Source organism: Crinia signifera, chromosome 2 (assembly GCF_055691185.1).
Source record: "Crinia signifera chromosome 2, ASM5569118v1, whole genome shotgun sequence".
NCBI lineage: Eukaryota > Metazoa > Chordata > Amphibia > Anura > Myobatrachidae > Crinia > Crinia signifera.
Window position 1 is genome coordinate 273936195 of NC_139218.1, and position 72089 is coordinate 274008283.

The following is a 72089-nucleotide window of genomic DNA, read 5'->3' on the forward strand; positions in this document are numbered from 1 at the left end:
TCTTGTGGCATACAATGCCATGTGACGCGACAAGATGATTGTAAGTAATGTATTACATGGGAACACCCATTTAGTACATTACAAACATAGCATACGATCATCTCGTCGCGTCTCATGGCAAATGTATGCCATACGTGTGCGACGCGACGAGATGATCGTATGCTATGTTTGTAATGTACTAAATGGGTGTTCCCATGTAATACATTACATACAATTGTCTCGTCGCGTCTCATGGCATTGTATGCCACAAGATGCGATGGTGTACGATGTTACATCGCACCCGACGTTTGCCATGGCCTATACCCCTAAATGGCACCAGAGATGACATTTAGGGTGTCCCCCCACTATACCCGGCCACCCCCTACCCAGCACTATCGACACAACCCCCCCTTCCACTATCCACGGCCACCCGCAGTATCCACGCCACCCCGAAGCGTGGCAAAAGGCGGCGGAATGCGTCCGCCGACTTTTTACAAACCCCCACTACCCACATCAACCCCACATTCTCACCTTACATATCATTCTTCTGACACAGTAACCACAAAAAATTTGAACGGTAAACGGTATAAATTTAGTAAAATTGGAACATAATGAATAAAGAACATTTGAATGACAATAAAAAACTGAATTGAAAACCTGCATGAATGAATAAGTAGAAAGTCTATATTTAAATTAAAGTCAGTGCCTGCAGAATGCGCTCAAACGGCTTGTCTCTTGCCAAACATTTCCTCCACATGAATTCTTCTAAATATGACTGCAGATGTTGGCGTGCAGTCCCCCTGTGGCGCTTGTTACGCCATTTAGCAGCTCCCCAAAGACGTTCAATCGTCTGCGTATGTGCGCCAGTTTCAGGGTCCACAAAATTGAAGTGATGGTTCACACGGGCATGTGTGTACCCAGCCTCCTCAAGTTGTGCCGTGCTGTACCCTCTCCAGCAGTCCGACATTATGGTTGTGCCTGGCTCCACATTGTCTCTAATCACAGCCATTAGAGTCACTACATCCCGGGTAGCCACTTGTGCAAGAAAGCACATTCCACTTTCGCGGCATATCCCTCCGAAGACCCATTGCTGGGGAAGTATACGGCCAACATTATATTTACGTTTTACGTAAAGTGTCTCGTCGACCTCAACGATGAGTCCAGGGCCACCTATGCGCCGCTGCGGCTGGGCTAACAAGTCTGCAGTACAGGCCTCTCTCATCCACCTGTTGTACTGCACAACAGTCTTGTTGGATAGCTTCAGTTCCTTGTCGGAAAATGCTATGGAGGTCAGCTCCTGGGACCAGAAGTAGGTGAACCTCACAATGGTGTACAAAGGGAGTCGACAGCCAGAGAAGAAAGTCCCCTCTCTGACGCTCACCTTGGCTCTGCAGGACTTGATATGGCACCGCCACATTCCCTCCTTCACTGCCAGCCGCATAGGGTGCCCATTCTTGCACGTCCGCATCTGCGGTAGGAGGTTATGCACCTGCAGGAATGCAATAGCCTCCTCATCATCCTTAGGGAGGTTATAGGTGCTTGGGGGGGAAGGTACAGCCGATTCTGCCATCCTGTAGAAGTATCAGCAGTCTTGTACCAGTATCAGCAAGTCAGCAAACCAGTGTCATCAAATCAGCAGCAAATATAGAAACACCGGCAAATGCAGAAACAGCAGCAAATATAATCCAAAAATCAATCCAGCTCTCAGTAACTCTCAAACAACACCTTCTCTGTCAACAACTAACCCACAAAGAAATTGCAGGACAGATGTGAGAAGGGGCAGGGTTGCCAGAGAAAAAATATAAATATTGACACATATCTGTGGGCAAATCAAAATTCTGTTACTGTGCACACTTGATATGGCCACATTATCTGTGGCCGTATCAAAACTCAGTTGCTGTGCAGATGCTTTGTTATGTGGGTAAATATTGCCCATTTGTACAGATGGGCCTACTTGCGGGGGACATAGAGAGCGGGAACGGGTAAATCTCGTCGCGTCGCATCGCATAGCGTCGCATGGCATAGATACGATCGTACGCGACGCGATGCGACGCGATTTCGCTACGCTTACGTACGTAGCAAATGTGGGCGCCGCCAAAATACACAAGTACCCAATAATTACACACTGACACCCAGTCCAGTCCAGTTTTATTACATACATGCATACAAATTTTCACGCACGTACATACATATACTAACCTTCCACACTCCACCGCAGGTCTGTCCTCTTCTCCAGTAGGATCCAGGGGTTAAAAAAAATGGAAACACCTGAACCCAGAACTGGAAAAGCCGGCTGTAAACTCACAGGTGGCTCAGCCTCTACTGCCCTGGGCTTTAACCCATGGAAGGGTAAAGCCTGGGGGGGACCCTTTTATTGTGAAGGTCCCCACCCCCCAGGTACCCTGTCCAGGGCTGACCAGCCAGGGTGTTTATGAGACAGCTGGCTTACCTTGCGTAAAAAAAATTATTCGCAGTGGTACTATTGTATCAGAAGTATAGTGAGAATCAGGGACACCTCAATACAGTTAACAATTATTTATTTACAATATTAGGCAAACAAGAAATGTATACTTATACCACATTCCTTAAAGGCAGTTACAAGTGATAACCAGAGTCCAAACATAGGGTATATTTCCAGAGAGCCTCCTCTTATTGTGTAGTCCTGGATCTGTCGTCAGTCAAAGGCACCTTGTCCTTAATTTACAGATGTAGCCGGTTTTATCTTTGCTGGCGAACTGCCAGCAGGATCCACCAGCAACACGGCACTCCATCTGACTGAGACGCGCATGCGTCCCCCACGCACGCGTGTCTCTGTATCCAGGCGGCGGGGCGGCGAGGAGGATGCAATACTGTCCGCCTCCCCCTCGAGGGGGCTGGGGGGGACCCGAGGAGGCTGCGGGGGGGTGCGGTCGCCCGGTGTGGGCACCGGGCAACCGAGGGCAGTACCGTCAGAAGGGGACGCGCGCGCACCTCGTGCGCGCGCGTCCCCTTCTGGCATACAGATGGCGGCGGGGCAGGGGATGGCGATGGCGACGCCATCGCCATCACCTGCAAAAATGAATCCCGCTACATCTGTAGGTCCAATAGAAGCTAAAATCAATTTGCAGTGACCTTGTATTTAAACTACAATTCTGGGCGGTGGTCAAGGGATCATATCCCCATATACAGTACATTAGTTTGGAGACCTTTATTAGTGAATGCATAATGACAAACCTATTGTTGCATAGAAATCTAATTTATGTATTCATATCTATGTACTTGTACTATGTACTACAGAATTGTAGTAAAATCATATGAAATGCTTTAGCATATTTGGATTTTGACAAGATTCTACAGTACTTGATCTCAGTAAACATGTATTTGTTTACATCAAATAGCTCTATTGTCTGGCTTCTTATGTTACACAAGGCAAGGCTAAATTCTAATCAACATATTATAGCTAGAAGTCTATGTAGGAACAATGACCCCTATAAAGATGGGTGCCGGATGCCTGACAGACAGTCAGGATCCCGACAGTCATTAGCCTGATGTCGGGATCCCGACTGTTAAAACCCGACTCTGGGGTCCTGATGGCCACCAGCTATTCTCCCTCATGGGGGTCCATGACTCCCATGACCCCAGCAGCGTGGCGAGCGCAGCATGGCGAGCGCAGCGTGGCGAGCACAACGAGCTTGCAAGGGGCTTTGTTTCACTCCCCCCACTCTCTGAGTCCAGGCAGTCAGGATCACGATGTCGAGCTACTGACTGTCGGGATCTCAACTGTCGGGGTCGTATACCACACCCATAAAGATACAGTGACATTCTGATAACATAGATAACATATATATACAGCTACAGTATATGAACGTATATATACATAGAAGACAAACAGGCTAAAAATAAACACTGTCACAAGTGTCCCCCAGCTGTGGAATGACAATGTTGGCTGTTGGAGCCCGGTGCTGGTTCCAAATTACGGCCGACCCCCAGTCATTTTGGAACAGATTTTTGGTACAAGAGCCTGTTGCCAGTTTCATAAATACTGGGGGGAAAACCAGTCACTTTTCCCCTCATATTTGGGAAATCAGGACCAGCTCAGTTAGCCCTGGGCTGGTAATGCTTGGGGGTCCAAAAAGTTTTTTTAGACACTTTTTTGGACAGAAGCATGCACAGACTTGACGGCCTTAACCTGGGCTACTTTTTTGCAAAAAAGTAAAAATCACACCCTATTACAGTTCACCCTTAATATTGATTATTGACAGATTTGTTTCATGAACCTATTTGGTCCTAAATATCATTTGTTTGGTGTTTTATTTTTCAATGTAGTTATTTGTGTGTTTCTTTGATGTAAGTTTGTATTTGTATTTGTTTGGAAACTAGTTTGGTAACTAGTTTGGTAACTAGTTCCTTTCATAGTTGCTAATGAGCTGCTGGTTTGAACTTCAAATGCACAGCTTTTACAACATACTGTACTTGCCTACACTGCCCGAAGCTGTAGGAGGCTCTAAATTTTTGGTGTAGTCCCCAGCAGCTCCTGTACAGTAGACGTCTCTCCCACATCCTAGCAAAAGTAACAAAAACACTTTGTGGAGCGTATATAAAGGGATACTATGTTCCTACAATGCACCGCCATTCACTTGATGTGTATTTAAGAAACATTCTTAATGAGAAATGTCACATGTTTTATGATCTTGTATTGTACAGTATGTGACCCAGGGCTGGATTAAGCCTTCGAGGCTTTCAAGCATGAATGCGTGTAGCACCCTGCTCCATGTGTGCAGACAAGGCACCAAGAGCTGGTTGCATGTTGATTGGTGAAAAATCTGTGGACCTAAGAGGGACCAGACATTCCAGTAACCTGGGGACATATTGCGATTTGAGCTTAACTAAGAGTGGTTTGGAGACCACTAAAAACAGTACTTATGTACAAATTGGGGTGATTCTCACTATATATACTGAACCAAATAGGCAGCACTCGAGAGGCGGTTGTACATGCAGAAAGTCTGTATTTAGAAGACTTTCTGCATGTACAACCGCCTCTTGAGTGCTGCCTATTTGGATCAGTATTTACTTTTTGTTTGAGCGCCTGGGCAATTTCATTTTTGAGTAACCATCTGAGTGCCAGCTGAATTGGACTGTTATATATATATATATATATATATATATATAGATATATATATATATATATATAGATATATATATATATATATATATATATATATATATATATATCTATATATATATATATATGTAGATATATATATATATAGATATATATAGATATATATATATATATATATATACCTGGCACTCCTATAATGGGACAACTTCCGTGGGTGCCTCCTGGCACATATGTATACAGAAAGCTTCACACAGCAATCAGCGGCACTCCACGAGTATAAACAAATACTTTTATTGAATAAAAGTATTTGTTTATACTCGTGGAGTGCCGCTGATTGCTGTGCGAAGCTTTCTGTGTGTGTGTATATATATATATATATATATATATATATATATATACATATATATATATATATATATATATATATATATATATATATAATTTGCTACCTGGATCTCAACTGATGGGCTGTACCATGACTAAGGGCCCTGTAAGTGTCCGAAATGTTGGTTGTATGCAGTCGGTTTAAGGAATAAAGAACTTTTAAATAATTGAAAAGTCTGGTGAGTGCCTTGTCTCTGAATTCTTATATATAGATGTTTAAGGTCCGGCACTCCCAGTGACCAACAAATAACTGTGTCCGGTGCCCTCACAGGTAAGCGAAATAGAGGAGGGAAAGGTGTGGCACTCCGGATGAATAAAGTCAAATAAATGGTACTGATTGACTGTCAATCAGTACCTTGTTGTCTGAATTTATTTGACTTTATTGATCCGGAGTGCCGCACCTTTCCCTCCTCTCTCTCTCTCTTTCTATATATATACTCCTTATATGCCGGCACTCCCAGACAGCTTGATCCGGTGCACTCTCCAAAAATACAATACAGATCCACAAGAGAAAAGGCACACGGACACCAGTCAGCAATTTCAAAACGATGTATTAGGCATAGCACTATCTAGCGCTTTCGGGGACACCACCCCGTCTTCAGGATAACAGCCCTGTACAAACAAGTGACCAAACAGTGTTCCCCATCCCCCCACACAATAAATAGCATACCGCTGATTACTCACCTGTCCAGACGCGGGAGCGCGGACCTCACGGCACAGGGATCCATAAGACACCATCCAGTACTTCCTGTGTCTAACCGGAAGTTGCAGGTGGAACGCATCTTGCGCTTCACAGCCCACTTCCGCCTTACACCATCTTTCCTGATGCGTGTCAAGGCTTCTCCAAAGCGCCGGACCATCCACAATCCCTGCACTGGGCAGACAAGCAAAGAATAAAAAAAACAACATAGATAAACAAACAGTGAAAGCATGCAAACATGATAGCAGTACAATAAAAATACAAGACAACAAAAACAGTGCTAGTCGACATTGCGTGTCGACATTAATCACATTATAATAAGTTATCAGGAAATGCATCTAAGTCAGGCTATTCCAGTTGACCTTGTCATTGAGGCCACCTGGTCTGGTGGTCCCCAATCTCAAGATCCACTGGGTTTCCTTAATGAGAAGTTTCTTAGCCCTATCACCTCCACGGGGGCTAGAAGGAACCTCGTCAATAATAAAATATTTTAGAGATTCCAAGGAGTGCCCAGCTTGTTTGAAATGCCTGGACACAGGCTGATCAATATCTCTCCCTTTTAAAGTTAAGAAAATCGCCGACCGATGTGCGGCCATTCTTTCCTTAAATTTGCGGGTGGTCTGGCCCACGTACCTCAATCCGCACGGACATAAAATAATGTATACTACATAAGATGAAGAACAGCTCAACACCGACCTGATGTCATAGGTCTTGGAGCAATGTGGATGTGCAAATTTTTTACAAGTAACCATAAATTTACAAGTGGCACACATGCCACAGCTGTAACAGCCTGGTGGTTTAGTATACACATTAGGTAGAGTCTTGGGCTGATAGTCAGAAATGTCAGCATGAACCAGTCGGTCGCGAAGATTACGGCCCCTGGTATAAGCTAACAGGGGTTTATGATCCTTAAGACCACCAGTTCAGAGTCAGTAGCCACAATTGGCCATAAGGCTCTAGAAGCTCTCTGGACAATTGGGCTAGATACTGAGAATTCATTGATCCAAGGTATACGCTTCCCTTTTTGTTTGGGTTTGGGAACCCACAGGGACTGAGGGTCCATGTCAAGAACCTGTTGTTTCTGAGAGAGCAGAAGGTCTATATCGTATCCCCTCTCAACAAATTTTTGGACCATGATGTCCAGCTCGTTGGGAAGCTTCTCCCTATTGCTTGTTAAACGAGCCACCCTAAGCATTTGGGATAACGGTAAACCCCGCTTAAGGGAGGGGGGATGATGACTAGATGCTCTTAACAGCGTGTTCCTGTCAGTACTTTTACAGTATCTGCTGGTGGAGATAACCCCATTATCAACTTGAATGGCGACATCCAAGAAGTTAGCTTGACATTGACTAAAGCTGTATGTAAATTTAATATGCTGACTGGTAGCATTAATGTTCTCCATCATAGCGGTGAATCGCTCCTCCCCGCCAGTCCAGATGAGGAACACGTCATCGATGTATCGAAGATACAGCATGACGTGGCCCCAAATGTCCTGGTCGGAGAAGAAGAGATCACCCTCCTGGGCAAACATATAAACATTGGCATAAGAGGGGGCCACGGAAGATCCCATGGCACACCCTCTCAGCTGAATGTAATATGACCCATCAAACATGAAATAGTTGCGGCTAAGGGTAAGTTCTAAAAGGGACAAGAACAATTTGTGATTGAACACAGCCGGATCAACATATTTATCAAGGAAGTTTTTCATAGCACTGAGGCCCCCCTCATGGGGGATAGATGTATATAGGCTGCAGACATCAAGACAGCACAACAAAGCACCATCAGGAATGGTACCAATATCTTGCAGTCTCAACAAGAAAGTATTAGTGTCCTTGAGGAATGTCTCTTCTTGAAGCAAAAGAGGCTGGAGTATGCTATCCAGAAGCTGAGCCACTGGTTGCATCAGAGACCCCCGGGCCGAGATGATCGGACGTCCGGGCGGCTTTAAGGGGTTTTTGTGGAGCTTAGGAAGCGTGTAGATCACAGGCACCACAGGGTGATCCACACACAGAGTTTTGACAACTTTCTCAGGTAACAACTTAGCAGACAGAGCTGAATCCAACACTGAGTGCAGCTCTTTTTTGAAACCCATAGTTGGGTCCCTAGGTAACAACCTATAAACATCTGGGTCTGCCAGTTGACTCATAATCTCTGATTTATAGTCTTCCAAGTCCATGATGACTGTTGCTCCCCCTTTATCCGCAGGGCGGATGACTATTGATCTATCAAGCTCCAGAGTCTTAAGTGCTTCAATCTCCATCTTAGACAAGTTAGGGCGGATCTTATAAGGAGTGGCTAAAAACCGGTTCATGGAGTCATCTAATAGTCGAGTGAAGGTTTTTAAAGAACCGTTTTGTGATGGTGGATCAAATTGAGAACGGGACGCCATAGCCAAAAAAGGGTCAAAAACCGATGTCACCGATATTGATGGTTTATTTTGGAAAAACTCCTTTGTGTAGATTGAGTCTCCAATTAAAGTCATTATGGCCATTTGTGGGTACAAAGCTCAGTCCACGATCTAAAACTTGTAATTCCACAGGGGACAGGCTGCGTTTAGACAGATTGAAGATTAGACTTTCAGCTTGGTGGCTGCTATCGATGCCGCTTTTCTTATTTCTCTTGTTCTGCTTCCCCCTGCGGGTGGCAGCACGTTTGCGGGGTCTCTGGGTGCCTTTCCCCGCGCCCCTAAAGGGACCTCTGTTCTTTCTGTAGGCTCCTCCAGGTCAGAAACAAGAAAGTCACTATCACTGCTGGACTTATTGCGAGCATCATTTTGATTTTTGCGCTGCCACGGCCTACGTCTCCTCTGTGGTCGTGGTTGTTCAAAGGCTTGTTTGTCACCACCAAAAAGCCAGGGATAAACCCTGTTCTCCTCGTAGTCAAGATCCACAGCAAATTTCTTGCTACGTTTAAATTTTAACAGTTCTGTTCTATACGCTTCACATTGAGACTCCAATTTAGCCAACCAGGTATTGTTGGATTCAGACTCCAGGGTAGTTTTAAATTCATCGTGGAGTTTTGTAATCCTTTGTCGAGTACTATTTAACTCGCGGTTAGCTTCCTCCACCACCATAATCATTAAATCAAATGCACATTTGTTGAGCACTGCAACCCATCTACGCACAAACTCAGGGTTGTGCCTGCCAATTGTAGGAACATTGCGGACGCGGAATCCTCTTGGGATTTTATGTTCCTTATAATAATTTGCCAAAGAGGAACTATGCAATAGAAAGTCAATTTCTCGCCTCCGCAATTTTAGCAGTCTATGGTATATATCCTCAATACTTTCTGACAGACACTGAAAGTATTGAGGATATATACCATAGACTGCTAAAATTGCGGAGGCGAGAAATTGACTTTCTATTGCATAGTTCCTCTTTGGCAAATTATTATAAGGAACATAAAATCCCAAGAGGATTCCGCGTCCGCAATGTTCCTACAATTGGCAGGCACAACCCTGAGTTTGTGCGTAGATGGGTTGCAGTGCTCAACAAATGTGCATTTGATTTAATGATTATGGTGGTGGAGGAAGCTAACCGCGAGTTAAATAGTACTCGACAAAGGATTACAAAACTCCACGATGAATTTAAAACTACCCTGGAGTCTGAATCCAACAATACCTGGTTGGCTAAATTGGAGTCTCAATGTGAAGCGTATAGAACAGAACTGTTAAAATTTAAACGTAGCAAGAAATTTGCTGTGGATCTTGACTACGAGGAGAACAGGGTATATCCCTGGCTTTTTGGTGGTGACAAACAAGCCTTTGAACAACCACGACCACAGAGGAGACGTAGGCCGTGGCAGCGCAAAAATCAAAATGATGCTCGCAATAAGTCCAGCAGTGATAGTGACTTTCTTGTTTCTGACCTGGAGGAGCCTACAGAAAGAACAGAGGTCCCTTTAGGGGCGCGGGGAAAGGCACCCAGAGACCCCGCAAACGTGCTGCCACCCGCAGGGGGAAGCAGAACAAGAGAAATAAGAAAAGCGGCATCGATAGCAGCCACCAAGCTGAAAGTCTAATCTTCAATCTGTCTAAACGCAGCCTGTCCCCTGTGGAATTACAAGTTTTAGATCGTGGACTGAGCTTTGTACCCACAAATGGCCATAATGACTTTAATTGGAGACTCAATCTACACAAAGGAGTTTTTCCAAAATAAACCATCAATATCGGTGACATCGGTTTTTGACCCTTTTTTGGCTATGGCGTCCCGTTCTCAATTTGATCCACCATCACAAAACGGTTCTTTAAAAACCTTCACTCGACTATTAGATGACTCCATGAACCGGTTTTTAGCCACTCCTTATAAGATCCGCCCTAACTTGTCTAAGATGGAGATTGAAGCACTTAAGACTCTGGAGCTTGATAGATCAATAGTCATCCGCCCTGCGGATAAAGGGGGAGCAACAGTCATCATGGACTTGGAAGACTATAAATCAGAGATTATGAGTCAACTGGCAGACCCAGATGTTTATAGGTTGTTACCTAGGGACCCAACTATGGGTTTCAAAAAAGAGCTGCACTCAGTGTTGGATTCAGCTCTGTCTGCTAAGTTGTTACCTGAGAAAGTTGTCAAAACTCTGTGTGTGGATCACCCTGTGGTGCCTGTGATCTACACGCTTCCTAAGCTCCACAAGAACCCCTTAAAGCCGCCCGGACGTCCGATCATCTCGGCCCGGGGGTCTCTGATGCAACCAGTGGCTCAGCTTCTGGATAGCATACTCCAGCCTCTTTTGCTTCAAGAAGAGACATTCCTCAAGGACACTAATACTTTCTTGTTGAGACTGCAAGATATTGGTACCATTCCTGATGGTGCTTTGTTGTGCTGTCTTGATGTCTGCAGCCTATATACATCTATCCCCCATGAGGGGGGCCTCAGTGCTATGAAAAACTTCCTTGATAAATATGTTGATCCGGCTGTGTTCAATCACAAATTGTTCTTGTCCCTTTTAGAACTTACCCTTAGCCGCAACTATTTTATGTTTGATGGGTCATATTACATTCAGCTGAGAGGGTGTGCCATGGGATCTTCCGTGGCCCCCTCTTATGCCAATGTTTATATGTTTGCCCAGGAGGGTGATCTCTTCTTCTCCGACCAGGACATTTGGGGCCACGTCATGCTGTATCTTCGATACATCGATGACGTGTTCCTCATCTGGACTGGCGGGGAGGAGCGATTCACCGCTATGATGGAGAACATTAATGCTACCAGTCAGCATATTAAATTTACATACAGCTTTAGTCAATGTCAAGCTAACTTCTTGGATGTCGCCATTCAAGTTGATAATGGGGTTATCTCCACCAGCAGATACTGTAAAAGTACTGACAGGAACACGCTGTTAAGAGCATCTAGTCATCATCCCCCCTCCCTTAAGCGGGGTTTACCGTTATCCCAAATGCTTAGGGTGGCTCGTTTAACAAGCAATAGGGAGAAGCTTCCCAACGAGCTGGACATCATGGTCCAAAAATTTGTTGAGAGGGGATACGATATAGACCTTCTGCTCTCTCAGAAACAACAGGTTCTTGACATGGACCCTCAGTCCCTGTGGGTTCCCAAACCCAAACAAAAAGGGAAGCGTATACCTTGGATCAATGAATTCTCAGTATCTAGCCCAATTGTCCAGAGAGCTTCTAGAGCCTTATGGCCAATTGTGGCTACTGACTCTGAACTGGTGGGTCTTAAGGATCATAAACCCCTGTTAGCTTATACCAGGGGCCGTAATCTTCGCGACCGACTGGTTTATGCTGACATTTCTGACTATCAGCCCAAGACTCTACCTAATGTGTATACTAAACCACCAGGCTGTTACAGCTGTGGCATGTGTGCCACTTGTAAATTTATAGTTACTTGTAAAAAATTTGCACATCCACATTGCTCCAAGACCTATGACATCAGGTCGGTGTTGAGCTGTTCTTCATCTTATGTAGTATACATTATTTTATGTCCGTGCGGATTGAGGTACGTGGGCCAGACCACCCGCAAATTTAAGGAAAGAATGGCCGCACATCGGTCGGCGATTTTCTTAACTTTAAAAGGGAGAGATATTGATCAGCCTGTGTCCAGGCATTTCAAACAAGCTGGGCACTCCTTGGAATCTCTAAAATATTTTATTATTGACGAGGTTCCTTCTAGCCCCCGTGGAGGTGATAGGGCTAAGAAACTTCTCATTAAGGAAACCCAGTGGATCTTGAGATTGGGGACCACCAGACCAGGTGGCCTCAATGACAAGGTCAACTGGAATAGCCTGACTTAGATGCATTTCCTGATAACTTATTATAATGTGATTAATGTCGACACGCAATGTCGACTAGCACTGTTTTTGTTGTCTTGTATTTTTATTGTACTGCTATCATGTTTGCATGCTTTCACTGTTTGTTTATCTATGTTGTTTTATTTATTCTTTGCTTGTCTGCCCAGTGCAGGGATTGTGGATGGTCCGGCGCTTTGGAGAAGCCTTGACACGCATCAGGAAAGATGGTGTAAGGCGGAAGTGGGCTGTGAAGCGCAAGATGCGTTCCACCTGCAACTTCCGGTTAGACACAGGAAGTACTGGATGGTGTCTTATGGATCCCTGTGCCGTGAGGTCCGCGCTCCCGCGTCTGGACAGGTGAGTAATCAGCGGTATGCTATTTATTGTGTGGGGGGATGGGGAACACTGTTTGGTCACTTGTTTGTACAGGGCTGTTATCCTGAAGACGGGGTGGTGTCCCCGAAAGCGCTAGATAGTGCTATGCCCAATACATCGTTTTGAAATTGCTGACTGGTGTCCGTGTGCCTTTTCTCTTGTGGATCTGTCTTTCTATATATATATATATATATATATATATATATATATATATATATATATATATATATATATATATAGCAGCATTATTTGGCGCTCTGGAGAAGAGAGTCAATAACTGGGGTGCCTTACTGACAGTTTAAATATATAGATGAGTATTCTGTGCACATAGCAGTCTTAACACAGATTAACCAGTCCATCCTTCTGCATTGGTTGAAACCACACTTTGATAGATGTAACATATTGACTTATTAATTCTTCTCCAATGTGCCTTCCATTAAGTAAATATTTAAACTCTGTTTTAAAACACTAATTACACACATTGGTAGTAGTACCCCGTTGTTTTAATATTTATCGTATACTTATGTCACATATTGCAAAGTCCTCTTTCTATCTTTATTCTTTGCCTTCCTTTTTTTTCACAGCAATGTGACCTCCCCAAGCCACCAGGTGTTGCATGGTGGACCGCACAAGGGAGCCGCGTGCATGTCATGCTACCCGGAAGCCACAATGCTGGCAAGACAGATTGATGTGCACGTCATGTAACCCTAAAGTGCCGCACACACCGACCTGGTGGGCAAGTGTGAGATCACAACGCTTGCTTGCCCAGACACTGAGGTACCTCTACTAAATGAACCAGGTAAGACTGCACACTGGTGTCCACCTTTCTGCACTTGCACTTTTTCCACATGCAGCCCTACATCCTGACGAAATGGCCGGAGTGTCATGAAACGTTGATGTCATCGAGTAGCATGTAATGTATATTCTTCTCATTTGAATACACAGTTTTTAACCTATGGAGTGCCAACTCTTATTTATTTATTTTATTTATTAACAGTTTCTTATATAGCGCAGCATATTCCGTTGCGCTTTACAATAGCAGACAGTGATACAACAAAACAGGGTATTTACAGACAGTCAAAATGTAGGAGGGCCCTGCTCCCTAGCTTACAATCTATAGGGAAATAGGCATTGATACATAAGGATAGATACTGTATTCTTTATTGCATCGATTCCACCAGAACGCAAGGTTCTATGACTGGTTCTGGAATTTGATAAGCTTGCCTGAAGAGATGACTCTTCAGGGAACGCTTATAGGTTTGAACACTGGAGAAGAGTCTTATTGTGCTTGGGAGGGCATTCCACAGAGTGGGTGCAGCCCGAAGAAAGTCCTGCAGTCGGGAATGGGATCGGGTAATGAGTGTGGATGAGAGACGCAGATCTTGGGAGGAGCGTAGAGGTCGTGTTGGATGATATTTTGAGATAAGAGAAGATATGTATGTTGGTGTAGTTTGGTTTATGGCTTTGTGTGTAAGTAAAAGAATTTTGTATTGAATACGGTAGAATACAGGTAACCAATGAAGTGACTGACAGAGTAGCTTTGCAGACGATGAACGTCTGGCTAGGAAGATAAGCCTTGCAGCTGCATTCATAATGGACTGTAGTGGTGAGAGTCTGTATTGGGGAAGGCCAATAAGGAGACTATTGCAATAATCAATGCGTGAGATGATGAGAGCATGGATTAGAGTTTTTGCAGTGTCTTGTGTAAGGTAAGGACGAATTTTAAATATGTTTTTTAGGTGCATGTGGCATGATTTTGAGACAGATTGAATGTGGGGTACAAAGGAAAGTTCTGAGTCAAGGATAACACCTAGGCAGCGAGCTTGAGAGGTAGGAGTGATTGTCATCTTCTCAACAGCGATAGAGATAGCAGGTTGGTAACTACTATTTATTGGCGGAAATATAATTAATTCTGTTTTTGAGATATTAAGTTTGAGGTGGCGAGATGACATCCAGGATGAAACAGCAGAAAGGCATTCAGAGACACGGCTCAATACAGATGGGGACAGGTCCGGGGAGGATAAGTAGAGCTGAGTATCATCCGCATACAGATGATACTGAAATCCAAAGGAGCTGATTAGTTTGCCAAGAGATGAGGTATAGATTGAGAAAAGCAGGGGACCTAAAACTGAACCCTGAGGTACTCCAACTGAAAGAGGTAGCGAAGAGGAGGTAGAATCAGAGAAACGAACACTAAAGGAGCGGTTAGAGAGGTAGGATGAGAACCAAGAGAGGGCTGTGTCTTTAAGACCTATGGATTGTAGTGTTTGTATGAGAAGTGTGTGGTCAACAGTGTCAAAAGCAGCAGAGAGATCTAGAAGAATTAGTAGTGAGTAGTGGCCTTTAGACTTAGCAGTGACCAGATAATTCACAACTTTAGTCAGTGCTGTCTCTGTGGAGTGTTGGGCACGAAAGCCTGACTGATGCGGGTCCATTAAGTTGTGCGAGTTAAGAAAGTGTGTGAGGCGAGTATAAGCAAGTCTTTCAAGTAGTTTGGAGGTGCATGGAAGTTGAGAAATGGGACGGTAGTTTGAGAGAGAGCTTGGATCAGAATTCTGTTTTTTCAGAATCGGAGTAATAACTGCTTGTTTGAACAATGAAGGAAAGACACCAGTAGAGAAAGAGAGGTTATAGATTTTAGTTAATATTGGAATGAGCACAGGAGACAGAGATTTACTTATTTGCGAGGGTATAGGGTCAAGAGGAGAGGTAGTAGAGTGGGAGGCAGAGAAAAGTGCAGATACTTCATCTTCATTTGTGGGATCAAATGAAGCAAATGCTTCAGAGGGCTCAGGTATGGAATTGAGCATATCACCAACTGAGTTGGAGCATACCAATTCATCTCTGATCTTGTCAATCTTATCCCTGAAGTAGGAAGCAAGATCTTGTGCATGGATAGTGGTTGGTGGCTTGGGTGAGGGAGGGTTGAGAAGGGATTTAAATGTATTAAAAAGTTGTTTTGGGTTAGAAGCTTGAGCAGAAATGAGAGTTTGGAAATATGTTTGTTTGACAGTTTCCAGGGCATAACTATAGTACTGGTAGATATTCTTATATGTAAAGAAATCCATTGGACTGTGAGATTTACGCCATTTACGCTCAGCTTTGCGTGAGATATTTTGTAGGTGTCTCGTTAATTTAGAGTGCCACAGTTGGCGTCTAGGCCTACGTGGAGTGTGGTGGGTAACTGGAGCCACTTCATCCAGGGCTGTTTTGAGGGTTAGGTTTAGGTGTGATACCGCCATCTCAGGAGTAGTGAATGCAGAAATAGGAGCAAGCTGTTGTTGCAGAGGAGAGTACTTGAAAATTAAGGTACTCTTTACCTAGAATGGCGCCCATCGCGACCATCGTATGCACTAAAAAACGGGTGCGATGCGATGCCCGCGATGGCCGCGATTTCCCATAGGGATCAATGTTAAAAGTCAGATTGAACGCGATTTTAGTGTTAAATGACTCAATGCCCGCGATTTTTCCATAGGAAATAATGTTAAATGGGCCACAGAGCCCTAATAGTCCCCCTGAAGTCTGAAATGGCCCCCACAATTTTTAACGGCACCCCACGATCAACGTCAACCCGAAGCGTGGCGAGCGCAGCGAGCCCGCGAGGGGCGGCGGTACGCGTCCTCCGACCTTTTCATACCCCCACTAACCACGTCGGCGTGGAGTTGAGAATAGAATAGTGTGGCGAGCGCAGCGAGCCACCGAGCCCGAAGCGTGGCGAGCGTAGCGAGCCCCGCGAGGGGACGCGGATACCTTCACAGGTAAACGCGTCCCCTCGCGGGCTTCACAGGTGTCCGCGTCGCCACGGACACCTGTGAAGCCCGCGAGGGGACACGTATAACTGTGAAGGTATCCGTGTCCCCTCGCGGGGCTCGCTGCACTCGCCACGCTTCGGGCTCGGTGGCTCGCTGCGCTCGCCACACTATTCTATTCTCAACTCCACGCCGACGTGGATAGTGGGGGTATGAAAAGGTCGGAGGACGCGTACCGCCGCCCCTCGCGGGCTCGCTGCGCTCGCCACGCTTCGGGTTCACGTTGATCGTGGGGTGGCGTTAAAAATTGTGGGGGCCATTTAAGACTTCAGGAGGACTATTAGGGCTCTGTGGCCCATTTAACATTGTTTCCTATGTAAAAATAGCGGGCATTGAGGCATTTAACACTAAAATCGCGTCCAATCTGACTTTTAACATTGATCCCTATGGGAAAATCGCGGGCATTGCGTCGCACCCGTTTTTTATGTGCATGCGATGGCCGCGATGCCCGCGATTTTTTGCCCGCGATGCTAATCGCGGGCGCCGTTCTAGGTAAAGAGTACCAAAATTAATATCATTAATATTTCTGCGGGCTTGGGGTGGATTATAGGATTTCTGTGTTTTTGAGTTACAAGTACTAGAGGACAGCATGTAGGTGATAAGGTTGTGATCTGAGAGAGGGAAAGGAGAATTGGTGAATTCCGACACTGAGCACAGCTTAGTGAATATCAGATCAAGACAGTGGCCATCCCGATGAGTAGAGGAGTCAGTCCATTGGGAGAGGCCAAGAGAGGAGGTTAGAGAGAGTAGTTTGGATGCATGAGCAGCAGATTTGAATACTTGTTTATATATACTGTATACATATATATATATATATATATATATATATATATTACCACATGAAAAGCCTGAGTTTGTCCCTCTGTACCTTACTCTGTAGGAGCCCTGACAGGCTCAGTGCTGCCTCTAATTAAAAACCCTCCCATGACAAGACTGCTGCTGCTGTCCTCCATGGGCCTGAAAAGCATAAGATGAGCTCCACCTATCACAGCACAGCACAAGCCTTTCAGCCTCTGACCTCTTGTGCAGTCTCATGTGACATGTGCTGTGTACACACGGGGGTGATAGGGGCTGAAATCGCTAGAAATATGGCCGCTGGCGACCGTATTGCCAGTGATGGGAGTGTGCCCCGGGGATGGTCGCTGATGAAAAGGAGAAACTGAGCAATATATTGCTCAGCCATATATTGCTAGCAATATATGGCTGAGCAATATATCTCCCCCGTGTGTTCGGGGCTTTAGTCAACTCCCAAACATAATTTTTTTTGTTTGCATTGCTGAAAACACAGGTGTTCCACTGCTGTTGCGAGGGAGGGCCACTTATTTCCTTGTTCTCATCACAGCCTTTGCAGTGCCAAGTGAGTCTAGACTTACTAGGCGCTTGCGAACAGGGAGTCAATCATACGATAGGGAACTGGTCGGGTGGCATTTACAGGTTTGCTGGGCTCCGAACACTCGCAGCCCAGTGTTGGGTTTGAATCAGGCCCATTATCGGCTGCCCAATGGTTGCAAAGCCAGGCACAGTCCAGCCATCTTTTGGGTCGTGCATAACATTATGCAGCCACTCCAAGCAACGGAATAGTGTCCGGACTGTGCCCCAAAAATGGTCCATTGCCGCCCTCACCTTGTGGACTACAGTCCCATTTTTGCATTTCAGCTACCAAAGTGTGCGTAAGCGCAGATTGCCAAAAATCACAGTCTGCAATTTTTGGTAATCTTAACCCCTTCATCTATATGGCCTCTTTCAAAGCAGTACTGTACATTGTTTTATTTCCAATGAAAACTGAACAGAACAAAGCTTAAGCAAAGGCACCAGTGCTTTTATAAATGCAATCAATGTCATGCAATGTGCAGGAGGGCAGAAACGAATTTTAGAAGAAATAATACATGTATATACATGTATATACTCACTGATTATAATGATAACAATACAGGTAAATGGATTTGGAATTATACCCATTAACAAACAAAAATATAGGTACTATTTAATAATCAAAATAAGTCATCCCACAATCATTTTTAGCAAATTGAATCCATTTATGCTTGTGACTGACTCTTGTACACTTGAGAACAGCATGTTGTTGGACTTTTATTGTGACATTGTTGTTGTTCATTACAGAATTAGTAATTACTCATGTTAGGAAGTGTATTCCAGGACCTGGAATGTGGCTAACACATTGCTCAGAAAGAAGCATTTGGTGTGACACATGCTGTGGGGATTGTAGCTGCTTGACTGATAATGTCATAAAGAATCTGCTGGTATGATAGTCCAAGACAGTAGATTATTATATTTTCAGTCAGACCATGTTACTTTTGTTTTGCTCTTTAACCTACAAAATTAAGATGCATGTAGACAGGCGCATATGGCAAATAAGAATAACACAGAACTGAAAAGCTGTTGCACAGTGATCCATATTACCTGTTTTTCTTATTCTCTGTCCGTGTCTAGGTTTGTATCCTCCTTCCATAATAGTGTATGTTAAATTGGAACTCTAATTAATTACTTTATAACTGTAGATTAATGTTGGCTAAATTTGAGACATGCAATGTAATGTGAAAGCCCACCTTAGTGTCCCATATAATGGAATAGTGGGCTTTGCTACCATGGAACAGAAGCAATGGCTCAAGAACTAACCTTATTGTTTAGCAACATTTAATACAAATAAATATAAGACCATCACTGGCATCCAAACAGCAAGGAACCCAACACTTTTAGGGAAAGTATAATACCCTACGCACAATGTTTCTTAATTTACATAATTTTCCCAATGTATTTAAAAAAAATAATCTTTAACATTAAAAGACTTGTTTAAGGGTTCTCAAATATTTCTAACATTATTAGTATTCAGAACATTCAAATTAATAGGTCAAAGTATTTATAAGATATATTTTATGTAATCATTACAGCAAACATTAATAGCCACAATAGGGTGATTTATTAGCACATACCGTTTAGTACATCTGGGCCAAAGTCATTGTAACATTGCGTGTCTGATTAGATATTTTTTTCTTACGATACTTATGTAATTTCAAAGTGCCCATACTGCTGCATGAAATCAGCCATCTGTTGATCTGATTTTTTTCCTCCCATTTGGACAGCTTTCTCAGCAGCATGAGAGGAAAACACATTTTTTAAAGATGGAATTTTTCTTCAATGCTTCTTTTTTATGTGGAATTAGCTTTTATCTACAATTTTCTAAGCATTTTATAACCGTAAATCCTCCTAAATGTAGTCTACATGTGGTGACATACTATAAAATAACTAATTAATTTTGATGAAGAAAGAATAATTAGTCTGTAATCATCTGTCAGCTTCATACTGACTCCCCCATCATACTTGAATTGTTGCTGTGTAAATACAATGATTATAAGTGCTTGTAGTTCTCTGTGTTACCACTCCTGTGCTGCACTTACATGCACTAATATTGCAGGTTGCTCTTTTTAGCAGAAATATAATTTTATGCTTAATGAAGCGTGTAACATGTGAGTTGAAATGCAGCGTATATGAGCCCGGAAATGAATATATTTCTATTGTGCTGTTAACTGAGTATCGTAGGTTTCTAGATAAATGCTGTATTTATTATTCTCAGGTATTTTAAAACTTTTCTTTAGTCCTGTAATGATAACTACCGGAAGGCTCAGAACAGGTGAGTCAATCACTAGTTCAGTTAGTTTGATTTCCTCAACAGGAGGCTGATTTTCAAAGGTCGACATTGCATATTTACATTGTGAAAAACCCAGTTTGCAAGACAGGAAATGTTAAGTAAAATGAAATTATAGATTTTTTTTTAACGTCATGGAATTATAGTATACATAATCTTTTGTTCTTGTTATTCATTTTATAATTAAAAATATATTGGGGGCTATTTATTAAGAGTATTTTTTTTTCATAATTTATGTATTCCCACTATGTCCTATAGCAGTGGTAGCCAACCCTAGCCCTCGAGAGCTACCAACAGTTCACATTTTCCAGACAACCTAGCTGTTGCACAGCTGCACTCATTAATCACTGACACATTTTAAAAGATCCACAGATGGAGCTAATTAGCTCACTTGTGATTCTGTGAGGAGACCTGCAAAACATGCACTGTTGGTAGCTCTTGAGGACTAGGGTTGGCTACCCCAGTCCTATAGCATATTGCAGGAGATATGAAAAAGCCTATTTACTGTAGCACTGTAGATTGCAGTCACAATTATGGACTACTGTCTGACTCCTACAGTATGTACCAAACTCAGAAAAAGTGAAATTGTTTGCAGGAGAGGTATCTTACTATCCTTTTCCCATGGGCCAACGCTACACCATATTCTTCTCTTTGTCAGGGGTTACCTTCAGGCAGCTGTTGCAGCCAGGTCTGTAACTCCTGAACCCATTAAAAAAATGTCACAAAATTGACACCTCCTCCTCTGGCATCCTTAATAAATGTATTTTCTGTGGAAGTGGCCATTTTGGAAAGGACATTTTCAGTGGGGGCAGATGCGCCGGGCCTGCAGACAAGTATATGCAGGTTCTGGCAGGGATGTAGCAATAGCCTTTGCAGACCCCAAGCACCCACAGCTTCCCAGAACACCCGAAGCAATGGGGGTCTGTGGGTCTCCCAGATCCGACACTGTGCACTTGCACAGTCCCAGATTTCAAAAAGAATTCTCTCAGAAATGTAAAAAACATCTACAGTATGCAGGGAATGTACAGTAACTCGCAGGGATTATGGTTATCACTACCACTGTATATGCAAGTTACACTTACTGTAAGGTGGCTATACATCAAAATTATTTGTATCTGGCCAATTTACTGGCTGACAGGACCGTGCATCGGCAAGTGCATACACACTTGCATGATGAAGGGACGACAGGGCAAGCTAATATTGTCAACCTGGATTCAGCAGGGACAACTATAGGACATTGCTTTTAGGGGGGATAATCCTGGGATTTGAGATTGGAAGTGCTTGATTCCAGGAATTGGCCTCCCTAATAAAATAAATGCCCCCCCCCATCCGGCGGTTGGGTGGGGGTGAGGGGGTGCAGCGGTGTGACCGGCAGCTGAGCAGAATGACCTCTGACCACATGAGGCTGCACAGCCAGAGACAGGAGCAGCTGCACAGCATCTGAGCGTGTGCAGTCTAATCCCGAAATCCCAGGATTGGAAACTCCATTCCCAGCAATTTTAGGGCCAAGTCCTGGGTTTCCGCCGATCCTGAGATTGGCCCCCTAATTGCTTGGGATCACTATAGCAAGTTATGCCCGATTTTGCAACATGAAGTGCCGGGCTGTGATTTATTTGCAAGTATTTAAAAGTATGTAGAGATGTTATTTAAAAAAAAATGTCACTTGGAGAGATGAAGTGCATTTATTGCCAGCAGACTGAGGAGCAGCTCCAGCCCCAATGGTATGCAATGGTACGCACATGTCCGTTTCTGTGCATGTGTTACACTCTATTAAGTATTATCTCACATCTGTCTTTTCAGGTAATTTTACAAAGGCTAAGATAAAGGTTAACAGGGTTTATTATATTACAACAATCAGTTTGACAGTTTTGCACAACTAATAAATTATTCAAATAAATAACTAAAATACCAATGTTACTATTACATTAAATATCAAGTATTTTTTCTGGGACTTCCGGGTGCGGCATGGAGGAGTGAGCAGCAACTCCACACGTCTCCGTTACCCACCCAGCTTCACCGCGATATAACCCTGTCTGCATCCAGGAAAAGCCGTTCCCGATCCCCCCGCCGCCTACCTGAGGCTATGGACGAGCACCACGAGCAGCAGCCTGCATCTAAACAGCCGCCATCAGCCCAGCCACAGAGGCAGGAGAAACGCCGTATTCCACAAAACATGGCGCCGGACGGAGACGCGACCCCGGGGCCGCCAATGGCGAAGAAGCCCATAACAGAAACTCCAGCTCACAGCTCTCCAGGCACCCACGACGCCTCTATATCACAAGGTATGGGTGCTGTAAACCAGGGGGAACTGATAGCGCTTATCCAGGCTTCTCTGGCGCCATTATTGCAGAAAGCTGTCTGCGATATAACAGAGCAAATAGACAGGCTCTCTGACAGGATGACTGAGGCTGAAGCCCAGATAAGTAATAACATGGATGACATACAATCTTTACAGAAGTCTGTTAAAAGCCTAAAACTGGAGAATAAGCACCTCTCTGACAGAATTGAAAATGTTGAAAACAGAACTAGGAGAAATAATATCAGAATAACAGGGATACCTGAAACAGTTAAAGATGCGCAATTGGAACATTTTTTCCGCAATATCATTGTGAAAACGCTGCAACCTGACCCCCCATGCACAGATATAGTGGTGGAGAGAATCCACAGGTTGGGAGCTAGTAAACCACAAGCTGAAACTAGACCCAGAGTGGTTATTCTGAAGATATTGAACTATTTACACAAACAAGCTATATGGGCCGCATCTAGGAAAATTAACCCAATCAAATGGGAAGGACATACTATCAGGATTTTCCAAGACTTTTCTATTGAAGTATCAAAGGCTAGGAGATCCTTCTCACCAATATGCTCAGCCATGATACTAGCAAAATGCAGATTCTCTATGCTTTTCCCTGCTCGCCTAAGGATCCTTACTGACACGGGTCCCCATGACTTTCTTGAACCCAAAGCAGCAGAGAACTTTCTTCTTCAGCACCGCCTGATCCCAAATGGGAGAAAGGAATCTCAGGACACTGCAAATGCTCCTAAAGCTAAAGTGGGCTGACATAGATCACTCCAAGTTCAGGATATGATATGTTTTCCCTCTCTTCATAGCTACTAAGAGCTACTAAGAGGTAGTTAGGCAGCTCCATAAGTTATAGGGGCACATGTTTTTGCAGCAGCATCTAAGTTTCGGTTTGAATGGTTGCAGATAGATAACCTAGACACTTTTACATTTGAAGCTGGGCGGGCGACAAGGCCTTGCCGTCATAGTGAATTAGACCTTCACACAATAGAAAGAATTTTCTCTATAGATAAGTAAAGTTGTGACAACGGAAGTCTACACTTAACTTAATTTAAGTTACATTATATTTAGCTGTACGATCTTAGTTTACGTGTATAATTAAGATGTCTGTCTTTGTCTCCCTCTGTATGTGTACTCTTTCCCTTTTGTACTGCCCCGTCCCCTCTTATCTTGGAATGTTATTACTAAAATTCTTATGCAAACTGAATGTCTGTAAAAATTGGATCTCTTAATATTAGAGGCATACACACACCAGCTAAGCGACGTAAATTGCTGACATACCTCAATAAACAAATGTTGACATAATATGTCTACAAGAGACTCATCTCTTGATTGAGGAGGTTAAAAAATTACAGATACTTGGCTGGTTGGTAGTAGGTTCATCCTCACTAAATTCAAAATCATGTGGAGTAGCCACTCTAATTAAACGTTCTTTAGGCGCTCAGGTTAATTCCACAACAACTGATTTGAAAGGAAGGTATATAATTTCTGAAATTGAATTAAATGGTAAAGTTTACAACTTATGTAACTTGTATGCTCCGACGCAGTATAGGAAATCCTTTTTTGTAGAATTGTTGGCCAGGTTACACACTTTAGAACCATCCACGCTTATACTGTGCGGAGACTTTAATTTAATCTCATCTCACTTGCTGGATAGGTCACCCCCTTCGAAACACCCTTCCCCACTTCCGAAAATAGGGGTCCCCTATGTAGCTAAAACGCTTAATCTAGTTGATGTTTGGCGTTCTTTAAACCCTATTGACACCGACTACACGTGTCTCTCCTTGACCCACAATACATGGTCAAGGATTGATTATGTACTGGTTGCGGAAGCTCTTTTCCCCTATACTAAGTCAATTAACATCCAACCCCCAATCTTATCGGATCATGGACTTATAACTGTAGTAATAGGTCTACCTAGTACAACACCTCCTTCACGTGGCTGGACTTTCCCCTCACATTTGGCTCAAACACAAGATTTACGTGACAAATTGTTCTCCACATGGCAAGAATATTGTAAGAATAACCCTAATGACATACACTCCAACCCAATGACATTCTGGCAAGCGGCCAAAGCCGTATTACGAGGAGAAATGATTGCTCATGTCTCTAGGCTAAAAAAAAAACAAAAACACAACTATCTAGAACTACAACAAAATTTAACAGATACATATCAGGCTTTTAAAACTAATTCTTCTCAGGAAAATAGAACAAAATACCAGTCAGCTAAATTGCATTTTGAAGAATACCTCAAAATACAGGGAGACAAGTATCTTTTTAACGTTAATTCGAAATTTTTTAAATTTGGCAACAAAGTGGGATCCATGCTCACAAATCTCTTAAAGGGATCTAGGAAGAAAACAGTAGTACACCCGTTAATCAAAGATGATGGCACTAAAACTGACTCAGATGAACAAATTGCAGAAGAAATGAGAAAATACTACATGAAACTTTATACACCCCCCTCAATACCCCCTGTAAATAGTAATCAGCCACAACCCCCTGATACACATCAAACCTCACAGACAAACCATCCCTCATTTTGGGACTTACTCCCTCTCCCACAAATAACAGAACAATCACGCAACATACTGATTGCTCCGATTAGTGCTGAGGAGGTGTCGTGGGCCATTGGAAAACTCAAACTCGTCAAGGCTCCTGGCCCTGACGGGTATTCAAATGAATTCTATAAACTCATGGAACCACATATTGTTCAGTCCTTGACTGCTTGTTTTAATCATATTATGGACCATGGGGCGCTCCCTCGGTACTTCTCGGACGCAATAATACGGGTTATCCCCAAGGCAGGAAGGGACCTTAGTAATGCTGGCTCATATCGTCCAATCTCTCTGCTAAATACGGATTATAAATTACTCACAAAAATTTTAGCAGAGAGATTGAAACCGATATTACCGACGATAATTCACAGAGACCAGACTGGCTTTATAACAGGCCGCCACTCTCTTACTAATGTAAGAAGAGTCCTAGCTGCAATACAGCATTCCAACACATCCCATAACACTACAGACACACCTAACATGATACTCACAATTGATGCCGAGAAGGCGTTTGATTTAGTGTTGTGGCCCCATCTAATAAACACCCTCACCAAATTCGGATTCCCCTCTAAATTTATAGCGACAATCCGCACTATCTATTCATCACCTAGATCCTCTATAGCCTGTAATGGACTTCTTTCTAACTACTTTCAGCTTGGCAGGGGAACCCGCCAAGGATGCCCCCTATCCCCTTTGCTTTTTGCAATGATAGTAGAACCAATAGCAATAGCAATTAGAACTTCCCCACTAATTCATGGTATAAAGATAAACACAGAAGAACTCAAAATAGCACTCTTTGCTGATGATACCCTGATATTCCTCTCAAAACCTTCTCAATCTATACCAGCTCTTTTAAACCTTATTCATTCTTTTGGAGAAGTATCAGGATATAAAGTTAATATCTCGAAATCTGAAATATTGCTCCTGGCAGGAGCGAACCCCTCCACCCTACACAATCTTAACGTCCCCTTTGCCTTGACTCAATCCAGTTTCAAATATTTAGGGATTCAGATCTCCGCTGACCTGACTAAGATATACTCGCTAAATTTTTCCCAAACCATAAATACTATAGCAACCAAATTAACAGCATGGAAGGATCTCCCCGTCTCTCCATTGGGACGACTGGCAATAATAAACTCAATAATATTCCCTAAAATATTCTACAAAATGCAGATGCTCCCAATAGCGCTTACACGCACTGACATAGCACGCTTAGAATCCATGTTTTTGAAATTTATCTGGCAGGGCAAAAGGCCTAGAATTGCCAAGACGAAATTACAAACGCCACGTTCTGAGGGAGGTTTTGGATTACCTGATTTAACTACATATAACCACGCTATCTTTTACAGATACATATCCGATTGGGTTTTAAATAAAGCCTCCTATACTGACCCTAACTTCGAAAGGGCTGTATTCCACCCATATTCCCCGGGAGCTTTGATCCAAACTAAACTCTCAGCAATTCCTACAGCTATTAGAAATAATATACTGCTTAGAGACACCTATGCTGCATGGATGCTGATGAATAAGAGCTGCAAACGAAATCCTTTTATCTCACAATATATACACCTATGGGGAAACCCAATCTTTACTCCCTCTATTTCTAACCCAATGTTCAAATCTTGGAGGAACGGGGGGCTTGACCTATCCAGCAAAGTGTTTGACCCTGGCGGCAACATACACACATTCTTGTTTCTTTCCCAAAAGTATGATCTACCACAATCACACTTCTTTCTATATCTCCAAATGAGACATTTTCTTTTAACAACTAAAGCACCACACCCACCTTCAACACAGACTACAATTATCTCCCAAGTCACTTCATTAGATCTACTTTTTAATTATCTAGAGGGTAAACAATATAAAATAAAATATCTATACCAGTTCCTTAGGAAACAGAAGTGTTTAGATAACGCACAATGGAAGCTGCTTCTAGATAAATGGATACAGGATATACCCCAGATAATAAATCTAGAAGATATAATAGGGTTACATATGCTCATCTTGAAAACACTTAAGTCTACGTACCTCCAAGAAGTGTATCTCCGTACGGTCCATAGGGCCTATATTACACCACACAGACGCAAATATATGGTCCCTGACGAAACAGGTAAATGCCTCAAATGCAACTATGAGACAGCGGATTTTGCACACTGTATGTGGTTGTGTCCCAAGATTAAGAGATATTGGTGGAAAGTGTTAAATTTTTTATTTGAAATATTTCATGTCAGATTCTCTATGGAGCCTATGGCATTAATGGGATTATCTTTCTGATTGTGGCCCATGGACAATATCAAAGGATCTAATCTAGCATTGCTGATCACAATATTAGCAGTTGCTAAGAAATGCATCCTGACTCATTGGACTCAGAAAACTGCACCACAGCTGGGAACACTGCAACAAAAGCTCATACAGATACTGTATTATGACAGAAAATATGCCAAAACAGACTCCACAAATGGGACTCAAAAATTTCTTCAAAAATGGACTCCTATGATTGAAACATTAGACGCGTCTACCAGGTCTCATATTTTATCGTTGTTTATTTCTACATAGGAGTATGGAGGATGTTTTTTATTTATTCTGATATACGATATTAGAAATGAAAGGAGAGGTCTGATACTAGATTTATGCATTTCCCCACTTAACCATTAACACTCATACAATGATTATGCTTAGCATTTGTTCTTCCCCAGATAAGAGTCAACTCAGACTAGATGCGCTTCATTGACCTTAGAGTGGAGGAAGTGAAATTTAGAAACACTATATGTTTCATTATCTGTTCGATGTCTTGGGTTCCAAAAAACACACGGAAACAGTGGGTTGATGGTTTATAATTTATTAGAAAGTGAAAGATACATAGGTGATTACTCACAAAGAAAAGATGTACCTCTTCTACATGTCTAGATATACAACACAGATATATAACCACAACTGAAATAGACCAGATTATCAATACTACTATGCTTCTAATAAAAACTACGGAAGAATACAAGGCAAAAGGAATGATAAACATTCCATGACCCACCCCTCCCATCTATTATCCTCCCCTATCTTCCCTTGTATGTTGTATGTTCTATGTCCTTTGTCTTTTATTTAGATTTTAATACATTATCTGCCTTGATTGATTAGAATAGGTTTATGCTGGTTTACATATCTCTACAAGGGACTGTCAGCAAGGTTTGATGTTTGATATGTTTGATCTATGTGTATCATTATTGTCACCGGCAATTATTTCTAAGTATGACGCTTTGTGATACTGTTTGGTACACAGCAATGTCTACAAATGTGTTAAGATCTTATATTTGTTTATGTGAAATATAACCCAATAAAAAGCATTTAACAAAAAAAAAAAAATATCAAGTATTTTTTCTAAATTGCGTAATTAAGGTAAATTGCTATTATGTGCACATAAACAGATCTTCTCTCTGTATTCACAGTTATAATCCTGAGTTTAACTTTTAGTGTTTCTTGTGCTGACAACTCTTTATTGTTCCTTTCTGCTGCCCTTGCCTGCCGCTGTATTATAGATCCTATTTTAATTAGCAATGAATGTTCTGTGGGGCCCTAATGAAGCTGCAAAGTCTGCTTCCCTATCCCAAGTCTGTTCTTAAGCCCTAGGTAATACATTCAGGTCCACCCCTTTTGCCTTTAAGAGATTTCCGTGGCTTGACTCACTCACTTTTTGTGGAATAGAGGGGCTCTGCATCACTGCGCACCACCTGCCTACTTCAGCTAGGCCGGGCCTCTGACAAAGCCCAATACTGAAGCACCTCTATGGGATTTTTGACCAGCAGTATGGCGCTTCTTTCTGATGAGGAGTAACACCTACATATCCCAGGCTACAGGGACATGTAATTAAGTATACAAGAAAAGTTAATGTAAACTTCATTACGTGTTTGATATTATAGACCTTCTGTTTGTGCAGATGTTTTAATTTTGATCCTAACACCATGTTCTTGCACGTGGTGCATTGTAAACATTTATAGCAGCCTGGAAGTGCGTCAACAGGAGTCGCCTTTTGGTTATTCTTGCCACATTTAGGGCCAGATTCTTTAAGCTTCAAAAGTGATACATTGGAGAATGATAAACAGCCAGCCAATCAGCTCCTGCCTGACATTTTTCAAACACAGTCTTTGACATGGCAGGTAGGAGCTGATTGGCTGGCTGTTTATCACTCTCCATTTTATCACTTTTGAAGCTTAGAGAATCTAGCCCTTAGTGCCTCTGCAGCTTTCGTCACAGCGCACACCCCTGCTCTGTGTCTCTCTCCTCAGCAATTGCTCAAACTGTCACATGCAGCTCTGCTTTTTAATCCCTCTCATCCTGGGCTTGTGGGGCTCTCACTCTGCCTGTGAGACCCGTTCAGATTAACTATCACTTATCAGCCTCCCCTCTCCCTTTAGGAGATTGGTACAGTCCGCAGCCGTGTGGTGGTGAAGTTTATCCATCAAGACAGTTTGGAATTAACCCACCTCCCCTCCAGAAAGGGTTTCTTATATATTACTAAACTCTCCCTCTATGAGGGGATTTACATACTTATTATAATATTTATGCATTTCTGGGACGTCACACATGTGCAAACCATGACAGTGAATGGCTTCAGCGAGTTACACACTCGCTGGGCTGTTTGCTGAGGGTTAGGGAGGGATAGGGGTGAAAATGGGGCTTGCCCAGAATTTATTAGCATCCCCATCCATGAAAATGCTGGGCGTTCCCATGGGTACTCAGGTGGTCCAATGCAGGAGATCAGCTGCCCCGTTGTCATCCTACCGCAATTTTATTTGTGAAGGCAGGAGAAATCATTCAATGGTCAGTGACCGTCGAATGACTTCTCCTGCTAGCGGAGGCAAGCTAGGGGATGTGTTCTCATACTCATCCACTCACATGGTACCAAGGAGATTTGGCGGAGTTGGGGTGTAGATATGTATCCTGCTGGGACTCTGCAGGATGATATTTTACCTGGGGCTATGCATGATGGGAGGGAGTTCCTGTTTGTTGTTCAGTTTAGTTCCTGAAGTGAAACCAAGTAATACCCCTTTTAGACATACAGCAAAATCCCAGGATTTTTCAAGTGCACGCGCATATGTTAGAATGGCCCTAACCAGGATTTTAGTTGTCTAAAATCCTGGGTCCTGCGCACCTGCAATGGATCCGGGATTTAAAAAACCCAGGATACTAAAATCCAGAGTAGTATGTGTAAAAGGGGTATAAATGTGTTCTTCTGCACTCCATAGTCCACAAGTCTTTCCTGATTTACAGCACATCTACATGGTGACAGAAAAAGGATACCATGGCTCAAGGACTGCACTGACCCCTTTGTGTTTGAACAAAATATCGCTGACAGATGGGTGCAGTTCAGGAGAGAATGGGCTGTGTATCGCATAGCTGGATTGTCTGACAAATCAAATAAGGTACAAGCCTATACATTTCTTCATCTGGCAGGTGCAGAAGCACTTATTAAAGCAGACACATTTACATATACAGAGGGTGAAAACAAGGAAGACCCAGATGTATTGCTTGCAAAGTTTGAATAGATTTGTATGCCTGTTAAAAACATAAAAATGGACAGACACACAATGTATTCGATGAATCAGAAAACTTGGGAAAATAATCAATATACTGTATATGTCCACTCTAAGGGCAGTATTCAATGAGAATTTTCTCTGTGCATGTCGCAAGGGCTCGTTGCCCCTCGCGGCGAATCTTAACACCTGCAGCGGACGCTCGTCTGCTGCAGGGAGCCGTGGGACGGTGGCAGGCAGGGAGATTGAAGTCTCCCTGCCTGCCCCAGAACGTATGTGGAGGGGAGGTGGGCTCCCCGGGACTCAGGCAGCACAGGCTGCCCCTCCCCCCAGAGCCAGCAGGGGACCGGGTATATTCACTGCTCCCGATCGTGCATATGTAATGATCGGGTGCAGTGAATATATGAATATCTAATGAGCGGCTCTCGGCTCCAGCCCCCTGCTGGCTGTTATGTGTAAAAAAAATTTTTTATTAAATATATATTCATGTGCAATTAGCGCATAAATAAAAATAGCATGCCCCTTCACAGAATAAAATTCCTTATTTTTTGACACCAAAATTAAAAAAAAAACTTTTATTTTAAAAGTTCACATACCACTTCTCCGTGAAAAGATGGAGAATTGCTACATGGAGAGACACGGCGAAAATCACTTAGAAGGACGGCAAAAATATCACATTGAATAGGGTGGTTCACTTTTTGAGAACAAAATTCTCCGTCCAACGTGAATAAAGCACAAATTCTCCATAAAACACGGAGAATTTTTCTCATTGAATACTGCCCTCTGACTGTTGGCAAAAACAGGCAACTCTGTAGCTATAACTGATGAGCTGATGAGATTGCATTGTATGTGGCATCCGCAGTGACACAGTTCGTGCACACTTGCTATGTGAACATGCGCACATCTGAGCAGAGCAGTGGATGGCAGGGCAACCCCTAACTGCCCCACCACCACCGCCGCAGGACACTGCCAGGACGTGGGACATCCCAAAAAAATAGACAGTCCCATGAAAAACAGGACAGTTTGGACGTATGCGCTGTAGTGCAATAGACCTAGCAACACATTTGTACTTCATCTTACTTTGTGGGATCCAGTGAAAGAAGGGGCTAGAGAGGTCTGAGAAGGAAAGTTGCTGCCTGAAGAAAAGTATACCACTTCATTCATATTTCTTATCAATCATTTCCTTTAATAGGAGGTAAAGTTTCATGTGGAAGGAGTAAGAAAATGTTTAAATGTATTAAAAGTACAGGTAACTTTGGGTTAGAAGCTGGAGCAAAGATGGTGGATTGGAAATATACTTGGTTGATAATGTCCAGAACCATTCAATAAAAATGGTATATATTCCTAAAAGTGATGACGTTTTTTAGAGCACAAGATTAATGCCACATGTTCTACTTCACGTAAGAGTTTATGTACATGTCTTGTTACTTTAGAATGTCATAGTTGACATCTAACTCTGCATAGAGTGCGAAGTGTAGCTGGAGTCATTTAATAGAGGGCTATTTCTAGAGATTGATTGGCTGATTACATAATGACCCCTCTTAGCTGACAGCAATTAAATCATTGGCAGCTTGAAGTTTCCATTTGGGCTACATTATTAAAGGTGAAAAACAGAGCTTATTTAAACTGTTTATTTTTTATGTAAAATAATTTAATTTATTGCTTATTATATACAGAAATCATTTGAACCATTATAACATTAAAACTGATAAACTGCACATTTAAACTGATAAACTTTAATACATTTGGTTCCTAATACTAATAGTATTTCAAACAGCAAGTAGTTTGTGTTGTGATCTTTTCAGAAATTACTACGCTTACAGCATTGATGTTTTCCTCTTTTGTAAACATTATTAAGCGTGTCACTTACCACCTGGACACCGTGTTCAAAGTAATATAATGTAAGTGGTGTGCAGGCCAATAAAGCTGTGTGACTTCACAGAAGGACTGTGGCTGTTTGCTTGCTGTTTATACCATGCCTGAGTTTCCGTCCAAGTCCAGGCATGGGTGCTGCGATGACATTCCTGGTCATCTGACCACCAAGAGTCCAATCCATAACTAGTTCACAGTCATGTGATTTTCACCTCCAATCAGCAGCAAGCCAGAGATATAAATCCTGTGACCCAGCAAAAGCAAATAGCCAGTGCTGTGTTGTCTGTTGCCTATGACCAGCTGAAGCTCTTGTTATCTCCTGTTGGCCTTCTAGATAAAGTGCAGCAACCATAACAAACACTACCTGGCTTCCTGAGATATCCTGAAGGGCTGCTTTCTCGGCAGCATTTCAAGTTTCACCAGTAAGGCCAAATGCAATGATCCTGAAGTGCTGCTTCTGCTTCATCATCTGCAGCCTATCCAGCTTCAGCAGTAAGGCCAAACCCAGTGATCCTGAAGGGCTGCCGCTGCTCCACCTCTGCAGCATTTCTAGACTCACCAGTGAAGCTAATCCCTGTCATCCTAAAGGACTGCTCCTGCAGTGTCCTTGCAGTCTACCCTGATTCACTGGTTCAGCCTACCGTAGAGTTCTGGTCCTGCATTACCGGTCCTAGACAAGTATCATATGCATTACCTGTTCAAGTTTAGGTCAAGCCCAGTACAAAATCCTCAGCCCTGGTTTAAGACCTCTTATGGCTACAGAAACAAATTATATATGATATAATGTTTTTTTCTGTACAGATACCCAAATCATACTTCTGCTTCAGATTATTGATACCCCCAAAGAAGATTCTAGTCCCTCACATAAATTTTGAACAGATGTCTTTAGTGAACAAGGTGCAGATTCACTACCATCTAGCTGTGTGTGGGTTTACCCTATTGAATTGTTTCTTGGGAAAAAACTGCCCCAATAGGCTGTACTTATCCATTGTCACTTCCATAGACTCAGGATGTCAAAGACAATCTTGGAATTTTATTTGTTGTCCAATCTTTTTTTCCTGCAGGAGTGGATTTTTTTTTCATATAACAAACTTTTTTTTTTTTTTTGGGGGGGGGGGGGGGGGGGTGTCATCCCTGCATCAACAAGATGCCTAATTGAAATCACAATAAAACATAATTTCTCAATAACCTCAATTGCATATTCATTTGACTGGGTCAGAGGGGTGATGGTTTCTGCTAAGAAAACCATACAAACTGATTTGACAATGGGCTGGAGATGAGAGAAAGATGGCCACACACACACAATGTCACTACCAATATATTATCATACCCTTCAGCCTATGAAGTGCTCCTGTAGAGTCCCAACGTTTTCCAATTATATTTTTTTATTTCCTCTACAGCTTCTCGATTCTATATCTGAATGATATAATGTTTTCCAACAATCTGAATTTTGAAGAATGTGTGGCTTCCAGTGTAATGTGTGCTCAGTATAACATTGTTAAATGGGTTCCTCTCATCAGTGTTTACTAGAGGAGAGCAGATAGTGGAATGCTCCGGTACCTCAAATAGGACAAACATGCCAGATCTTAATATTGCTTTCACGACCAATGAGATAATACTTCGGCTCAGCAAAATCAAATTAAACAAATCACCAGGGCCAGATGGGATTCATCCTAGGGTACTAATGGAATTAATGGAGGAATTAGCGACCCCTCTGCATTACATTTTTGATAACTCTCTTTCATCGGCTAAGGTACCAAAAGAATAGCAGAGGTAGTACCAAAATTCAAAAAAGGGATGACCCAGCTAATTACAGACCAGTGAGCTTAACATCTATGGTGGGTTAAATATTTGAAGGATTTTTATGGGATGGTATCCAGGAATATTTAGACCTACACAGTCTACTTAGTATTAACCAGCATGAATTCAGGAAATATCGATCATGCCAAACAAATTTACAATGCTTCTATGAGGATGTCAGCAAAAACCTTGATAATGGAAGCACTGCAGATGTGGTCTTCCTAGATTTTGCTAAAGCTTTTGATACAGTACCACAAAAGAAGTTGATAAATAAAAGACCTGGGATTAGGGGTAAGAATCTGTTGATGGGTATGAAACTGGCTGTATAATAGAGAACAGAGAGGTTGTGAACGGTGCAGTTTCAAATATGATACCTGTACTAAGTGGAGTGCCACAGGGTTCAGTACTAGGGCCCATTTTATTTAACATATTTATTAACGATATTGGGCTTGGATTACTCAGCCATGTATCCATCTTTGCTGATGACACAAAACTGAGTAGAGTTATTAATTCAACCGAGGATATCTCTGCGCTTCAGAACGATCTTAACAAACTAGATGAGTGGGCAAAAAAGTGCAAAATGTGGATAAATGCAAGGTTATGCACCTTGAGAGACATAACCACTGTGCTAGTTATAATCTAAGTGGGGAGGCATTGGGTAATGCAGTACTTGAAAATAATCTAGGAGTCCAAATAGATAACAAACTGGGGTTTAGTGCTCAATGTCACATAAAAAAAGGCCAACAGAATTCTAGCTTGTATAAAAAGGGGCATGGAAACTAGGGACTCAAAAGTAATTATTCCACTGTACAAAGCATTGCTTAGACCACACCTTGAATATTGAGTACAATTCTGGGCCCTGCACTATAAAAAGGACATCATAGAACTGGAAAAAAATAGAACTGGAAAAAAAAAGAGCAAAAAAGCTAATTAAGGGAATGGAGAATTTAAGCTACGATGATAGACTGAGTGAATTGGGACTGTTTACACTAGAGAAAAGACATTTAAGGGGGGACATGCTCAACATGTACAAATATATCAAGGGCCAATATAAGGAACTGTCAAACACCCTTTTTACTGCAAGAAAGGTATCTAGAACTGGTGGACAAGAGTTTAGATTCGAAGAAAGAAATTTTCATTCCCTTAGAAGGAAACATTTCTTTACAGTCAGGGCAGTCAAACTATGGAACTCTCTTCCTGGTGAGGTGGTGTTGGCAGACACATTAAATATGTTTAAAATAAGGTTGGACAAACATTTATTGGTTAAAAACATCCAAGGGTACAAATAATAATCATAACCTGTCTTTAAAAATATCAGAATATATATAAATGGAAAAGCTATTAAAACCTAGGTTGAACTTGATGGACGCAAGTCTTTATTTAGCCTTATCTACTATGTAACTATGTAAAATACCATGCCTATTTCCATGTGGTAAATACAACCATTGACCTTTCCTCATTAACCATGACTCCATTTAAACATAGACTTCATTACTGACCTACCACTTTCAAATACATAAAACACTACTGTATATGGATTGTTGTCAACCATTTTTTTCCCTTAAACTTTATCTCCTTCCATCTTCCACGTTCACCAACAGTGGACTCGTAGGATCATACAACCCAAAAAAATAGGTTCAGGAGGAGTATATTAATAAAGTGCACTGCATTAAAGTGACTTTGTGCCAATCCACACAATGAAAGTGCTTGTGTGCTGTGAAATAGATATACAATGCCACCATATGGCCTATTTATTGCTCTACAACAAAAGTGATCACCCTGTGACAAAAAAGGAAAATATATAAAGACAACTCACACAGGGATGATTCATGACTAGGCAGACTTCCAATTAAGTTCCATTCATGGACCCTTAAAAATTCTCCCAGCCCGGGAAAAGCACATAGCGTGATGTTTCTAAAACATATTTATTAAAACAATACACACAAAAATTGACAATAGTAGAAAAATGGACCAATCCAATAGCATTAAATAGTCAAAGCTGTGGCTGGGGATCTGTCTCGGCTTGCTGTCTCAGGACCTGATGGGTTTGAGGTGCTTGGAGTTTTAAAGATAGAATATAGGAAATACGCATTAACTAGCATAACTAGCCGAATGTGAGTGTTGTCTAGAATCCTTGGGATGGCGCAGAGTCTAATTAACAAGCGGTATTCACCAGGGACCCCTGCAAGGATTTTGCTGCATCTGGTCAGCAGGTTGCATTCCCTCTCTAAAAGTACTCATGATTCATAATTATGGAATCCAGGGAACAAGGAATTAACTTTAAATAATTTGCTGACTGCCTTCAAATGCGTGATGAGACCAAGGACTTTGGTAATAACTGATCTAGAGCTGTGGTAATCCTAAAATCTGTCTTGAGACAGGAGGATTATTTTCAGATGGGGTGACTGACAGCTGACAGGTGACTGGTAGTTGACAGGTGACCAATAGCTTAAAGGTGACTGGTGGTAGACTGGAAGCGAGCTAGCTTTGAAAGAAACTGAAGAGTTCTACCAGCCCAGAAAAAGCCCAGACGCTGAGATTTGACCCACTGGAGACCCGGCTATTGGATGTCGCTAATTAGTAGAGGATAGAAGAGGTCCTTCACACTGTCCCACATGACCCGGCCAAGAGGGCAGCCCCTGTTCTTGGGAGCCAGAAGATGCAGCCCCGCCGGACCTGCCAGAGACCAGGATGCCACCTGCTATCCCCAATCTCCAGAGCACAGCAGGCGAGCACCAGATGGATGCCAGGACCGAAGCGCCTGGAGAGTTGAGTAGCCAGAGCAGGCTCTCCGTAAGGCTGTGACAGCTTATCTGATTTAATGCCATCAGGAAATGGTAAGTTAAGTAGTACCCAACTGGTTTAGTTCCTTTCTCTTATATTCTGGGACTTCCACTCTGTTCAGTTTAATGATATCACTCAGGTGCTTGGGCTAATACTAAGTAAGAAAAAACACATTGTTTCCTCCAGCACACTGAATGCTACCAGTAACCAGATTTAAAGACTACATAATAGAATTCAGAGATCTTGGTTATAGATATTTACAAATACACAGGAAAGTTCCCACACCACCCGTGAAGGCTTCACTGAGTATTGGGGGTCCCTATTGCTACATCTAGGTGTGGGGTGTGGCACCAGAAAACAAATCAGCATATACTAAGCCAGAAAGCCCAGAGCAGCACACCAGAGAGAAACCAAAAGTGTTATTAAATGTTAGTGTTAAGAAGCCAGAGCTACGTACAAAAAGTAATGCTAAAGTAATGAATGTAATTAAAATATTAGAGAAATACTGTAGTGTTAGTGAAGAGATTAGTAAGAGAAAAGTGTTAAAATGAAAGTGTTAGTGTGCCACCTCAAAGCCACCCAACAACACCACACCTCAATCCCATGTTTCCCCAATCTGGGTCTATAATAAACGAATAAAGAGCCACATGATAATGTCTCTTACTTAAATATACCTAAACTAAGAACTGCCTACCTAGAGCAACCCCATAAATGCTCCATGTGACATATCAGAACCAGCACCACCTCCTAATGCTAGCTCCTTCATGCCTCTTACAACAAACATATATACTGGCAGACGCTCAATCAGGTTAGTGATAGTGATAGTTAGGGAGGTATAATAATGAGTAAGAACAAACACATTGTTTCCTCCAGAAACTGAATGATATCAGTAACCAGTTTTAAAGACCACATGATAATAGAAATCAGAGATCTTGGTTACATACTGTATATATTTACAAATATGTGAGAAAGCCCCCAAGCCATCCATCAATGCTTCCCTGAGTATTGGGGGTCCCCATTGTTATATCTAGATGCAGGGAGCAGCACCCCAAAAAAAAGCCAGAAAGCCAAGAGCAGCAGTATAGAGAGATAAGTAAAGTGTTAATAATTGTTTGTTTTAAGAAGCCAGAGCTATTAAGTAGGGTAAGCAACTATCTCAGAAACCCCTGCATCCACATTCAACAAAGAATTGATAGCCTTATCCCACCCACCTCATTCGGTGTGTTAGGCAGGCAAAACATCAATCTTTTATATAAATTGATACTAAAGGATAAAATAACCTGACCTTTGGGAAGGCATCCAAAGTGACCACCTTTAGGAAAAACAAACCCAGATAGGTGTTTCACTCCATCATTGAGTGTGAGCTTAGGTAAGCTCTCCCTTCACTTCCCAAAAAAATATATCACTTTTTATTTTTTACTAAGACTGTACTTCATTGTTTTTATTTGTTATTTTGTTTCACGTGGTCAGAGTCATTCCAAAATTAGAACACCGGGACTCAGGAATTAAGGAATACCATTCCCTCCCGAATTCCTTGAATATCTGAAATTAAATTAAGGGTCAGATGATATATGATTTTGTTAAACACCTAAAATTGTCAGTAGTGTTTGCACCATGATATATTATACCGTGCGTTTTAAATTATTTATACAGTTCAATACAATATATCATGTAATCATCCCAAATGTCCCAAACTATTATAAAAAATAAGATTGCTGTGGCATGTAGGTTTCTGCATGATTCATGTTCTCTATGAATCGTGAGTCATTGGGTGAAATTTTATGTCACTTCTGCGTCACCACACAACAGCTAAATTTACAAAGAATTTTCCTTGTGTGATTTTTCCTGTGCAAATATAGTGTAGCATAATTTCTGAAAAGCGCCATATAGTACAGCGTAAAAAATCACAACTCTTTTGGTTTATGAACCTTGAAATATATTTTTTCTCTAAGGAAATAAAAAAAGTCTTTCCAACATATTGCAAACATCTGTCACAGTCTAAGAAGTTTCCTTGAAAAATGAAACTGTTTTGGTAAATGTGTCAATGTGTCTGATTTTGTAAAAGCTATAATAGGAAATAGATCATTGGAAATTAGTCACAACTTCCCCATATCTATCTTGTTAAGATGGGGCCAGGTAGAATAGAGCTACAACTACAGATAGGGCATGTTTATTTTGGTCATTGAGTACTATTATGTGACTCCTGAATCACATATTATTCTCTGTATACAGGTATCAAAGTCTGCATAACATTTTAATTCTTGCCTAAACTTATTATTTCCTTTGAGAAGAGGGGAAGAGTAAATGACGTTTGCTGAATAAAATATGCTTGATTGCTTCAATGTCAAAAAGAAACACCAACTATATAAATGTTTTATTAGCAGTGAAATAAGATTATATATACATTTTTTATATAGTAATAATGCTCAAGAATTTGTGGCTTTCAATGTAAAGTGTGCTCAGTATAAAATATCGTGCCTAGTTCCCGTGGGTTAATTACAACCATTGCCATTCCCCCATTATCAATGGATACATTTATACATAGACTTATTGACCTACCACTTTCAAATACATCTTATGCATTGATGTCAATGATTTTTTTTCTAAATGGCCCATTTTATACCTAGTCCCAGTTACACACAAAATATAGGCAAGCCATATATAAATATATGACAATGTATGTGCATACCAATTAATGTTACATTGCACAGGGATATGCATTTTTAAAGTTAGAAATCATTCTGTAATATGTGCTCTAATTTTGTACTTGTAAGTGAATTTAATTATTGTTGAATACAACTCCCCCAAACAAACCAGCTCTACTTATGCGTGACTTTATAGCGCTACTACAGATGGAGCTGTTCTCATCGACTCCACTGTCGCGCGCGAGGGTCTCCGGCGCACATGTGCCTCGTGGTGACCGGCACGCCAGGAGCAGGCTTGATGAGCCTGGCTCCATTTGTTTATGTCTGACTTTCAAACTCGACTGCCGTTACATTGGCTAAATTGTATGTTTAACATGTTGAAAACATCTGGATTTTGCTTTTTTTAGTGGCTGCTCTTAGACAGAGCTAACATCTTCCGACCTTTAGTGAAATCGTAAGATGTTACATTGTACGACCTTGCAAAAATGTTTGCGTGAAAATCAGACATTTCAAAAAATCATCCCACAATCATCTCTCATTACTGTACATCCCAGCAAATAGGAGCTGATTAGCTGGAGCACCATTTAATTTGTAACCATTCGGAACAAGTTATAACAGGAATATCACTTTTTGCTGATTCTGCCCCATTTATTGATTAATATGATGCTTCAGGTACTGCTCCTGCAATAGATGTTATTGAAAACTTTCATTATACAGTAGTCTTTAGTCCAATAAAAAGTATTATGCATCTAAGACATTATGCAGATGAAATGAAACAGTACATGTCATTAATGTCCACAGTTATAGGACCCTATTTAAAAGTTCAATAAATCAAATATGGATTCATCTTTATCAGTAAAGAAATATGCAGCAGTGAAATAAATGCTGTAGTGAGGTACAAGGTATTGTCTTAGTCACCTTACAATTGCTCGTGCTCCAGCAGGTCGCTTTTGGACTTGTGTCTTGTCAGGGGAGTCACAGACCTGAATATTGTCAGGAGAGCCATAGATCTATAAATTGTCAATAGAGCCACCAACCTGTTAGCTGTCAGGGGAGCTGTGGCCATATCTCTCATCTGCAGCCCTTTAGGGTGTCTCTCTTACCGGCTCTGTTCTCAGGCTGTTGGTTGCAGGTGTGAAGGCACTTGTATCAGCGCTGGCTCTTCTCTCCGACAAAGGATGGCTGGTGAGTATATAGCCGAGCTGGTCCTGGTGATCAGGGGCTCTCCCGATATACTGTAGCAACCTCAGTGGTCCAAAGAGTCAAACTGAAAAGCTGGTGCTGCTGTATGTTGTGTGACTGTTCCAATGACTGCAAAGTTGTCTCACTAATGCATTTTGCACTATCAGAGCTTTTTTAAACTCAGTTTCATAGCAGGGAAAAACAATACATTTGTAGAACAGTCTCTAAATGTAATTTACAGGATAAATACTGCTCCCAGTAATATTGGGAGAAACAGTGGTTGTGCTATTCTTCAGAGCATAACCAGACTCACATGATAATTATGGGTGTCCCACACAACAAGGTATCTTTATACATTGTGGATCCTCCACTATTGCTATGAAGAGTCACCAGTTGATGTGTATGTACCCTAAATGATAATGGAACATGTGGAATTGACTGTTGACGCTCTTTCTTGTCCAGTGTATTTTGGTCATATGCGGACCTTTAACAAGACCTTGCATTTTCTTTTCAATCCATAATTGTGACATTAATCTCAATGTACTTGGTGTTCCTAAGACTTGAAATTGAAAAGGAATTAGGTAAAATGGATACATGACCTCAACTACTCTGTAACCAGTGGCATGCAGGGCTAATATACGTCCTTAGTAATCTGATGTATAAAAGCATTTTAGCTGTCACACTAGTTAATCAGGCATAGATTCACTATTATTTTCCATACCCTGGTACACATTAGTAATTTCCATTTCTAAATCATTGTCTAAATTATTGTCATTCCTACTCCCATTTATAATTTGAGAATTGCAAAGGCTACTTTCTATAAATTATTACTGTTTCAGAACTGTCAGACTCATGGTACTCGTGAACATCCATGAGCTTTTGTAAGTTTCTTTTATTAAAGTCTTAGGGGGTTTTAAATCTGGGATTTCGACTGTCAGAATGTCCCGACAGTCAGAATCCAGGCCCATTTTCAGGTCTTTTGACAGTAACTTGACAGCTGGAATTCAGTGTTCTGGCTGTGTTGGAAAGTCCATGGATTGTCCAACACACAGCTGAAAATAGCCATGGATTCAACAATCCATGGCCGTTTCCGACAATACAGACTCACTTCCACAGGGAGGCAGGTCTGTAACAGGTGAATCCCGGGCAGGATTGAATACCTTAACTGCCAAAATTTCCACTGTTGGAAATATCAGCAGACATTGAATATCCCCCTTAATGTCCTAATAAGAGTAAGAAGTTGATGGATGGAATATAAAAGAAAATGTGTGACCATGTTAGTCATGATTTTCTGCACTAAATATTGCAAATAGCTGTGTCTCAAAAGCAGCAAAGAGTCCAAGGTCTGAGCCTTCCCGTACCACTGTGGTTTAATATACAACAATTGTATATTTGAGTCTGCAGAATGCTGCAAAGTAACAGCCCCAGCTATTGTCCAATACAAGGTTCATTGTGCTCCATATGCAGACTCAATCACATACAACAAATTAAAATATGCCTTATTCTAGAAGAATTGAACTTGGTTCCTCAATCATGCCAAGCATCTAATGGTGTTGGGCATATTTAAGCTATATTTCAGGGGATATATCTGTAAGCAGCTTTTGACCTTATTCTTAAATCAAGAACTGACATTTTCTTTGGAATTATTAACCACTGTTTGGAATTTGCACTTTTTCCCACACTTTTTTCCATGTATGCCTTTTTCACAGCCTGTAGTCATATTTGGGTGTTCATAATTATAGAGTGATCCATGACAATATAAACAAACAGGTGAACACACAATGAAATAGATAAAGGCATGTTACTTTACAATTTAGACACTGCCCTTTAAAATCATTCATAATCAATTTAATACAATGGGTTAATTAAAAATACCCTTTGGGCATTCCTGACTTCAATGTCTACACCAGGGGTTCTCAAACTCGGTCCTCAGGACCCCACACAGTTCACATTTTACAGGTCACCTGGCTGGTGCATCGGTGCATTCATTACTCATTGACCCATTTTAAACAATCCACAGGTGGAGCAAATCATTGCACTTGTGATTCTGTGAGGAGACTTGCAAATCATGCACTGAGTGGGTTCCTAAGAACTGAGTTTGAGAACCTGTGGTGTACACAGTCAAACAATCACAATATTAGTTTGCTAATAAAAAGGTGATATTAGTCCATAATAATACAATTTTGCTAAAGCTTCTATCTTTATTCATTGAGAACCAGAGTAGTGCTTTGAGATTTATAATCTTTATATTAAAACTTTGACAATAGACCTCTAACTGTACAAAATAGAAATAAAATATTGGGCAAAACAACTGGATTTGTTAATGAGGAAAACATTTATTTATTTATTTTTGCATTGTTTTTTGGAAGGCAAACACCCACAGTTGTATCACAATTTTTTGTCATTTGTATAGGGTTGTTTAGGTCAGATCCACTCACCTCATTATTAACATGTTTCTAGTTTGCCTTTGAACTACAGATGTAGCCATGGTCATTATGGCTACATCATGCAGTGGGTACAACATGATTTGCGTGATGTGCGCATATGTGGCCTATCAGTAAAACACTCACCAGCAGCCCGGTGCAGCCATGGTTGCGCGAAATTGGCAATAATGGCGGCGATGTAGCCACGATGAGTGTGGCTACATCTATGTGATTCTAGACTGATACTGCACATAGAAATACAATTCAATGAAATAATTGCATTTTAGACAAGGCTTGGATGAGCTGATGATTCCAAGTTAATATTACCAAAAGCTGAATGTTTTTTAACTTTTCTTGCAGTCTTTCAAATTTGCTAATCAGTAAATAAAAATGCAATGTAAGAAATAATTTAAGTTGTTTGATATTTCTCTAATTAAGGAAAACATTTGCATAAAACAACAAATAAACAGAAACTGTCTACTGCCAATTAAGTAAAAACAAAATTACACAAATTCTAATTCTGCAAAAATGTAGTCTATAAACAATAAATATCTAGATGATCAAAAAAGTACTTCTTTTCTTGACTAAACAAAATAGAATTTAGCGTTTAGAATTTAGAATTTAGAGTTTACAAAATAGATTAGTTATAGAAGACTGTTGATACAGACTGATATTAATTTTATTTGGTCATTAACTTTGCTGTTAGGGATTTTGTAAAGTGTCCACTAGTAGACCAATGCAAATACTCAAACATGTTAAGTGGATTTCATATCTAGACTGATACTATTGTTTCCAAAATATGTCAGTATGTGTTTAAGGGTAGAAGGCTAAAGAAACATCTGGGTGTGCTGCTATAACCTGCATTCATTTATGTTATTTAAGTTGTAAAATTGTATTCAATCCTGACTCACTCAGGAAATCAGACATATATGTACTGCTGATTTTGACAGTCATACAGCAAAAACACCCACTAATGAGCATTTAATAGCAACCAAAAGTTTTGCATTAAGTACAAAGCCCTTTTGATTACTTATTCCACTAATTTAAAGTAAATGCTTTTACAGATGGCATCTGTTAGGCCACAGAGCGTGCAGTGCAGTTATATGTAGTCATTGAAAACAGATACTTGCTTCAATAGACAGACTGTACAAAATAAGATCAAACACAGAACTTTATGTAAACATTCACCATCTATTATTTTCTTAAGTTCCTCTTAAAATACTTATCTAATAACAAAATGCAATATTGAAAGGTAATTTAGAAATACCATAGCAAATTATCACCTAGAGCAAAATGATCCAGACAAAGAGAGCAGACTCTGCATTTGGTATTTTAACTTATATGGAATAAAGACATGATATTTCCATTCCTCAACAAACCATATCATATTGCAAAAGGATATCCATGAAGAAGTAAAGGTCTTTCAGATGGCTTAAGCTACCAAGGAAATGCAGTTCAAGCATACTGTATGTAACAAAAACATATGGGCATACATTAAAATTTAGTTAGTGTTCAATGTAAATATTTCACACAGTTCTAAGCAATATTCTCATTTTATTGGTTCATATTTATAAATTATTTGATAGCAATTTTGTTATTTTCAAAAACCTCACACCATGCAGTATGTATTAGTGAGTGAAGAAAATACACTGCAATCAAGTTTGCCATACATTTTATAGAATATTTTTTTTATATAGAGGGTGATCAATACTTCATATATACGCAATCCAAGAGATATTCCAAAAAAAAAATAATAAGTACATGTGTCCATATCTAGAATGTGATATGTTTCATCCTGACATCTGCAATGCCACACACATTTGATTCAAAATGGATATATGGAGAAAGTGATAATAAGTTGTATATAATACATACATGAAATGAGGAGAGGAGGGAAAAGAAGAAACTTTTTTTTCTGGGGCAGGATTTGAGTTTGTGTAGTATTGTATATAAAAGTAAGTAGTACTTAAAGTATCTGTACTAGCCCAAGTGCTTATTCCAAGGCAACAGAGGGTAAATATAACCAGTGTCACCTCAATACATTTTATCTTGTGCCAAATGGCTAATCTTTATCAGGAGGATAAAAAAATATGAAGACCGTCCACTTTCCAATTGCACTTTCTTGCTGGGATATGCACTTTGACTTTAGCAGATACAGTAATTTCTACTTGTTCTTACATGTAGATTTCAGAAACATGAAGAGTTTAGGCTGATTTTGCACAGGATATGTTCGATATCAGAAGGTCAACTATTACTGAATGTACTGGGTAGTTAAACCCTTGTGATACTGTGTTGGTAGTGCTCCCAGGAGTTTTAAATGTACTATGTAGTGAGGAGAAGAGGGAAAAGAAGATTCTTTTTTTCTGGAGCTCGATTTGAGTATGTGTAACTTAAAATAAAACTTTTATTAAAGTATTTTAAAAACTATTCATATAGACTTCTATTATTTGGCAATCACATAGCCACAAGGTAAAGGTATTCCAGGATCCAAAAGTATTTTTATTTGTGAGGACGGCAGTATGATTTGATTGTTGACAGACAATTTATAGTACTGTAATTACTGGTGTAACAGCAATAAATGGTGTAACAGCACTCATACTGTAATATTTTTATGCTCCCCATGCAATGGTCTAAACTAAAAGGGGTAAGTCAACACGCGCAACAGCAGATCCTGCAACTCTGCTTTCTCTCACCTATGGTCTCCAATGTATCACTTTAACCTGTCAGTCACTGTTGACTCCGATGCACAAAGGGGTAGTAGAAGCAGGAGTTCCATGTGAGACTGTGTATTTCTTTGCAACTATCACATATGTTGAATTTACAGAACAGTAAGGTAATAGGATTTCTGTGATGATAATCATTGGTCATTATAGCCCCAATTAATTTTTTTTGTTTTTTTCAGGATGAGATATAGTAATGCCTAATTTCTCAGGATCACCATACTTTCACCAACTTAGTGCTACTTACCATCCCATCTCCATTTAGGATAACATGCCAGCCCTTTCTTGGTTCTAATCCTACCTATCTAATTGCTCTTTAAGTGTTCGCTTCTCTGATTCTACCTCCTCTTCACTTCCTCTATCAGTTGGAGTAACACAAGGTTCAGTCTTAGGTCATCTGCATTTCTCAATCTATACCATCTCTCTTGGCAAACTAATCCACTTTTTCTGACTTAATTATCATCTTTAAGCTGATGATGCTCAAATATATCTATCCTTCCCTGAATTGTCATTTTTCAAAACAGAATTAATTATATATCTAAGTGCTTATATTTTCGCATATCCCAAAATATATCCCCCTGACCTCTCTGCTCTGCAAAAGATCTGCGACTCTCATCCACACTCATTACTAGATCTTTTTTACAATTGCAGGACTTTATTATGGCAGCACCCAACCTATGGAATGCCCTTTCATGCACATTAACTTTATCTAGCCTCTAAACTTTCAACATTCCCTGAAAACTCACCTCTTCAGGCAAGATTATCATATTTTCGAACCCATACATAACCTCCAGTAGCATTTATATCTAATTGCATCCCATCAGGATCTGTATCCCTCCTATTATCCATATATAGTAAGCTTGTGACCAAACCCATGTCAACCTAACGCTATGTTGACCTTAACAAATGTCGACCTTGTCCCATGTTGACCTAGACACCTGTCAACCTTCAACCATGTTGACCTAGAACCCTGACGACCTAGTTGCATGTCCACCTAACGGTGTTGACCTAATGACTGTCGACCTAAGTGTGGTCGATAAAATGATCCACACCCGTTTCTTTATGTTCCATTTACATTGTACATCATTCATCAGAAGTTCACTAGGAATCTCTAAGATGATTTTAGAATAACTAACAACACAACTTTATAGAGACTTGTACTTTTATGTTTTATTTATTTATGCACAATCACATTTAAAAAATAATCTATATACAGTTCTATATACTTTGTGTATTATGTATATGAACTCAATATACATAAATAAATAAATAAATACCTGAGTACCCTCCCAAAAACAAGGAATACTTGGTTTCCATAACTAGTTCAAAAGCCGTGCAGTACTCTTCTAGATTGGTTACACAAACAAAACTATGACATAGGTGTTGCTAACCATTCAGTTATTAAAATTAGGGATGGATGGCATCAAATATAAAATGATATCAAAATCAAAAACCCAATATACTTTATGCACATGAAACAGAATGAGTTATTTTTACTATATCTCAAATAAAAAGTTACATATAAATAAGTATGGCAATTTAAAATACAAACATAGAACTCTATTCTTGCATGTATACAATTTAGAGCCACATTTGTTCTACCAAGCATGCATATGTTCCTTGAGTTAAGATATCTTCATTCTTAATGAAAAATTACTACATTCCTTTGGTATTTGAAAAAAGGTACAATATTGCTGTTAAACTGATCTGGAAATAAAAAAGTTAAGAACTTAACATACAGACTATTGACGGTCAATTTTGGCCCATTTCAAAATGTAAACATTATTCTTTTGTCTAATTATTTTTGTGGGATGGTGGAGTTCCTAACTTTTAATATTTTGGGATATTCCATTTAAAAAAAGATTTTCCTCCATTGGACTAAAGTTTCAGGGAAAAAAATTCTAGAAATAATGGGGCAGATGTATTAAGCCTTAACAAGGGATAAATGCAAGGGTGATAAGGAGAGATAAACACCCAGCCAATCACCTGCTAACTGCCATGTTACTGGCTGTGTTTGAAAAAAGTTAGTAAGGAGCTGATTGGCTGGACGTTTATCTCTCCTTATCACACTTGAATTTATCTCTTGTTAAGGCTTAATACATCTGCCCCAATGTACCTAAAGCTGCCAATAGGACATTTTAGTCCCATATCGGAATTCAGTGCTTACAACATTGAGTGATGATGATTGGTCCTTGCCACTTATAAAATAAGTCATTGGTATTTTGTATGTTAGGGGTGCTGCTGAATCCAATAGAATAGAGTTTTGAATTCAACATGTTCAGAGTCTGCTCTTCCAAGTCTGCTCTCATATCTTAGCTCTCATACCAGAGGTTTGAGACATACAGTATTCATAGAAAACTTTCAAAGCATGCACATTGATGGTCCATACATTTCTGTAGATGAACAGATGTTTCCGTCAAAAGTAGTAATGATGGAGGCTATAAATAAAGATTCAACATACATGCTGAATGCCTTTCTTTATCTTGGCAAACATGAATCTCTCCCTGGTACTGAATAGATTAGTGTTTTTGCTGTGAAGAAGCTTAAAGGCCCATCCCTTCACAAATGATAATTACTTTTGACAACTTCTTTACCTTACTTACAATAGCACAACATTTAAAAGCAAACTAACCAACCTTTAGTGAAACAATCAACAAAGTTCAGGGGGTAATTCCAGAGTGCATGAAGTTTTCTCAACACAACACTACAAGAACGTAGCTTTAAAAAAAAAATTCTCTGAATATCATAGTGTATCAGGGAAAGTCAAGTAAGATTGTCATCATTTTGAGCTCATTGCATACAGATATACAAATTTGAACTGACACAAAGTCAAAGCCTGATACTGTAACATGTTACCATGAACAAAGCACAGGTTGGTGTTATTGACCAGATAGCCTGCAAGTACTTAGTGAAAGCTGGTGGATGGAGTGACCTGTCTATAGCTTTTACAATGTTTTAGACTTGACATGTGTGAATGCATGTGTTATCTACAGGGAAGTTACAAATTACAAAATAATAATGCAAAAAATCCACGTAAGAACATACCAAATACTATACTGAAACCAGGGTCAAAGCACCAACCACTCACATGGAATCATCAGAAGTAAGTGGTCCCCATAGCAGCTGCGCGGTGCAAATATTCAGATTCAGATTCATTTTATTGTCATTGCCCCATAACAGGACAACAAAATTCAGTTTTAACATCCAAACCGTAATCCAGTCTACATACGTACAATTATACAAACTACAATACATTACACAATACAATACATACTAATATAATACATAAAAGAAGGTATATTCTACCTAAAAACTGTTAATAACACTAGCCAGTATTCAATGCTAAAACAGCTGAGGGATAGAAACTATTCCTCAATCTGCTAGTCCTATTTCTAAGACATCTAAAATGCTTGCCCGATGGCAACAGTGTAAATAGGCCATATGCTGGGTGCGTCGGATCCCTTACAATGTTGTTCGCACGGCGCAAACATCGCTTCCGCTGAATGACTTCCAATGATGGTAATGTAGTCCCCACGATCCATTCGGACATTCTAACCACCCGCTGCAGCTTCTTACGCTCCTGCATTGTACAATTACCATACCAAGCTGTAACACAGTTGGTAATGATACTTTCTATCACACAGCGGTAAAAATTCATCAGTATTCCTGCTGACAATTTATGTCTTTTTAACATCCTCAAAAAGAAAAGGCGTTGATGGGCCTTCTTCACTAGACCCCCGGTGTTAACTGACCATGAAAGGTCCTCCGAGATATAGGTACCTAAAAACTTAAAACTTTGGACCCTTTCTACCTCCATCCCATTTATCTGAATAGGAGTAACCTGATCAACTTTCTGCCTCCTAAAATCCACAATAATCTCCTTTGTTTTACTAGTATTAAGCAGCAGATTGTTGACATGACACCAAGCAGCAAGAGATTCTATCTCCTCCCTATAAGCTGTTTCATCATTATTACTAATGAGACCGATTAGTGTTGTGTCATCCGCAAACTTAATAATAGTATTGGATGAATGAACTGGTCTACAATCCCAAGTGAAAACTGAATACAGAAAAGGACTCAACACACAACCCTGAGGCACCCCTGTGTTTAATATAATGGGTGCAGAACTATTCGATCCCGATCTAACAACCTGCGGTCTGTTAGTCAAGAAATCTGCAATCCAGTTACACATAAAACTGTTAATACCCAACCCAGATAGTTTGTTAACCAACCTGGCAGGGATCACCGTATTGAATGCTGAACTAAAGTCCACAAACAATAGTCTAGCATAAGTATTGTTTTTGTCTAAATGAGAAATATCATGTAAAGAAGAGAAAAGTTCTTAGAAATGTTCATCATCTAAGAAATGTGTCGCTCCAGTTTTTTATGTGTGTGCTTGTAAACCTCTATCTACTAAAGATATGTATATATAGTTCTTAAGTTGCTTTTCAAAATATACACCAAATACCTAAATACAAGACTTAAATGAAACATTTAATTTTTTGTCATGTTACACAAAATAATTTAAAACTGTACCTTTCTGAGAGGTCATTGCAGTACAGTATATATAATGTTAGTTTACTATCTCATTGAATATATAATTTTTTTGAATGACATGTTTGAAAAAGGTATAACACATTTATTTATCCCACTTCACAAACATATATTTCCTAGTGCAGTAGTGTTACTTTTTTTAAATCCTCTTTTACCTTTTGCATTGTAGAGACAAGAGATTAGTGTATAACACAAAGCGCTCAATGTGTAACCTCTATACCAAACAGGTTTTAAATCACCATATAATAAAATGGATAAGATGGGTTCACAGTATCCTTTTGATTGTCCAATGGTCAGATTGGATGCATATCTAAAATGATAACCACCTCTCCTCACAGTGAATGTGGTTAAGGTGGTAAAACAGAATAGAAGAATAGTGCAAATTATCTTCCATAAAAGATGAATTTAAGTCCACACTTACAATAGGTAGCTGATAAAAACAGCATAAGGTTATGTCCCACAAGGCAAGCAGCAACAGTCAAGGTGGAATATGGCAGGCTCAGTCACAAATCCAAATACCAGTCCGGAACAGAGAGTGGACAGCGTTTGAAGCACTGCGATGACCGATTATAGCTTTCCTTCTTGGGGACAGTCCTAATAACGCTCAATGCATTTCGGAAGTCATTCGTCAGGAGTGTATTCTTTTTTTATCCAACAGAAGGATAATCCTACACAAAGAAACAAAAACCAACTGCAATGCAAGCACAGAAATGCACAAAATTTTTAATGCAATTTAATGACAGATCCACCATTTCAGAAACACAGACAAATTAAACTTTAATAAACAGACGACTGACAGTGACAGACATCGCTGTCTGACCAATGGCAAGCAGGTCATTCAAGCCAATCAGAAGATCATGACTGACAGACATTTCTATCAACCAATAAAAGGATGATGACCGCAACCAACCAGGGAGCAGAGAGGGAACTTTAAATAACACTGGTTTGCAGGAATCTATGACCTGCAAACCGGATTTGTTCTAGGGAACAGGATTGCCACCTAGCAACAGCAGTTTGAGGAAATGAAAATTGTTTCACTTACCACATCACGTCACGTGCATGCGCACGCACACGTGAGCGTGCCCCCCCAGCTCTGGTCAGATTTTTTCGGAAGCTTACTGGTGGCAACCTGTCCTCCATGTATATGAGAAGGCATTATGACCCTCTAACTTGGTTTTACTCCTGGCAAATACCTAGGCAAGGAACGACACAAACCAGTAATGCCTTGAAACCAGAGAAAGGTTTATTAAATTGAAACCGGCAGACCTTCTGGGTAACTGGGCTAACTAGTTGGGTTGACGATCTTTCTGTAAGAAGGATTGAATTCCTTAGGACTGAACTTGAAACAGGTAAAAAACTAGTGAAGCATGAAGATTAACTGCAGACTGTAGGATGTAGTTTACTTCTGGTCCTTATTGGCAGCTGCTTGCGGCTTCTTTTAGTCCCTTGGTGCGCCTTAATGGAGAAAAGAAGGAAAAACTCAGTATCCAACCAATTTATTAGAGGAAACGCCAGACCTAGCGACATTTGGTGCAAACCAAGGGTGGGTGGTAGCTGTTGCTAGGTGGCAATCCTGTTCCCTAGAACAAATCCGGTTTGCAGGTCATAGATCCTGCAAACCAGTGTTTTGTTCTTCGGGAGGCTTGCCACCTAGAAACAGCAGGTGGGCAGACTACCACATACCTGGTGGTTGCTCTGAGAAATTTGATCTTTTGAAGATTGGTTGGTCTCCAATAGTGCTTTGCAAAGGTATGGGCAGAGGACCATCTTGCTGCTCGCATAATCGATTGCAGTGGAATGCCTTTAGCAGCTGCTCTAGTTGCAGCCGCTCTAGTTGCAGCCGCTCCCCCCAGGGAATGGCATTTGAATGGATCTGTATCTATACCCGCTTGCCTCATAGAAGCTACTATCCACCCTCTGATGGTAGAGGGTCTAGCGGGACAATAAGGTTTTCTACAGGTGATGAATAGCTTTGAGATGTTGTCTCTAACAGGTGCCATTAAGGCAAGGTACGATTCTAGACATGATGATACACAAATATTGGGCTCGGTGGAATCTTCAATGATGTCAAATTCCAATATTGGGGTATTAAAGGAAGAGGTTTTTGTATGCCCTTTCAGGATGATATGGTATCCCGTTGGAGTGCGTGACAACCATGGATCTTCAATGTGGATGAGGGTTAGTTCAGCCCCTCTTGCTGCTATGGCCAGAGCTAGTAAGGATGCTAGTTTATGGGAAAGTAAGCTGATATCATCAACTGTATCCTGGGAAGACCAGAAAGTTAAGAACGGCTCAATGTCCCAGGTATTAGAATATTTTGGTGTAATGGACCTGGAAAGGTGTATACCTTTTAGTAGTCAGAGGTAAAGTTTGTTATTTGTTAGGTCAGGAACCAAAATGGCCAAAGCTGAGCCATATGACCTTATGGTAGCTGAGGCTAACCCTGATTGGTATTTAGATGCCAAGAAATCCAGGGCTAAGTGGAGAGGTGAGCCCCGAGTATGTAAGCTACGTTGGCCTCTCCAGAGATCTAATTCTTTAATAATTGCGCAGTATCTGGATCTAGTGCGTGGTCTTAAGGACGCATTAATTAGTGCCCTTGTGGTTGATGCTAGGGCGAGGTCAGTTAGCAACCCAGTAATATTGCCATCCACATGCACTGGGGAAGGGTCTCTAGTATGTATGTAGTTCCCTGGAAGCATTCCCTGGATAGTCCCAGAGGAATCTTGGGGTCTATTCGTAGTTGGTTGACTAGGGGAACCACACTCTGGATGACCAAACGGGGTATATCAATACTATATGGGGTACCCGGTTTTCCCTGATCTTCTGAAGGACTTTCAGGAGGAGGGCTGAGGGAGGGAAGGTGTAAGGGTGAGGAAGGTCTGTCCATGGGAAGGACATCGCATCCATCCTCCAGACTCCCTCAGTCCATATTCTGGATACAAAATGTGGAGTTTGGGAGTTTGTGGGACTGGCGAAGAGATCTATTTCTAGGTCTCTGAAGGACTCCCTTATCTTTTGAAAAAGTTGGCTTTTTAGAGCCACTGAGTCTAGGGAATTTTTTTCGCGAGTCTGCTAGCTCATTTAGTTGGCCTGGGATGTAAGATGCCACCAGGATAATATCCCTCTGTGTTGCCCATTCCCAAACCTCTAGGGCTTCCCTACATAGGGAAATGGATTTTGTGCCGCCCATTCTGTTTATGTACGACACCGCTGTCGTATTGTCTAGGCACAGCTGTATGCAGGTGTTTGTCATGTGATTGGGAACTAGAGCTTTCATGGCCAGGTTTGCTGCCTGCAATTCCAAGATGTTTATAAACATCTGTGCTTCTTCTGCCAACCAGACTCCCTGGACTGCTTTGTCTTGTGAGAAGCCTCTCCAACCTGTTAGGGATGCGTCTGTAGTAATTGTCATAGACGGTGGGGGATCTATCAGCGGACGAGGAGGAGGGATAGGAAGAGTGTTCCAATGAGACAGCTCTGTCTTTGCTTTCCTAGACAGGAATATCGTATCTGTCCATGTATAATGTGCGTGTAATAGAGACCTGAGGAGACCCTGCATCCCTCTGCACATAAGGGGAACGTGGCGAAAACCCGGGGACATGGTGATAATTTTTCCAATGATTGCAGCTAAATCCCATAGGGTTAGTCTGCGTTTGTTTAATGTGTTGTGGATGTAGGTCTGTGTATCTAACCATTTCTCTGGAGGGACCGCCAGGGAGAAACAATGAGTATCCAGGTTGACCCTAGGAATGTTATCATTTTGGTAGGGTTGAGGATGGACTTTTGGATGTTTAGAGTGAAGCCCAAGATGGATAGGAGAGATATTGTTGTGTCCCTGTGTTTTATTAAGGTATTGATGTCCTGGTGCATCAGTAATATGTCATCTAGATAGACGATGCACAGTATGCTCTGCCAGACGAATCTGAGAAATCATCTGTGGTTGGGATGGACCGATATAGAATGGAAAGCCTCTTTCAGGTCTATCTTTATGCAGAAACAGTCCCTCGTCAGAATGTATGGAATGTCTGATATGCCCTCCATACGAAACCTTTTGGATTTTAGGTATCTGTTTAGGCCTTTGACATTTAGTACAGGTCTTACAGAGCCATCTTGTTTTGCTATAGGGAACAAGTGACTTGTCCAGCCCAAAAGTGCTGGGTTCTATTTTTCCCTGGCTCAAGGCCAGTGGCATAACTAGATATTCGTAGGCCCCATAGCAAAAGTTTGTAAGGGCCCCCTATTTAGCAACTGATGGGGATAAATGTATGTAAAACATATTATTTAGAAAGTAAAGATGGGCCCCCTTCAGCTATGGGCCCCATAGCAGCTGCAGCTTTTGCACCTGTGGTAGTTACGCCCTTGCTCAAGGCTAATGCCAGGACTTTGTCTAGTCGAGGACTGCAATTCCTTGAACAAGGAACGCAATGGAACTGGTGTGGGAACCGAATTAGGGGGAGGTTCAGCCCAAGCCGAATTGTTTTTAGCAACCATTTGTCTGAGGAAATGTTTTCCCATTCCGCATAGGCTTGGGTCAGCATTTTATTATATGTAGGGTGTGTGGGTACACTTACCGTAATTTCGGCCTCTTTTGGAGCTGTTCCAATTGTTTCCTGATAATGTTCTGGGGTTATAACCGGATCTGTTACCGAAACATCCAGTCTGGGTTCTTCTTGGGCCCTGGTATTCTCGGAACGGACCTGCGGGTCTCGAAGTCCAACCCCCTTGGGGAATGGGCCTCTTGAAGTGATCACTACCTTTTTTGAGGTCAGAAAAGGATTTACATGCCTTATGGCGAATTTTCACCTCTTCTATAAAAAGGTCGGCATTATCTAGATTTGAGAATTCTAATGACTTAGGGGCCAAAACTGCCAGACCCGCTGTAGTGAGCCATCTGGATCTGTGGGTATTAGTAATATGATTAAAGGTTTGGCCTATAAACAGTGTTGCTCTGCTAATAGCTTTCAGAAGAGCCATTTTAGATGCTACCAGTGCATCTAGGGAGATGCTAGATTCTCCTTCCCTCTTTGCCTTATCTAGCACATATAAGAGCGACCCAGCTGCATCCGTGATTTTGTATTGTATATTATTTAAAGTAAGGTCAGTGGTGTCATTTTGTCTCTTTCCACTATGGACATTTGCGCTGGGTCGATACCAGGCGCAAATAGCGCGGGTACATCTGTTAACCCTGTATGTGAGTGCAACACTAACTCTTCTTCTTTAATCAGTGCTGCTCTGAATGCTAGCTGAGCAAACTTCTGTACCTTAGAATTTTGTTTTAGTGCCCAGTGGGTAGCATATAGCTTAGGTGGAGGGGTCTTCCCTGCAAGAGCCACTCTAGCCATTTGAATGTCACTTTATTCCCCCTGTTTCGAAGAAACTAATGTTCTAGTTACTTCTTCTGACTCCCAATCCACTGAGGGAGGGGGTTAAGCTCCCTATGGGAGTGATGTAACTGTTTAATAGGTGACCCTTTATACTGGGAACGGGTCCCTTCAGACTGCCTGCTACGGGCAGGAAAGTTTTGCCAGCTACGGTCAGGGGAGGTGTGCTTACTCCCTTGATCAGGTTGCCTGCTACGGGCAATGCCAGGAAAGAGGGGTATATCACCTGAACAGGTCACCTTATCAGAAGATTTATGTTTATCTGTCTTTTTTAGTCTTTTCCTGTGTGAAATGGGGCTCCCTGAGGTGTAGGGTGACCCTGCCTCCTCCTGAGGAGACTCATTTACCTCAGAATCAGAGTCAGCTTGTACCACTTGTCTGACTGACTTTTTCTTCTTTTTAGGAATACATATATCCTCAAAAGAGGATGAGCCTGATGGGGAGTGAGGCAGTGCCTTCTTGTGGCCTCTCTCCCCTTTCATACTGCCAGGCATGGAGGATGTATAAAGTGAATCCGTAGCAGACACAGAAACACTGTCCTCCATGTCTGCTGACAGAAAAAATCTGCCCAGTGCTGGGGGGCGCATGCTCACGTGTGTGCGCGCGTGCATGTGATGCGATGTGCACGCGCCTGCCCCCGGCGGCGCTGTAGCTGTATAGGGAGAGGTACAGTAAGTGAAAAAAATTTAATTTCCTCTCCCTCAGCAATTTCGGGAGGCTTGCTGCCTAACCCCACCTGCTGTTGCTAGGTGGCAAGCCTCCCTAAGAACAAATACAGATCTCCCTAGAAGCACATACCTCCTTGAAGAAGGCTGAGAATCTGAAACGCATTGGAGAACTAAACATCTAAGGATGGGAACGACCCAACCTATACGGTGATAGCCGGGAGCAATCCTCTTGCAGCGGAATGGAAGCCAGTTGACCTACAAGGAATAAGCAAGTAGGAGGCTGCAAGGCAGGAGGGATCTCGGTCTGTAACAGCCAGGCGGTGACCCTGGCAACGCTGTTTACCGGAACACCGCACTGTGCTGTTTGAAGTCCCTGAAGCCGCCAGACACCAGCAGCAGCAAATGCACAGTGTGTGGTCTCACATGTGTGGCACCACCGCCATTTGAGTTTATCAGCAGAGATGCCGGCACCCCTAAACTGCACCAGTCCTCCTCACCTCCAAAAACAACAGGCTATAAAAAAGGGGTACCCGAAGATTACTATCTATCTGACAAGCGGAATGCCGCAATCATATAAACCATTCCTAATATGGACAGAGACATATACCTTCAACTGGGAACAGTCAGACACTGCTCCCAGTGCTCACGTACAGATTAGGAGATCGTGTTCATACAATCTGACACACGCGCTGTTAGCTCGGTGTGCAGATTTGAGCATGGGACTTTGAGTTCTGTTCCAGTCTAGAGACTTCAATGCACACCTTTGTTTATTTAACTGTATATTTGTATATGTTACCGATCTGTGATACAATATTTACAACTGCATTATCATTTTGAATATCATTGCGTGTGTATTCCATATGATATAATCACAGACAGAGTGCAGCACTAATCTATAAATTCCTGTATGCTCAAAATAATGAAATCATTGATATTTTAGCACATAGGGCCTTATTCTGGTCGATGCGTTAATTTCCGAATTCTTTCGGTTTGGCGTTTTTTAGCCGTCTGCGCATGCGTGGGCAACGCTATGCGCATGTGCCACGCACGTTCTCTGTACTCGTTCTCACTAATACCGTACAGAAATGTGCACCGCATTCACTCGTGAAATATGGGCAGAATATGGGCGTCATTCGGAACTACACAGGGGCGTAAATTCAAAGTGGGCTAAACTGGGCGTAAACATGGGCGTACACGAGGGAGTGCACTAATTCTGGTAGGCGTGCATTCGGACAGAACACCGACTGCAAACGAACCAACAGCTAGGAAATATGCGGTCTTCATAAGCAAGTTTTACTTTGCGGACACCACTCGGTCATGCGCTAGGCATTCGGATCACCCAATTAGTACGGCCGCACCTGAACCACAGTCAGCTGAACACAAAACAATCCACTCCTCTACTCATTACTCATTAATTACACTCTTTTCATTGCTTCAATTGGAACCATTGCAGCCTAAATGGACCATTACTAAACACACAAATATATGCTGAAAGCACGGCTGGGTGAAGGGTAATGTAAAGATGTAGATAGTGTGTTGGTGTGTATGTGTGTGTTTGCATTTGAAGAATAATTTATGATACATGCATACATAACACATGGGCGTAAAGGGGCAAGAAAGAATGTTTGGAACTTTGCATGATGTAAGGGTTAATCTAAAGTGGTAGTAATGTGTTTAATGATCAATTCGAAAAATAATAGATGACCATTAAAAACAATCCCTTTTTAATGAGGTAGCCTAATTGCAGAAGTATGTCATGTGTTTGATGTATGAGTTCCGATGATAGTAGTATGTTTTGCGGAAATACACCGCATCGGTACATACGGGCAGGTTCCCGTCCGTTCTGACACTGTAAGATCGTGCAGACGCTGTAAGACCGTGCAGAATATGTGTGTGTCCAACACACATGCAAGGTTTGGATGTCGTCCATAAACACGCCCTCTTCTTAAAGACTGAGTCCGTCTGAATGCGGAGGACCGGTGGGCGTTTCTTCGTACAATGTCCGCAAAGCGTGGCGTGCGGTCCGCTCCGAAAGAATTCGGAAATTTACGCACCAACCAGAATAACCTCAATAATGCTGGCAACCATATAGTAATTTCTTAACAAATAACACCATCTAAATAAAAGAAAACTGTAGTGTAATATCAGTTTGTTAAGCCAGGTACACACTCAATGACATTTGAAGAAGATTTGCAGATGACGACCATTCATGATGACAAATTATTTAAATCGTTCTATATATCTTGGGAGAAAAAAAGACACTTGCTGTATTTTAAGCATTTAACTGGATACAGCATTGTACTGTAAGTCTGAAAGCAGAAAACCAATCTAGGCAAACAAGGGTGACTTTTCTCAAGAAATCATCTTTAGTTACATTTGGTCTGTTACAGATACTGACTTTTTCCCAACTACTGTAAATACATAGTGAATAAAGAAATATTCTTTTAACACTCTTACAGTACTTTATTCCATAAAACAAATTCAAATTACTCCTTTTGATGAGAAGTTCATATTAAGAAATAGTACCAATTTCTAAGTAAAAAAGAGGTGAGTTCCACTTATTTCAGTAATGCCCTAAGAGTAAAATTAATGCACTTTCCATATGCATTATGAGATCTGGAAGTATTGTGCAGCTGGACAAACCATAAATAAACCTCTCTTACATAAATAAATACATATCCATCCAAACATATACATACATATATACATACACTGCTGATCTCATTCATACATACATACATACATACATACATACATACTTTATTGCTGTTGAGAATATGACAATCACTCCTACCTCTAAAGCTCGCTGCCTAGGTGTTATACTTTACTCTGAACATTTCTTTGTACCCCACATTCAATCTGTCTCAAATTCATGCCACATGCACCTAAAAACATATTTAAAATTCGCCCTAACCTTACACAAGACACTGCAAAAACTCTAATCCATGTTCTCATCATCTCACGCATTGATTATTGCAATAGTCTCCTTATTGGCCTTCCCCAATACAGATTCTCACCACAACAGTCCATCATGAATGCAGCTGCGAGGCTAATCTTCCTAGCCAGACGTTCATCGTCTGCAAAGCTACTCTGTCAGTCACTTCATTGGCTACCTGTATTCTACCGTATTCAATATAAAATTATTTTACTTACACACAAAGCCATTAACCAAACTACACCAACATACATATCTTCTAGTATCTTCTAACCCGACCTCTACGCTCCTCCCAAGATCTCTCTCATCCACACTCATTCCTTGCTCCCATTTCTGATTGCAAGACTTTCTTTGGGCTGCACCCACTCTGTGGAATGCCAATAAGACTCTCCCCCAGTCTCCAAACCTATAAACGTTCCCTGAAAACTCACCTCTTCAGGCAAGCTTATCAAATTCCAGAACCAGTCACGGAACCTTGCATTCTGGTGGAATCGATGCAATAAAGAATACAGTATCTATCCTTATGTATCAATGCCTATTTCCCTATAGATTGTAAGCTTGCGAGCAGGGCCCTCCTACCTTTTGACTGTCTGTAAATACCCTGTTTGTTGTATCACTGTCACCTTTTGTAAAGCGCAATGGAATAGGCTGCGCTATATAAGAAACTGTTAATAAATAAATAAATGGTACTTGTTTCCTAGCACGGCGCCCGTTGGGTTGATTGCATGCCTTTAGTTTAAGGTACTTAAGGCATGCGATCGACGCGATGGACCCGATTTTCTGTCAATCACCAGTGTATTTGCCGGTAAAAGAGAAAATGGCGTTGATTGGGTCCATCACGGCCCATTCTAATGGGCCGCGATGCGACCGACGCGGTCAACGCAATTTACCCACAGAGAATAATGTTAAATGATTTTTAAAGTTAAAATCGGGTTGATCGCGTTGGTCGCGACCCATTATAATGACCGCGATGCGATCAACCCGATTTTACATAGGGAACAGGGGTTGAAGTGAGGGGGAACTGGGTGGAACTGAGTTCCACCACCTTTAATGGTAGGGGGAACTGAGTTCCACCTCCACCACAGCCCTGAACAGTAATTACAACAGAAAAACCTGTCCCATCAGCTTCTTCTGCTGGCACGGCGAACATAATGTAAAGTTAAGATGAACAACTGTGGAATTATGTGTATAAGGGGAATTACTGTGTGACTTAATATGAATCAAGGGCACTACATGCAGTGTAATGTGTATACGATTGTGCTACCATGTATGGTGGATACATTATCCCTTTATGGGTGGTAGAGCACAATTCCCTAGCACTGTTCTCGGCTCTGCCTAATGGGGGGGGGTCGGTGTTAGGGGAGAGGAGTTCCACCACCTCTCCAGGACCACTTTAAGCCATGATAGGGAACAATGGGAAATGGGCCAATATGGCCAGTTTCTCATTGTATATGGTACGTACGGGCAGGTTCCCGTCCGTTCTGACGATGTAAGACCGTGCAGACGCTGTAAGACCGTGCAGAATATGTGTGTGTCCAACACACACGCAAGGTTTGGATGTCGTCCATAAACACGTCCTTTTCTTAAAAAGTGAGTCCGTCTGAATGCGGAGGACCGGTGGGCGTTTCTTCGTACGATGTCCGCACAGTGTGGCGTGCGGTCCGCTCTAAAAGAATTCGGAAATTTACGCACCAACCAGAATAACCTCCATAATGCTGGCAACCATATAGTAATTTCTTAACAAATAACACCATCTAAATAAAAGAAAACTGTAGTGTAATATCAGTTTGTTAAGCCAGGTACACACTCAATGACATTTGAAGAAGATTTGCAGATGACGACCATTCATGATGACAAATTATTTAAATCGTTCTATATATCTTGGGAGAAAAAAAGACACTTGCTGTATTTTAAGCATTTAACTGGATACAGCATTGTACTGTAAGTCTGAAAGCAGAAAACCAATCTAGGCAAACAAGGGTGACTTTTCTCAAGAAATCATCTTTAGTTACATTTGGTCTGTTACAGATACTGACTTTTTCCCAACTACTGTAAATACATAGTGAATAAAGAAATATTCTTTTAACACTCTTACAGTACTTTATTCCATAAAACAAATTCAAATTACTCCTTTTGATGAGAAGTTCATATTAAGAAATAGTACCAATTTCTAAGTAAAAAAGAGGTGAGTTCCACTTATTTCAGTAATGCCCTAAGAGTAAAATTAATGCACTTTCCATATGCATTATGAGATCTGGAAGTATTGTGCAGCTGGACAAACCATAAATAAACCTCTCTTACATAAATAAATACATATCCATCCAAACATATACATACATATATACATACACTGCTGATCTCATTCATACATACATACATACATACATACATACTTTATTGCTGTTGAGAATATGACAATCACTCCTACCTCTAAAGCTCACTGCCTAGGTGTTATACTTTACTCTGAACATTTCTTTGTACCCAGTGGTGCAAGTAGAATTTTTTTCTTGGTGGTACTGATAGCCTCCACCAAAAATGGGAGTGGCTATGTGTCATGAGGGGGCGTGGTCACACAAAGCTAGAAGAGTGACTAAATGGCATCAGGAGACAGGGAATGAGAAACGGAATGACTGGGGGTGGGTTGGCTCTTGCTTGGGGGAGAGCCGGGCAGCTTGTGCTTAGAATTGTGGAGCCTGCTCTTCATGCTGTTGGCTCCGCTGATGCCTGTCAGTGTGACAGGCTAAATCAGCAGTAGCCGGTAGCTGCATTCAGCACCAATCATAATGCTGGGTGGGCAGGCTGCGGATGCATTATATTTAGACTTAAAATAAAAATGGAATTGACATTGGGGGTAAGTGGTACTGCGTACCTGCAACATATTTCTTACAGGTACTCCGTACCACGCCGTACCCCCTTACTTGCAACACTGTTTGTACCCCACATTCAATCTGTCTCAAATTCATGCCACATGCACCTAAAAACATATTCAAAATTCGCCCTAACCTTACACAAGACACTGCAAAAACTCTAATCCATGTTCTCATCATCTCACGCATTGATTATTGCAATAGTCTCCTTATTGGCCTTCCCCAATACAGACTCTCACCACAACAGTCCATCATGAATGCAGCTGCGAGGCTAATCTTCCTAGCCAGACGTTCATCGTCTGCAAAGCTACTCTGTCAGTCACTTCATTGGCTACCTGTATTCTACCGTATTCAATATAAAATTATTTTACTTACACACAAAGCCATTAACCAAACTACACCAACATACATATCTTCTAGTATCTTCTAACCCGACCTCTACGCTCCTCCCAAGATCTCTCTCATCCACACTCATTCCTTGCTCCAATTTCTGATTGCAAGACTTTCTTCGGGCTGCACCCACTCTGTGGAATGCCAATAAGACTCTCCCCCAGTCTCCAAACCTATAAACGTTCCCTGAAAACTCACCTCTTCAGGCAAGCTTATCAAATTCCAGAACCAGTCACGGAACCTTGCATTCTGGTGGAATCGATGCAATAAAGAATACAGTATGTATCCTTATGTATCAATGCCTATTTCCCTATAGATTGTAAGCTTGCGAGCAGGGCCCTCCTACCTTTTGACTGTCTGTAAATACCCTGTATGTTGTATCACTGTCACCTTTTGTAAAGCGCAATGGAAAAAGCTGCGCTATATAAGAAACTGTAAATAAATAAATAAATTGTACTTGTTTCCTAGCACGGCACCTGTCGGGTTGATCGCATGCCTTAAGTTTAAGGTACTTAAGGCATGCGATCGACGCGATGGACCAGATTTTCTGTCAATCACCAGTGTATTTGCCGGTAAAAGAGAAAATGGCGTTGATCGGGTCCATCGCGGCCCATTATAATGGGCCGCGATGCGACCGACGCGATCAACGTGATTTTCCCATAGAGAATAATGTTAAATGATTTGTAAAGTTAAAATCGGGTTGATCGCGTCGGTCGCGGCCCATTATAATGGGCCGCGATGCGATCAATGCGATCAACCCGATTTTACATAGGGAACAATGGGAAATGGGCCAATATGGCCAGTTTCTCATTGTATATGGTTATAAAGTATGGTTAATGCCCCCCATTGTTAACGCCACCCCACTATTGATGCCAACCCGAAGCGTGGCGAGCGCAGCGTCCTCCGACCGTCCTCCGACCTTTTCATACCTTAACTATCCACGTCGGCGTGGAGTTCATATTATATAGTGTGGCGAGCGCAGCGAGCCACCGAGCCCGAAGCGTGGCGAGCGCACGCGTATAACTGTGAAGTTATGTGCGTCCCCTCGTGGGGCACGCTGTGCTCGCCACCCTTCGGGCTCGGTGGCTCGCTGTACTCGCCACAGTATATAGAATCAATTCCACGCCAACGTGGATAGTGGGGGTATGAAAAGGTCGGAGGATGCATACCGCCGCCCCTCGCGGGCTTGCTGCGCTCGCCACGCTTCGGGTTGGCGTCAATAGTGGGGTGGTGTTAACAATGGAGGGCCATTTCACCCATCAGGGGGGGTTGCTATTAAAATGGGGGTTTTTGGGGCTTTTTACATTGAAATCAATTGATTCCAATGTAAAAATCGCGTCGATCGCATCGCATGTGATTTGCTCTGCATGCAATGCGATCGAAAGGCAACTTTAAATGCCTTGGTTGTACCACCTGCGCCAACCTAGAAATTGGAGATCACTTCTTCCACCACCGCACAGGGGAGAAAATACCCATTAAGCATGCCCTCACCTGTACCAGTAAATACGTGGTATATTACATCAAGTGCCCGTGCGGTTTAATGTATATAGGTAAGACTATCCGCCAATTCAAAGAGAGGATAGCAATGCACCGTTGCAGTATTAGAGCAGCTTTAGAAGGTAAAGGCTCTGATCAGCCGGTAGCCCAGGATTTCAAAGCTCACCAACACCCGCTCCCTACTATACGCTATAAAATGATTGATTGCATCCCCCCCAGCAGGAGAGGTGGAGACAGGTGACGTGCCCTTCTACAGTTAGAAGCAAGATGGATTCACAGACTTCAGACAGTCAGTCCTCTTGGTCTCAATGAACAACTCACATACACCAGTTTTCTATAAATGTCCCACTTCTTACTTGATCCTCATTAGTCATCTTTTGCTTAGCTGCACTACATATAGTATTGTTGCAGATTCCACTGATCTAGCGCTGTCCGCTTACCAGCAGCTCCCATATGCCGGCAGCTCCTGCTTGATCTGTCATTCTCCGTTTTACGTGAGCTACAACACTTTTGTTGCCTTTAGAATTGATCTACATACTTTTCTTTGTATATGCTTTTCCATGTGGCACACTTACTTATGTGTTGCCCTAATTGTGTTATTTACCTAGCCATACAGTACCGTAACTGTTGTTTTTATTCTTTTCCCACAGTTGTTTATGTATCACCATGGTGACGGCTTCACTTAACTGCTTTTGTGCACACGCTCCCGGGAGGCTCGATGCTGTCGGCGCCCCGGCGCTTCTATGACGTCATTCGGCCACCGGGTAAGCAGCGTGCGGGGGATGGGGTGCCATGTAGGTGATTGATCACTTCTATATATGTAAGTGTTTTGTATTGTGTTCATTATGTCTTGATAAAGGACTTCAAGGTCCGAAACGTCGATATCTGAACCTGTGGTTACGTTTTCCTTTATATGAATGCTGCAATTTGGTCTGAGTGCTGGTTAACATTGTGCTTATATATATATATATATATATATATATATATATATATATATATATATATATATATATATATATATATATATATATACATACATACATACATACATATTCATACATAAATACATACATATACTGTATACACTGCCGCTCACATACATACATACATACATACAGATGGGGCAAGCCTTATGCTTGCTGGCGAATCGCCAGCAGCATGCCGCTGGCGATCCGCCAGCAACACGGCGCGCCATCTGACTGAGACGCGCGTGCGTCCCCCACGCACGTGCGTCTCAGTATCCGGGCGGCCGGCGGGCGAGGCGGACGCAATACTGTCCGCCTCCCGCTCGAGGGGGGCTGGGGGGACCCGAGGCGGCTGTGGGGGGGTGCGGGCGCCCGGTGTGGGCACCGGGCGCCCGTCGGAAGGGGACGGCAGCACCGTCGGAAGGGGACGCGCGCGCACCTCGTGCGCGCGCGTCCCCTTCCGACACACAGATGGCGCCGGAGCAGGGAATGGCGAATGGCGTCGACATCGCCATCCCCTGGAAAGATGAGCCCGGCCCCATCTGTACATACATACCCTGATGCTCCCAAATATTTATATACATACTGTATGTATTATTTATTATCAGTTATTTATATAGCGCACACATATTCCGCAGCGCTTTACAGAGAATATTTGAACATTCACATCGGTTCCTGCCCCAGTGGAGCTTACAATCTGTAATACCTACCAAATGTACACACATTCATTCTAGGGTTAATTTTGTGGCAACCGATTAACCTATTAATATACATCCTATCAGGATAGTCTTCCTCATACAGTACATACATACAGATGGGGCCGGGCTCTTCTTTGCTGGTGAATCGCCAGAACGTCACCACTGGCAATCCGCCAGCAGCCCGGCTCGCCATCTGACTGAGACACGTGTGCATCTCACGCGCACGCGCGTCTCAATTTCCATCGGCGGGGCGACGGGAACCCTGTCCGTCTCCGCTTCAGGAAAGGGTGACCCGGGGGAAGTGCTGGAAGCGGGACGCGCGCACCTCTCGTGCGCGCTCGTCCCCTTCTCGCTATACAGATGGCGGCTGGCGGGGGATACACTGCCACTCTCATACATACATACATACATACATAAATACCCTGCCACTCTAACATATACATAAATAACCATGAAAGTTAAACTTGTTTTATATAAAGTGAAATGTATTTTAGCTGTATACATAGAATTCTGTAAGCTACCTCAAATACTTTAAAACCAATCCAGAAGGAGAGATTAGATGGTATGTCTGATATGATCTTAGTCACATCTTTCCTTCAAAATAAGAAAATAAAAATGCAATATGTTCTCTTTAAACTTTCCATGTCTAATGAATATAGTTTATAGTGCTCTCTGTCCAAATATAAAAAAGATAAATAGTAAACCAATCTACAACAAAGTGATAGTGCACCTTCAAATTAATGCCTTCGAACTACAGCCTAGTTGTGATATGTTCAATTATCTGCCTCCCCAGAGACAAATAGCTCATTCCTGTGTGTAAGTATGCATACAGTGGCCACCTGAATGATTTATAGGCTTCCATCCCCATATGTGTGACATTTTTTCTAGGCATGCATTAAGCTAATGTGACAGGATTCTCTCTAATGTCACTGAGGTATGAAAAAAGTATTGTTGAATCAATATTCAACACAGCATATCACTGATAGCCAGTGGTTTACACCAGGGTCATAAATTGCCTATCACATTTCTTTTCCCTTTATTTCAAATGTGTAGTTTATTCAAACCAGTTATTTATACTGTGAGAAGCTTTGAAAAGTTATAAACTGTGTATAGCCACCAGAGGCCAAAGACAATCCATAAAAGAAGGTCACTCCTATGCATATTCAGTAATGTTTATTTTGGATTCATTATACAGGTATATCATTTCAATGCAAACACATTACTTGTCATTGACATATTATGCTATAGCAGAAATTGCAATAATAAAACCAGCATTATTGAATTGAATAGCAAGAAACATGTTTCATAGCTGAAATATTAACAATAGATACATGGCCTGAATAGAGATTCCAGGTGCCCTAGGCTTATACACATGTAGATCCCTGTAATTCTGCTAAGACACGTGTATGGACACTCAGGGATACTGCCCATGTGCATGTAACAAATGTCATACAACTGGTATGTAGGATCTAATGCTTGTGGTGTGTGAAGGCAACTTTGGCTTTAGGCTGCCCAGCTGGTGCTGTAGCACAATGTACATAAAGTAATGGTTCCATCAGTAAGTTACATTGGCACAGCCAATCTGGCAGTCACCTTAAGAACTGTACTCCTTAAAGTACATTGGGACGGGTGATAGCTAACACACATGGAATAAATTAGACCTTCAATGTATTCCTCACCTGCAGGCACCTACCCTAATCCTGGCACCCTACAATGCAGCCTAATCAGCCGATTGGTTAATAAGGCATTGATTAAATACTGAACACTCTAAAGTAAAAACTGTGTTTTATGCTTTTATACTAAAATCATAAGGAAACTACTGTAGTTTGGAGGCAGCATTATGATACTAAATATGTATAGGCTGATCTTTTTCATACAGATGGCGCGCCTATCATGCTTGCAGGGGCTGGCAATAAAATCACAGTCGGAAGGGGTGCACGTGCAGGAGACGCTCATGAGCCCCATTCCGACCGAGCTCCCCGCTGCCTTCTGCCACCTCCCAGGTCCCCATCGCCAGTCCCTACTGCCTCCCCGAACACCCCCTAACCCTGCCGTCTCCCTGAAGCAGAGATGGGCAGGGTCCCATCAGCTGCTAACTGACTGGGATGCTTGCGTGTCCCAGTGTAATGGAGTACCTCTCCGCCAGCACTCACCAGTGGGTACGTTCTGGCAAGCGCAGGTAATGAAAGAGAGGGGCTGCATTTTTAAATAGAAAATCTAAGCAATTCAATTTTTGCAAACATTTAATAGTATAATATATTCATAACCAACAACAAAGAATCATATAAAGGGGTAAAGTATAACATCTACAAATTACACAATAAATAAACAGCAATGATTTACATAGTAGAGTAAAACAACTACAAATTATTAGATGAAATAACAGTAATCCATTTTATAGTAAGACTGGAGAGTTCCTAGTAGGGATGGGGACAAAAGGGGATTCATTATAATGTAACAGTGTGAAGCAAACGTGTTCAAAACCAATTAACAGTACCCAAGATGCTATAGGCAGAGACTGTAATACCAGACAAATGTGCCTTTAATGAGTATCTGGATACTGTACATCATAAAGTGTAGCCAGGTGACACCAAATTGAATGTGCTCATGAGAATTAAACCATTCACAGTATGTGAATAATTACAAAGAAGTTACTCAGCAAGGATCACAAATTGTGAAATATCTATATGTTAAGAAGAGGCCTACAACCTTCTTGATATTCATTTCTCCTGGACCAAAGTAGGGCAAAACACATGTGCCATTATAATATTCATCTTCACTTGTGTTCTATGTTCTATAAACTCTTGGGTTGATATGTAATAGATTGCAATTTTTTCCATACTTATGAAAATCGCAAGCGTTTAGTGTGTGATGTCTTTACCTGTAACTCGCAAATGTAATAGGGTGTGATTTTCAGACCAATCGGAAATTCGATTTACAACACCACCATTTAGAAATGAACCCACCTATTGGCCAACACAAATCCCTACATTATGCATCACAGCCCCAATAAAACCTCACACACTCCATTTTGACCTTTGATATGGTGTGAGGTAATTGAGATTCAAAGGAGGTTGCAGAGGAGAGGGAGACAGAGTGGCAATAACAGAATGGCAAACAGATCAGTGCCTGCAAATAGAATGGTGGAGGAGAACAAGGTGTTTGTGAGGCAGGGTAGCAGGGAGCAGGAACTGGTGGAGGAGGCACACAACCCTCGAGAAGAACAGATGGAGGAGGAAGATGATGGAGAAGTGTCCCATTTACCTAGGAAAATGCCCAAGAAAAATTGTGCCTTAGATTGGGCAATGGTGCCCCTTTACCCATGTCTACTTGGTGAGATTGATCACCGCAGCACTGTGGCCGATAATGAGTCAGCTTTAACTCCTCTGGCAGAGATAGCATCCTCTTCATTCAAAGTAGGCATCCCCGGACTGAGAAAGAAAATCACTAGTACCCAAAGCCAGATTGTTATCGTTTACATTCTGTGCTCCTCCCCTCAAAGTGTGTGATTGGCTGCCTAGAGGCCAATCAGGAGTTTTCCAAAACTGATCCATGTAGAGTTCACCCAAATACAGCTGAAAAATTAGGAGGATTTTCCAGCCATATTTTCAGGTCAATTACAGGCCGTATATTACATACAGCTGGTTAGTAAATTAGGAATCACCATTCAAATGAATGGTGATTCCTATTCATATTCTTTTGATTGTATATACATTCGTATTCTGTCAAAATAATACAAATGGCGATATATCGGTCATAGTCAATTCAAAATATATGAATTTAGGTCCGTATGCAGCTAGAAATGGCTTTGAATAGCCCTTAGTAAATTGCCCCCCATAACTTTCATTTGTACAAAGTAGCCATTTGTGTTTTATATTTTACAGAAAAATATTGAAAGCTAAGTAAATGATGCAGATGGATGCTGGATGAGGTAAAAATATATATATTGCTTGTAGCTATATCTACATCAGCAACATTTTTTGTGGTCAGCAAAATCTGATATGTGCTGAAAAAAACAGCAGTTGAACACACCATAAGGATTCCTTTCTGGGGTCCTTTTTTGAATAAATGAATTTAGATAGAAAACATTTAGTTATGATCCTGCAGTTATCCAAATATAGAGACAGAAAGCACCAGTGTTTTATTGTATTTGCAGATACATTTAACTCCTTTATATTACATCTCTGGGAATGTAATAAGTAAACATATTAAGTAACTAATAAATGTAAAATCGTTTATTATAATATCAAATACTACATTTTTCAGTAGTGTGTGTGACATTTGCATATAGACACAGGGGCAGTGGTCGAAGTGGGCCCGTATACAACGATATGGTATACCGGCACTTTGCCATTGTACTGCAATTTTTTTTCAGTAAGGCAGTAAGGAGAAGCAGTTAGGCGCAGTGCACTGAGGGTGGCAGACACAGCAGCCCTGGCAAGAGCAGCGCACAGTGTCCCCCAACACCCCCCCCCCCCCCCACAAGCTGGGACGGGGAAGAACAATAGTGAGCAGACTCTGTGCTGCTGTGTACAGGCACCGGGATTAGGGAAGCAGCAGCACATGCAGGATGTGCAGTGATGGCAGCTGAGCAGGAGGAAGATGCAACGGAGGAGGATGATAGCGGCAACGAGGGGGGAGAAGGGGGTGTTGGCGCTACAGCCCCAGTGTCTGTATGGAGTGAGTGTGGTGGGCAGCTAGGAGCAGAATCCAAGGAGAGCAGAGTGCTCAGGGTGCCCACTCCCGTAGACAGGGCTATAGAGCATGGTAGAAGAGATCCTGGAGGCACAGCAGGTAGCTGATGGGCAGCTCCAGGAGAGCAGAAGCCCAAGAAGAGGTGCAGCGTCTGGCATGGAGGGCAAGCTGCAGGCAGGTGATGTACGAGGAGTGTCTGAAGTGGTACTTCAGCTCGCAGGTAGGAGCCAGCTCCACCCATCATATCCATATTATTGGCACATAAGGGCACATGTATCTGGTTTTGTTGGGACATAGCTGGCATTGTGGGGGCATGTGTATCTGGCACTGTGGGGGTATGCGGCACTTTGAGGACATGTGTATGTGGCACTGTGAGGGCACATGTATCTGGCACTGTGGGGGCATGTGTATCTGGCACTGTGGGCACATATCTGGCTAACGTGCTCAAGGGGTGGTATCTGGCATAATGTGTGCAAGGGGCTGTACCGGGTGTACCATGTGTATGGGGCTCTACTTAGCGTAATTTGTATAAATGTACCTGGCATAATGTCTAGAAGCGGCCTTTGGCATAATTTGAATTTTGTCTCATTCTGTGGGAATTTTGTGTCATTCCATGTGGCATAATGTGAATTGTCTCATTCAATATGGCATAATCTGTAAAGGTCACCAATACCAGATAGTATAAGTGTTTCTACTATTGTGATGCATAATGTGTATGAGGGTTATATGGTGAGGTATACTTCACTTAAGGACACACCCCTTTTTAGTGTTCACGCCCCTTGTATGACCCGCCCCCTTTTCCCGGAGCGCATACGTACAACCTTAACTTTTGCATACCCCCACTTCAAAATTTCCACTTCGACCACTGCACAGGGGTGTAAGTTTATATCAGAAGCCTGAAGGCGAATAATATGACAGTGCTCTCCTGCCCCTTGCGTTCACCCCCAGCAGCATTCACAATTACGTCCAACTCAGAATCATTAGCCTTTACGGCAGTATAACTTTCAGAATGCTCTGCCAGAAGAATGGAAAAGTAGCCACTACCGACTGGTCTCTGTAGGTAATTAGTGAGCTCAGCCTACATATTTTGATTTATAAAAAAAGATAATGATCTGTGTGCATAATGTTTCTTTGTGCCTATGTCAAGCTGCACATTACAAAGCATATACATGTTATTATATATTACTATATACAATACATAGCACAGTTTTGTGTATGTTATTTTTTTTCTTACTTCCTCCCATCCCTGTACCTTTACCTCTACCACCACTATGAGGAATGTAGCTAATACGGTTCATGGGTCATTCCTCCTGCACTTATATACAGCATAATATAGCGATCTAAAGACTATCTTCATGTAAAACAAG